At 41.1% G+C, this 62,102-nt stretch overlaps 3 protein-coding genes and 1 long non-coding RNA gene across 7 annotated transcripts in view; 3 read left to right on the top strand and 1 right to left on the bottom strand.

Annotated features, from left to right (window-relative positions):
- Positions 1-281, top strand: part of ZBED4 (zinc finger BED-type containing 4) — a 6,527-nt gene extending 6,246 nt beyond the window's left edge. The window contains exon 1 of the mRNA XM_054206867.1: positions 1-281. This exon is cut by the window's left edge and continues 6,246 nt beyond it. The gene's annotated coding sequence lies outside the window, so the exon portion shown is untranslated.
- Positions 282-4,881: 4,600 nt separating this feature from the next.
- ALG12 (ALG12 alpha-1,6-mannosyltransferase) lies at positions 4,882-22,521 on the bottom strand. 4 transcript variants are annotated; one of them, XM_054206896.1, is made up of 11 exons: positions 22,264-22,521; positions 18,380-18,573; positions 16,876-17,065; positions 16,517-16,649; positions 15,837-16,010; positions 14,285-14,479; positions 12,894-12,997; positions 12,183-12,406; positions 11,278-11,447; positions 11,008-11,083; positions 4,882-5,990 (listed from the first exon to the last, which is right to left on the bottom strand). In XM_054206896.1, the coding sequence occupies exons 3-11, from the start codon at positions 17,038-17,040 to the stop codon at positions 5,759-5,761; spliced, it is 1,473 nt and encodes a 490-aa protein (XP_054062871.1). In that variant the 5' UTR covers positions 17,041-17,065; positions 18,380-18,573; positions 22,264-22,521; the 3' UTR covers positions 4,882-5,758. The 4 variants fall into 4 exon arrangements, with proteins under 4 accessions (XP_054062871.1, XP_054062864.1, XP_054062881.1 ...); XM_054206889.1 differs by lacking the exon at positions 18,380-18,573 and having other exon boundaries at positions 22,264-22,520; XM_054206906.1 differs by lacking the exons at positions 18,380-18,573; positions 22,264-22,521 and adding an exon at positions 21,578-21,691.
- On the top strand, positions 4,894-21,644 carry LOC128911668 (uncharacterized). Its single transcript, XR_008467133.1, has 4 exons — positions 4,894-4,998; positions 12,152-12,336; positions 15,405-15,485; positions 18,697-21,644. It is a non-coding gene; the product is annotated as an uncharacterized LOC128911668 (long non-coding RNA).
- A 192-nt stretch (positions 22,522-22,713) lies between the features above and the next one.
- CRELD2 (cysteine rich with EGF like domains 2) lies at positions 22,714-36,752 on the top strand. Its single transcript, XM_054188073.1, has 10 exons — positions 22,714-22,973; positions 23,997-24,079; positions 26,056-26,166; positions 28,074-28,165; positions 29,202-29,378; positions 30,704-30,802; positions 32,469-32,546; positions 33,359-33,454; positions 34,197-34,337; positions 36,183-36,752. Exons 1-10 carry the CDS (start codon positions 22,812-22,814, stop codon positions 36,239-36,241), a joined length of 1,098 nt encoding a protein of 365 aa, XP_054044048.1. The 5' UTR covers positions 22,714-22,811; the 3' UTR covers positions 36,242-36,752.
- Positions 36,753-62,102: the final 25,350 nt, after the last annotated feature.

Below are 62,102 nucleotides of genomic sequence, written 5' to 3'. Positions count from 1 at the left end.
AGACTGTTTCAGTATCAGCTTGGCTAAGAATTAAAAATTCCGTTAGAATTTTTTTAAAGATAACACGCAGGCCCAAAAGGCCTTAAAACGAAACGTAATTCTTAAGAACTTGAATAAAAAAGGGAGAGACTGAAAGCACAAAGCTGCTGTTTTTTGGGTGTAAGCCTTGATCCGTCTGTGGGAGTTCTGGGACCATCTCTGTCTTCAGCTCAGGGCACTGCCGCCTCTGAGAAGAGAGTGACTTCCACAGAAGGGCTGAAAGCTTTCCTTGAAGCATTAAGGTAAGTTATCAAGTGGGCTGGGGTTTGCGTTGGGTTCACTTTATTATTTTCAATATAAATTCTTGGTGATTGCTACAACTTTCATTTTTTTTTCCCAATGTTCCAAATACGAGAAGAGTTGGAAAAAAATGAACTCCCTTATTTTTCCATTACCCTCTCTCAGACTGTAACAAAGCACAAGCTCTATTAACAGCGGGAATTTTCATCAAGCCGAGTTTGCCCGCACCGATCCCTGCAGCAGCAGTTCCTTAACGCATAATGATATGGTGAACCTGCCACAGATATATTTATTTTATTTAAACAGTTAATTTCAGTACATTAGCAACTTTAGAATTAAATGTAGTAAGCAGACTTCTTTTTCCCCTCTTAGCATAAAAAGTAAAGTGTTAGCTGGTACTGAAGGTGATGCTTTGTGTCATAGCAAGAATCTTACAGCTTTTGCTTCTTTTAAGAGTCGGCAGGTGTGACAACTAATTAGACACTGCAACAAGAAATATTTCGTAATACTAAAGGTAGGAATGGGAAGAAGTAGAGATCTGCAACAGCCTTTTCAAAGATGACAAGCTCAAAGTAGATGTTTACAGTTGTTGAGAGATCTGGCCCTTGAAGTAGCACTTTTTTCTGCTGACCCTAACAAACTTGCACGTAGGCATCTCCAAACACAGGGGAAAAAACCCTATATAATTAACAAATAAGACTTTCTAATTACATATTATTTAGATTTTATAAACTAAGCATTTTAGTCTTTCCACAAATATATTCATCCTTTGCTTTATGCTTAGCGACAAGAAAGAGCAATTCTTGATCTTCTTGGTTTCCTTGCAAATCTCACCCAAAAAGTGCTTCGTTCCTTAAAACGAATATGGCAAGCACAAATAGTGACCACAGCGATGTCCCCAACTCAGGTATCAACTTGGGTTCCAAGAGCTCGATCGATGCCTAAGCACCCCCCGCCTTTTTTTCTTTTATCCCCCCCTGCTTCCCCTGTATGAAACCATTCCTTCTTCCAATTTCTTGATATAAATTGGCAGTTCTAAAGGAAAAGATGGACTCTATTTCAGGCAGCATTTTTACCTTACACTTGCCATAACTGGACGCAAATCAAGCCTTGGTACAGAACCAAGGGCGGTTGCAGCTGAAATAAAGCAGAATTGGTGAAAGACTGCCCGCGACAGCAAGATACAGAATTTCATAAGAAACACTGGCTGTCCTTGCTGTCATAAAGAGAGGCGTGAAACGAACCATCATACGTAGCTGTAGTTGCTTGTGTTGATCTAAAGAGCCGGTATAAAGTAGTCGCATACAAAATGGATCAGTTAGTTTATGTTTCGGAGCCATATTTAAATAAAACCCAAAGAAAACCTTTGCGGAGGTCTTCTTTGTCATTTAACTTGGGGAGTTTTTGCAAACACCCTTTCCATCTGCTGTGTCAAGACGTTAAGCAGATAGCGATACGTTTCACGTAAGACCTAGCTGAGAGGAATTGTGTAAGCGGCCGCCTGGGCGGGCTGCGGCCGAACAGCCTGGCTGACATGGGAGGCAGACTCAGCCTGTGGGTTTGCTCTTTTCCTGCAAATAGAAAGTGAAGTCGTTTGTGCAAGACAGGCTCTGAGGACCAAGTTACAAGGAAAGCTCTCGGGGGAGGTGGCGAAGGGGAGTGTTTAAGAATGAGCACAGGTAACACAGCGGGGAGGGTGTGCTGTGTCGTTCCTGTTAGGTACGGAGAAGTGCTCTCCAACGCAAGGGAAACGCACGTGCATTAAAATTGAGATGCAGCAAATGAGTCCTTAAATCTTGTAGTGAGAGATAGGATAGGAGTGGAAACAAGGGCTTAAATCTTGTGTTGCCTTTTCAAGCTCTTACGTGTTACGGAAAGAAGTATTCAGGAAGACAGGGGTGGTCCTAGAGCAGCTGTAGTAGAAGAGGCAGCGCAATCTCAATCTTGTTGGCCCAAATGTGTCCCTGGTCTCACCAAGGGGAGGTGTGAAATGGCCAGGCGGTGAGAAAAAAGGGTGCGATCAGTGTTTCAAAATGCGTTACGCAGTTACATTGCGTTGAGGCGGTGTTCTAATGGCTGAAGTGAAACCAACGGCAAGAACCTGAGACATTTTCTGGCTTTTCTCAGTATTGACAGATAAATATATTTTACTTCAGATCCAACACAACCATTCTCCAGGCCCCCTCACCCCAAAGTCGCTCTTGAGAGGGAAGACCCACAGCAAGTATGTAGGGCAGGTATAGGGTAAATAGTCTGGTATTTTTCTCCCAGCTCTGAACGCTGTATCACTTCCAGACTCTGTGAACTGGAAGTTGTTCCTTGGCCTTTGGTTCTTCTAGTTCTTGATGGAAGAGTGATCCGTTTAACTCCGTTTTGAAGCTGCTTTTACTTTCAGCATCCAAAAATGTCCTCTGTCAGTGAGTTCCACAACGTTTTTTCATGCAATTACTTTTATTTAGTTTTACAACACAATGTCCTAAATCTCATGCTGTAAGACAGTGATTGTTCACCATCTCTGGGTGAAATGACATGGTGACATGTCTGTGTCCTATTTGTTAGCTTCGCTCTTTACGGGAACAAACATTGCTTGGAAGAAATTAAGTCAAATTTCAGAAGGCAATGCATGATGCTATGCCAACGTTTGACCTTTGGGGTGTTTAACAAGACACCCTACAATATATCTCATTCTACAGCAGCATTATATATAATAAATGCATTTTATTTATAACTCCATTCTGTGTTTAAATGTCATAAATGTAACATAATTTGCAGATGGACTTTACTATCTGTCTTTTGCTTTATTCAAGTTAAGTCAACCCTCGATTATTTGAATACCCTCACCATATTTCATATTTCTGCTTTTATTAAGAAAAACTAGGGTTGTTTGTAAGGAATTTTTCTTTTAAGAACTTGAATAGTGATGAGCAATTTATTACTTTAAACTCCCTTCAGAGATTCCCTCAGTAAGTTTTCAGTGTCTCTCTTACCTGCAGCTTTCATGCAGTAACTTGTGGCCTCACCCCATGTCTCCCAAATGCAGAAGAATTTGTAATACACCACTTCAAGTTTGTAGATGGGGTGAAAAACTTCCTTAATGCCCCCTTGTATCTAAGGGAACTTAAACCCACACTTTCTTCCATGCAAGTACACTGGATATTAATCTATATTAAAGGAGGAAATAAGCTCTATGTTTCTTGTGGAGATAAAGAAAGACAACACAGGACTTGGAGATGAGAAGATTAATTTAAGATAGAGATAGCTTTAGTTTCTATGCCAAGAACTGTTTATTGAAAGCAGCCTTTGGGGAAAAACTGCAGTAATTTTCATCCCAATTTGACAGATGCCCATTCCTATTCAGGGTCTGGGCTACTGTACACTCTTGCCCTGTGCTGGGGGATTACCCGTGCTGTCACACAAGTCACACAGCTACTGGTGCTGCATGCACTGCAGGCGTCAGGGTCTAGCCCTTTGGCTACAAACCCAATGGTGTTGCAGATCTTAAAACTAAGCACTTTTCAAGAACCACATAAGCAAAGCAAGATGCAACAAGACCTAACTCAATTTCAGACACTGTTCAAAACTGCCATTCAGTATCTCTTTCCCGTCTCCTTGTATGCATTTTACCTTTCTCTGCCCCAAACAAATACAGTAAACAGGCCCATTTGAGCTGATAGCTTCTATTTTCAGTAGCAGCAAGGCCTCATGTCCACATATTCTGTGCCACTTCAGGCATTATCTTGAGATGTCTTATAAACATAATAGTCCTAGGTTTTCTCAGTAGTTAACAGAAGCAAATTTCTGCAGAGGGATTCTGAAAACCAGGGATTTGGAAAGCTGGAGTAACTACACACCTGACTTCAGCAGTGCAGGCATTTGTCTGCGCTTGGGCAGGATAGACGTTAGGTTCTTGAGCTGTGGATTACAGTGTGGGGGAGTTACATAAAGTCAATGATTAGGCTTAACATAAAGGCCTACATCCTTACTCAAAGGTTTTCCTTTGTATTGTTCCAAGTTCTCAGCTATTTGCACATGTACTTCCTTCTGTCTCATGTGAATTGTTTGATGTTCAAATTGGCTCTGGAGGAAGCTGAGTTCCAAAGACAAGTCAAATAGATAATACTTGAATGATTTCAAGAACAGCCAGAGACCAGACCAACAAGTTCCGCAGGTTGCCCTTGCCAGATCCGCTCAGCCTGAGAAAGCCTGCGCAACAGCCAGCCACCCACACCATCCACATCAGTTCCTCCCATACATAATCCAGAGGACAAAAAGAAAACACAGTCCTGAAAGATGAAATTTAACACGGGTAAAGGTAGTTCCTGAATGAAGCACACTTTAAGAGTTTAAAAAAAGAACCCAAAACGCTTTATTCAATAAGATTTTTTTACTTGAGTTTTTAGTGAGCACGGGAATAGTTTTCTGCCCATGATTATTTCGGCAATACTGATTTTTTACACTAATGGAGCTCCTATCATATTACAACTGGCCCTAACCAAAATTCTAACCTTTTTTTCCTTACTTAACCCTTAACTTGTTCCATTCGGCAGTCTAGGCAGACATCCTTAACAAAAACATCTAATAAAGAAGAGAATACAGAGCATGCTATCTTATTCTAGTTTACAGAATGCAACACATGGCACATCAGATTATTCCTTTCCAAAGGGACTACATAATAAAAAAAAAAAGAAAACAGCACCTTTCTTCTTAAAGCATATTCAAGTGAGTATTTTCATAGGTAAATTTTTTGCACTGCAGATTCAGATAATATTGCAGCAGAAGAGGGAAACATCATTTTAAAATTTCTTTTTCCTGCAAAATCCAAGTCGCTGCTTATTCATGAACGGTTGGGATAAAGATAACCATCCTTTAGTCCTCAAGTCTGTTATGAGACAGTACTTGTCAAGAGGTCCAACTGCTTTTTAAGTGAATCTTTGACTTTAATGAGCTTGGTAGCCTACAGGGCACAATTAGGTATTGTGATGAAGCTACAATGAATATGGCTTTCCTATGTTGATAACATCATCAAGTTTCACACAGGCAATCTGACAACTGATGGGGTTACAATCCTGCAGATACATCAAGTAATACATCTTTGCACACATAGATTACTTATGAAATTATTGCCATAGCACAAACCTGTTCCATTATTTATCTTATATAGAACAATTAGGACATACCTGCGCTACATTATGAAACAGCTACCCAAACCAAGTCAACAGGTTTTACTTAATACCACTAAACTTTTAGATAGCCTCTCTCAAACTTATCTAACAACACAACTCAGTATTTGAGTATATACTGACTAGGAATGCATTGTATTATTTAAGAAACAGGACGGAGCGAAATACCAGTCGGTACAAAGATTTTCCGTGCCTTTCCACAGAAGCTGAATCGCAGTGCTGGAATGACAATTTGCTGCTGTCTTAGATTATTCAGTCATCAGCAAAATTACATCAAAAGACTTACTTAAAATTCACAGTCAAGATGACGGAGGAAGTTTTTCCAACAGTACTAATTTTGGTTTCAAGTTTAAAGTAAAAGGAGGTAGAGCAGTAAGGTTCAACCCAATTTTACTGATGCCAGGTATATTTGCCAGTGGCCTGTGGGTTGTCTTGTAATGTGATATTTGAAGCGGGTTTGTTTCCATCAGTATGTGCGTGTAAGAAAACATCAACTGGTCTCCTGGTTTAATGTCTTCTCTTTTGTCATACCTGTAAAGAATAAAGAAGGCTTATTTACATTCCTCTCTTTACACAGTAAACATCTCCTTTATCACAAGGGCATACAGCATCCAAGATGAAACACAAAAGGAACTGTAACAGTCTCAGTTCTATCTCTTGATTAAATTAACTAGTACTGGAGGAGGAAACCGTATTTTTGAAGAGTTTAGGGAGCCAGTCATTCCGTGCAAGTCTTTCTGCCGCTATTGTGATACAAATCAGGACTCCTAGAAAGTTTCTCACTAGTCCTCTATTTGAGTTCTCTGGAGAAAGGACACCAAAGCCTAAGACTGTAGAAAACTGGACTCATTTTTAAGTTTTAGTCTACAAGAACTGTGGTTTGGATAAGTGTCGGTTTGGGGTTATTTTTGTTTGTTTGTTTTTTTAATTAAAAAAAATAAAAATGTTACAAGCCACTTTAGCAGAAACCTTTCTTTTCTGGTAGTCATGCATTAAAGTAGGACCCTCAGAGAATAACAGGGACAAGACTTCCTTGAACACTGTAGGAAAGAAAAAACAGCCTGGCAATTATAGTATTAGCTTGGCACTTGTTACTTCTGGGTTCAGTTCCCTGATCTACTACATGTTTGGGCAGGTCACTTTGGGTCAGCTTTTATAAACCTGTTTAGGTACCTATATATAACTTGTATATATATATGTGTATATATATATTTAAAAAAAAATATATAAAAAGTAACTAGTGAGTTCTAAAACTACTTAACATGTACACTTACAGTTATTTCTTAACAGGAGATATATTCAATCTAGTCATAGAGGGAATTTGTAACTTAAGCATTTGGTAGGGATGTGAAAGATCTAGGTTCCTCCAGTCTTCATCTATCTAGGCCCAGAACTGAAGTTTATCTCGCAGAGCTGTATGAACCTCTCTAATTTTCTAGAAATCGCAGCAGATTTCCCTCACCGTCTCATGAAGACACTGTTCTACTTTACAATAGTCATTTATTCAATCACCTGAAGAGAGTCAGGTGGAATTTATAGCCCAAGGGTTAGGATGCTTATACTGGACATGGCAGTCTGATCACGTCCTCAATCCAACAACTTCAAACGGGAAAAGTAAGATGTCTACCCCAAAACACTCTGTAGACCACTGTGGAGTGTACTTCCAAAAGGGGGAGACCTAGATTCAAAGCTTTGCTTTATATCCCCCCAAAAAATTCTACACTAATACTGTCCAGAAGACAGGTTACGAGGGAGGTTACATACCTTTAGGAGTGTTTATGACAAGACAGTCTTAGGCATCTAACTACAGAAGACAGTCCGTGCTCTATAACCCAAGTGAAAAGCAGTGCCCAGTTCTTCCCCTTTTCTGCTGCCCTTTTCTGTGAACCGTTTTCTGCCAGCTTTTGGAGGTCCTGTCCTTAGGCACCTGATGCCTCCCATGCATTTCACAAGCAACTTATTCAAGGCTGTGGCTTTTCTTACAGACATGGACACTGGTAGGGAAGTGGTGCAATCCCAACCCTACATACTCTTAAGTGCACCTAGGAGTAAATCCAGGCAGCATCTTTTGCTGTATGTGTATTTGCAGACCTGGCTTCTCATCTGCCTGAATTCTCTGTGAAAAACTGGAAACATTAATCTCAGTTTCTATTTTTACAACACTCCCTGACATACGAGTCATTAACATTTAAGATACTTAAAGCAAGTGCTCTACAGCAAACTAGAGGATTTGTACGGATTGTTAACTAAAATTTTGGCAACCCAAAACAGACCCCAGGCTGACAGAATCCAGAGGTGTCAATAAATATACCATATAATGCCAAATTTGACTTTGCACACTGCACAAGTGCCGCCTTCTTCTAAAAAAATTGCACACCAATTTCATCTACTATTTCCAAGAAGATCACAATACCACTTATGATGGTACACACATCCAAACTGGCAGAAGGAATGGCATACTTCATAACAACTTTACCAACTACTAATTTTGTATTTTCTTCATCAGCAAATAAAGGGCCTTTCATCTCGCTGCAAGCATTTCTGAATTTTACTATTTTTAAATACTTTAAGCTTACACAGCATATTTATTCCTGGTTCAAAGAAACCGCACTAATTGAAGACAAGATTATAATACCTGTTCTGTGTCAGAATCCGCATCAAGCTTCTTTCAATCACCCTTTGAAGAAAAATAATGGATCACCTGCATTTTTCTTGAGGCAAATAGATCTAATCTGAGCACACCACTGAAAGCTGTTAACTTTAAGACACTTTAATTTATGGACTGTAGTTATCCTGATGAATCATCAGCCTTCATAGCCACTCCATCCATAAATCCGTTTTCACCTTATGTTCACAGTCCACAAAGATGGTAAATTAGCTGTCACCCATCTGAAAGACCATCACTTGCTTGGATAAAAAGAAAATGGGCAGCTGGTGCCACTAAACTTTGCACTATTGTACTGTCAGACAAAGTGGTAGTCCTGTGTATGATGCTCAGTTGCAGATTTTGCCTGATTTTTTTAATGTGAAATTTTCTGACGAATCAGCCCTCCCTTAAGCCTTTTTTATGAGTAAATATAAAAGTGAGAGACACAAACTGGTCTGTAGCTCCAACACTATGAAACATCCATCAGTGACAAGGATATTATTTGTACACCTTCCAATCTCACTACACTCCAGCCTTGCAAGCCCAAAACAATTCAAAACCCACCACCTAAAAAAGCTCACTGAAATTAAGCATTGTATTTAGAGAGTAGAGTTGTATTTAGAATAGCATGTCTACTTAAGTATATTCAAAAAACAATTGGAACATTTTAGCTATCGTGTGTACTATTACAGAATCACAGAATGGTAGGGGTTGGAAGGGACCTCTGGAGATCATCTAGGCCAACCCCCTGCCAGAGCAGGGTCACCTACAGCAGGTTGCACAAGAACGCGTCCAGGCGGGTTTTGAATGTCTCCAGAATTGGAGACTCCACCACCTCTCTGGGCAGCCTGTGCCAGTGCTCTGCCACCCTCAAAGTAAAGAAGTTCCTCCTTATGTTTAGGTGGAATGTCCTATGTTCAAGTTTGTGCCCATTACCTCTTGTCCTGTCCCCGGGCACCACTGAAAAGATCCTGGCCCCATCCTCCTGACACCCACCCTTTAAGCATTTATAAGTGTTGATAAGGTCCCCCTTCAGTCATTTTTTTTCCAGACTAAAAAGACCCAAATCCCTCAGCCTTTCTTCATAAGAGAGATGTTCCAATCCCCTAACCATCTTGGTAGCCCTCTGCTGCACCCTCTCCAGCAGTTCCCTGTCCTTCTTGAACCGGGGAGCCCAGAACTGGACACAGCACTCCAGATGCGGCCTCACCAAGGCAGAGTAGAGGGGGAGGATGACCTCCCTCGACCTGCTAGCCACACTCTTCTTGATGCACCCCAGGATGCCATTGGCCTTCTTGGCCACAAGGGCACATTGCTGACTGATGGTCATCCCGTTGTCCACCAGGACTCCCAGGTCTCTTTCCACTGAGCTGCTCTCCAGCAAGTCAGCCCCCAACCTGTCCTGGTGCATGGGGATATTCCTCCCCAGGTGCAGCACCCTACGCTTGCCCTTGGTGAATTTCATAATGTTCCTCTCTACCCAACCCTCCAGCCTGTCCAGGTCTCTCTGTATGGTAGCACAGCTTTCTGGTGTGTCAGCCACCCCCCCAGCTTTGTGTCATCGGCAAACTTGCTGAGGGTGCACTCATCAGGGTGATGATGAGGGTGCACCCTCATCCAGGTCATTGATGAATATATTGAAGAGGACTGGACCCAGTACTGACCCCTGGGGAACACCACTCGTCACTGACCTCCAACTAGATTCTGTGCCCCTCATCACGACCCTCTGAGCTCTTTCACTTGTATATCTATCTATCACTTGTACTCTAATAGTTTAATATCTCCTCCTGACTGTTCACGGCTTAAGACTTTCTCTAGACTGAACACGCAAAGAACAATTTGAAATAAGCATTGTATTGGTAACTGTGAAGCCAATTCAGCTTTAAACTGTTCATACCATCACAATATTATGAGAGAGCACAGAAACACAATACAGCATAGCGAGCTTGATGATTTTTATAATTCCCCCAGAAGCATTCCCTTCTTCCTCTTTACTTCCAAATTACTTTTCTCTCTAAACATAACAATAATTAAATTGTGTTTGTTTCTCTGATTCTGGAGACTGTAACTACGAAAAAAGGACTCCATGCTCAGAGCACTTCTTAAATCAAAATCTGCTTGTATTGCTTCTGTTTTGTGCAAGTATAAAGTAAGGCTTTGTGTCATTTTCTGCTGAATCATTTTCATTAAGATGACATTTTAAATCAGAAACCTACACTTCACCATTTTTTTGGTCTGCATCCTGAAAAGCAAACAATGCCTTCCCACAAATGTCTCCTACTGTTCATTTAAATATTTTGATTTCTTAAAACTGTGTGTACATTACTGCTGGTCATGGTAACAAAGCACTCAACTGCTTTCTCTCAGAGCTAATGTGACCGATAGTCCCCAACAGCAGCCTCAATGCCATCTTATGTGAAGGATGTTCCACGTAAAAATGGACTTTGAATATTAATACACAGATAAGCACATCATTTAAAAACAAAATGAGAAGATGCCACCACAACTATAGATACTGTTCTGCCAAGAGCAGAAAAACATTCATTTACATCTGTTTTATACAAGATCTAGTGAGATATCAAACGTAACTGCATTAAAGATGTTGGTGTTTTAGTAAGCTAACATTTTTTGCACTGTTTCTGATGTCTTTAAAAGATTCTACACTATTTAGGCAAACGAGAACCAACAAAAACAACTAAAAAACATCGCAGTGCTCATATTTCTGAAATGGCAGCACTGCATTCATCAAAATTCTCTGAAGATTCACATTGTTCTTGACCTGGCTTAATAAATAAGCTATACCAGAAACCATGTCTGTGATGCTTGCTCCTGTGCATATACAAAAAAGGAAAACGCAGTCTCTTGCCTGTCTTCAGATGAAAATACCCGTTCATAACATACCTCCAATCTGAATTGATTTCTAGAAACCGAGAAACTCCTGTCTGTGCTGCAGCCACGTCGATATGAACAGACACGTCTATATAAATAAAGAAAACAAAATACAGTTTCAAAATTCTTCTAAGAACACTGATTAATAAATTAACAAAACAGTAATAGAAAAGATGCACGTAAATACTGTGAAAAAGTAATATCCAATGCATGTAAAGATATAGTAACAAAAAACCCCACAACTGAAATTAGGTGAACATACCTCAAACCAGCTTTACATACCTGCTGTTGAAGGTACCAACTCATGCAACTTCTGAATTGCCACTCCTCCAGGATAATTGAAATGTGAAACATACAAAGATGTTCCTGAATAAGCAGCATTAACTACAAGATGCATTATAACAAAGAAAGATCCAAGTTTGTACAGCCAGGATTTCCGGTAGTTATTCAGACTGTTGAGGGAGGGAGGGGAAAAATGAGTAAGAATAAACTTAATTCTTCTTTCATACTGGTCATTGACCATTGTGACAGAACTTTTATGAGAATTCCACTGCTAGATAATAAAGATTAATGCAAACTTTATTATTCCATGTGTATGGAATGCATTTATTATCCACTTCTAAGAGACTAGCTTCTAGTGACATTTAAATTAGAATATTCTCGTTAACAAAGCTAATACAAGCTCAACAATAAAGCTAAGTATTTCTGTATTTAACATGTTTAGCTATGAACGTATTCTCTTTCAAAGAACTTTAAAGTTTGACTTCAATTTGTTTACTCAATATATCCAAGTTTAACTTTTTAATACAAACTCCATGTTTCATGAGCCCCACCTGTATGTTAAACTATCTCCTAAGGTAAGTTAACAATACAGTAGTACACTGGAATTTGTCTTTTTCTCTGGCAGATAAAATAAACTGAATTGTAACAGCATAACAGTAAAATCAGGGCTCTATTCTCCAATCTGCCCCAGACTTGTCAAATGGTCCTGTCAAATCATTTAACTTTTCTATGTCCCCATTTCCCTCATTAGTCAAACAGGTACAATGATACAGATCTCCTTTGTAAAGCCAGACCTATAAGATCTCAAGACAATCCAGATTCCAAGTGCATAAAAATAGTAATAATGAGTTTTGCTTTTCTTTTGCATTTTCAGAGAAAACAAATAAACAGAATTTTGAACTTACATTCTTGAGCACATTTTAGCAGCCACTATGTTGAAGACAGGGAAAGTATATATGATAAAACGCAGCTCTTTGTGCGGGAGAAACGAATACAAGAAAATAAAGCCCAGTGCTGGCAAAAGTAATATCCGAGTTCTCTTTTCTGCTACACCTAAAGGTAAGAATATAATGCTGCATCCCAAAGCACGAGGCAGGGCTGAATAGAAATACCACAGGAAAGGGGAGGTCTTCCAAGTGAAAAGGAGAGTTAAGGATGTTTTCACTGCTAACAAGTGAAGTAACTATTCTTTACAGTAGTAAGTGCAAATATAGCAAATACGCAGTATACTTTTTGTAGATCATATTCTTCCAGGCATTTGTTTTCCTGCCTTAGTCTTTGAAAAATAAAAGCAGTTGCCTAATGACATTCACACCACCCAACAGAGGGACATCAAATGGCGCTAATGAAGGATAACATGAAAAACCAAGGGGAAGAGACCTGGCTTTACATTGGTAGAACACAAAGAAGCAAGAAGGAACAGTCAGCACTGGAAAGTTAAATTTTAGGGAAAGACCTAAGAAACAGACATTATTTCAAAAGCTTCAAATAATGAAATCCTAGATGAAAAGTAGGATTTAACACCATAACCAAGTCTCAGGAATAGGTTACATCAAGTCTTTGCTTTGGCTGGTAGTGTTTAATAAATCTTTTTCCCTGGACGTTTCAAAGGATACTCCCCAGTCGGAACTTTTGTTTAAAATTGTGTTATACCAGAGCACTTTCCCCTCAGGCCACACAAGTTGCCTCCAAAATAGAGAATCCACAGCAACTGTTAGCCCTAAAAGAATTAAAGAAATACAAATCTGTGTGAATTAAAAACTAGGGAAAAGCAAACTAGCACATCCAAACTGCACATTTACTGATGAGATCAACATAAACTGGAACATGCATTGTAAGCCAATGTCACCCAAAGCCACAGAGAAGGCTGAATCTGTCTGTCTTGCAGTGGAAACACAGGGGAGGGAGGCACTTCTCAATAGAAGTCTTAACAGAAGCATGTTAGGTAGGAATCTGATTGAGATTCACCCCGATCCAATCTCAGGTGTGAAAACAGTGGTTTAATTAAGGTTTGCTTTCAAAGAATATTAGAGCATTAAATGTAATGAATGGCAAGAAACCTGGGTTAACTTCAAATGGTACTAAATAGATTTTTATTGTAAAGCTGGTAAGTTAAGAAAAGCAATCTCTGGAAGTTTGCTATTGTTTATTAGGGTGGGAGGGAAGGAGGATAAGGGAGGAAAGGCAAAAAGACAGAAGAGCAGCAAATCTGTCAGCTTCATCTCCTCCACTCAGCTCTACGAAAACTGCTCTGGTATTTAAGAAGTTTGCCCAGAGGGTGAATGGGAGTACCAGTGACTAATTGCCATTGGACCTCCAGACTCTTAAGCTGTGAGGTGCCTCCAAACGCACATGGCATGATCTTTTATTGTTTCACGCTGTGGAAGGGACAGCACACTACCAGAGGTCATCATCAGGCATCTGACAACAACATTTTTCATTAGGTAGGCTGACAGAGAAGTTTAGAGTATTTACGTGCATATGTATGAGTCTTCCATGGACAGGTAGACAAAGAGATTTTCAACCTCTCTAGCATGGATAATCACTTAAGCTATTAAAATTAATGTAATAAAGAAACAGAACTGAACTGTGACTCTCCCCACAACCCTCTTGCTCGATATCCCTATCTGTCACACTCTTGTATTTCATCCTGGGATTCAGCTTATCGTCATGGCAATAGATAACACAGCTGATAATGCACATCTAGCTACAGACAAATACTCATTATACTAAAGTCAACCTGCACATCTAAGCCTTTTTAAGACCAGGCCATCACACTGTAAGCATCTAAAAGTGGGGGTCATAGTATCTTTCTACTGCTCTGTTCACACCTATTTCCTCACACAGAAATTTTCAAAGAAATAAATACCCTTCTCATATTACTAGCAAATGGAATCAATCAAACAAAAAAAGCCCTAAGGGCCAGGTCAGCAGAGAAGTCAGTCAAATCTCCAGACTTCTGTTGAATTTAATATGTGGCATTTGATTTTTCCAAGCAAATACTTACCCAACCAAAAAGTTCCAGCAGGAACAGCATGGGAAAGCACCTTGAAAACGGAGATTCTTTTAGTTAATAACGTCACCAGGAGCATAAGGCCTAAGAATATGCAGAGCTCTGATCTGAAGACTATAATTGCCAAAGCTGAGAACCAAATGAATGGCCTTTGCTTTTGCTGTATCCAAAACGTCAATGCCAGGAGCACTGCAAAAATAAATAAAGCACACCATCTGACACACTGAACTATTCATTTTCTAAAGGGCAACATTCTTCTCAATGCTAGTGTCTTGTTCCTCTAACTTCCCATCAATCCTCACTTGGTCTTCCTACTGTTTCTAGTCCAGAAATTCCCTGTTAGAGAAATGTAACTTGGAAAAACGCACAACTTTCTACTGTTGACACTTAAGTTATTAGGAAAAGTATAACCCCAGAAGGAACACATGGGAACTCTTCCTAGACAGCATATTCAATAGCTTTTGGGAAAAAAAGAAAAACAAACATTAAGGGAATACTAAAAGCCTTCCAAACTATGATTCATAATTAGTATTGCTCAGTATCAGCTGAAGAGTTAGTTTATTCTCTTGGCTGTATCCTGTATTCATGATAACAGTGAGCCATTTCAAATATGAAAACGAGACTACAGACTACTGCTCAGGGAGAAAAAAAACTATAAATCCATTTGCATGGTTAGCTGGAGTCACACTGTATCTCTACAGATGAAGTTGCCTCTACTTTTTCACAGTTTAAATCACATGATAACACTGACTACATAGTAAAGCGGTCAAGATCCTACAGAAAATGTGTGAAGTATTAACAGTACAAAAACGTGAAACAACTTGTATTTTTTAATACCCACAGAAATTGTCTGAGAAGCTTACTACTACACGGTGTTTATTTGACAATCCAACTTCCTTTTTTTTGTATGTCAGTTCTGATCTATACAGGTTCTTACGCCAAGCTTGTGATTTTATTAGTTGAACAACTTGCACTGAAGCACTGACTCAGCTAATATCTGTCACGTGTGGTTAATCTTCCCTCTCATCATCTCTGGGGAAAAACTGTATGTGTAGAGTACGGTTTTGACTTCCCCCCGGCTTTTACTTAAGTGTACAAACTGCTACATTTGTAGATAACTCCAGAAGAGAAAGGTGGAGATGCTGCAGTGGGAGTTTGTTCCACAGTCTCATGAGAAAGCTGTTTCCCTTGTAGAGTAAGTTCACAGATTTTTTTTTTTTTTTAACTGCAAGTGTACCTACTGCCTTTTCAATAGCTCTGTTTTATGCATCAGATATGTGTACCCTAACCTCTAGTCAATCAAAGCGATCTGACAAACTCCACGTATGCTCAGTTTCAGTAAAACTTGATTCAACAGTCATTTTAAGAATGGTAAAAAAAGGAAATAAACAAATCACAACTGCTTAAGTTTTCTAATCTTGTTATCACACTATTTAACCAAGTACATATATTAATTTGGTCTGACCACGCATTTTCTGTGCTTTAACTATTGATACATTTGAGAAGAATTTTTATATTTTAAAATTATTACCATGCGAATACTTACCAAAAGGAAGTGCAAACACATTAGGGAGAGTTCGTGTACAGTAAAACATCAAATGAAACTGAGTAACAGTGATGAGACAGAAGATTGTTGATGTAGTTGCTCCAAATTGCTTTCTAACTTCTTTCTGCAACTTCCATAACGTGTAAATCACACTGAGCCCCAAGCTTCCTCGGACTATTGGAAGAATAAAAATGGGACATAAGAGTCATATTAGACAGATCACTGATGTTACATAATGTAACAGGAAGAAGTCACGAAGAATAACACTGAACATATCACAGTATAACCCACTTCAAAGAAAAGAAAAACAACAAAAAACAAAATGAAAATGTCCACATTAGTTTAGCTATTTTAATGCACCTTTAATTTGTCTGATACTTTTGCACAAAGATCAATGAGTCTATGCCCAAGTTAAACAATATTTTCTGAAGCATACACGGAAGCACACATGGGAGTGTATTCTCTGAATACCACTTGCTTTTTCTACACTGTCTAACATTTATTAGTGCAGACCTTCTCTGTGCTGTTAGTTACCCCAAAGAGGAGGTGGTCTAAGCATCTACAGTTTGCAAAATCCATCATTAAGGAAAAGAGTATTTTAACCATTGGTCCAACACTGAATGTTACAACAATGTCACCCGTTAGTCCATCTCTATTCTGAGGATTTAAAGTTCTCATACCTATCAGCTGGGAGTAAAATTTGGACATTCTTAGCACAGAAAGTACATATATAGCTGGGCTGGAAAGAGCAGCAATAAAAATTGGTCCAAGGAACGTTCTTGGGACAACTCCAGGAAATTCATGATGGTCATACTGCAAAAAGGAAAATCTAAGTAAGCTAGACAAATCAGAAACAAAGGAAAACTGGGATAAATCATGGAATGGTTTGGGTTGGAAGGGACCTTAAAGATGATCTTGTTCCAACCCCCACCCCCCCACCCCCATCATGGCATATGTACACTTCATTTATCCTACTCATACAACAGGGAATTCTGATCTTTAACAGTGTCCAAGAAAGAACACCTTCCTTCCCATTTACCTTATCCAAGTCCAGTTGATGGTACACCACATCATGGATAGCTTGTAGGTTAAAGCTTTCCTCTACTTTTGTAAAAGGACAAACAGTTAAATGAACAAAAGCCACAACAATAATCAGCAGCAGCAATGGGAATGACCGTCCACTCGAGCTCCTCTTCTGAGCCATCTTGGGTTCCAAGTTCACATAAAATCTAGTATTGTTAAAAAGAAAATTAAAAGAAAATACATTAATAACACAGCATGAAGTGTACAAGCAGAAAAAGAGAGATTGATAACGCAAGGAAAACATACTACAGTAGTGTAAAAGTTTAAACAAAGACTAATAAACCAAATAATCCACCCAATTTATTTTTTTTGATACATTCAATGAATCAAGTGGATACCCAAAAATATATTTAGGCTGCATTTCAGGATTTAGGCTACCTCCTGTAAATGTAAAAGTTCTAGTTTTCACCTAAAAAACTTCATGACAATATAGACCCTACTTAAAGTATTTCCCTTTGTGTTCCGTACTGCCACCACTGCTAAGAGTGACACCTCAATTATGTCTGCGTTTTGTGGGAGAGACAGCTTCATAATTTACTCTCACTTTAATCACAGAATCATTTAGGTTGGAAAAGACCCTTGGGATCATCGAGTCCAAACATCACCTCCACTCTACAAAGTTCTCCCTTACACCATATCCCTTAACACCACATCTAAACAACTCTTAAACACATTCAGGGATGGTGACTCCACCACCTCCCTGGGCAGCCTCTTCCAGTGTCTGACCACTCTTTCTGTGAAGAATTTTTTCCTAATGTCCAGTCTAAACCTACCCTGCTGCAGCTTGAAGCCATTCCCACTTGTTCTATCGCTAATTGCCTGTGAGAAGAGACCAGCATCAACCTCTCTACGATGGCCTTTCAAGTGGTTGTAGAGAGTGATGAGGTCTCCCCTCAGCCTCCTCTTCCTCAAACTAAACAGTCCCAGCTCCTTCAATTGCTCCTCATAAGATTTAGCCTCCAGGCCCTTCACCAGCTTCGTTGCCCTCCCCTGCACTCGCTCCAGCACCTCAATATCTCTCTTATATTGAGGTGCCCAGAACTGGACACAATACTCAAGGTGTGGCCTCAGCAGTGCTGAGTACAGGGGGACAATCACCTCCCTCCTTCTGCTGGTCACACTATTTCTAATACGAGCCAGGATGCCATTGGCCCTCTTGGCCACCTGGGCACACTGCTGGCTCATGTTCAGCCGCTTGTCAATTAGAACCCCCAGGTCCTTTTCTGCCGGGCAGCTCTCCAGGCACACTTCCCCAAGCCTGTAGCGATGCATGGGGTTGTTGTGGCCCAAGTGCAGGACCCGGCACTTGGCCTTGTTGAAGCACATTCCATTAGCATTGGCCCACCGGTCCAATCTATCCAAGTCTCTCTGTAGAGCCTCCCTATCCTCACGTAGATCAACACTCCCGCTTAGCTTCGTGTCATCTGCAAACTTGCTGATGATACACTCTATGTCCTTACCAAGGTCATTAATAAAGATGTTAAACAGAAATGGTCCCAACACCGAGCCCTGAGGGACACCACTTGTGACCGGCCGCCAGCTGGATTTAACTCCATCGACCACCACTCTTTGGGACCGCCCATCCAGCCAGTGCTTGATCCAGCAGATCGTATGCTCATCCAGGCCACGAGCCGCCAGTTTTTCCATGAGAATTCTATGGGGGACAGTGTCAAATGCTTTTCAAAAGTCTAGGTAGACAATGTCCACAGCCTTTCCCTCATCCAATAGCATCAATCGCATGCTTGATTTGTACATGACAACTCTCTCATCTGTCTAGGACTCCGAAACCAGTGGAAGAGGAACCATGAGGATAAGAAATTGCTCAGAATACTTTAATCTTTTAAGGTCGCCAGCGACTACGTCTGGACTAGGCGAGTGAAGGATGAATCCCCTTCGGCACCCACACCATATAAAACAGCCCAAATCCCATCCTTCACACTGCTACCCAGAAACAAAGGTCATCTCTCCCTAGTGCTTTGCTTCACAACACTGTGCTGAGCCATTCTTAAGGTAGTATTTATGATGCATTTTATCATGATGATAAAAATCACATGTCCAGGTGATGCCAGAGCAAATAAAGCATAGGTATAGTCATGGGTAAACCACTAATTTTTTTCTGGTTTCAGATTAGAAACCAGTAAAAAAAAAAAAAAGTTATTTTCTGTGACCATTTCCAGCAAAAAAGTGGTAATCTATTTCATGTTCTTCTAATTTAAGCTTCCCACTTTTTGTAAGTTTACAATTTAAGAAAAGACGAGGGATTTTGGTTATTGTTATTCTTGTTCTGTTCTCACAGAAACAGAACTTTAAAAATAGCGCCTTTAAGGTAAAACTGAACTTTTGGTTAGAGATGTTTTCTCCTGTATTTTGGTCTAAATATGTCCACCAAAAAGATCTAATATAGTTGGCAGATTTTCTAGGATCACTAAGCAGCTGCCCCCTAGAGGTACCTTTTCCTGAACTGACATTTGTCCTGCTCATTAGTAAAAATAAAAAAAGAGTGAACTAACGCTCCCTATTGTCACAGCTAACACCAATAAACCCCAAAATTTGTATACTTCCTGTAAACTGCCTGAATCTGCATATTATTTTATATATCTCACCGATTGCATTTTTTCTCATGATTGCTGCTGTTATAGACTGTAACTGAAGCTCTAACCCTCAGCTCAAGACAAGAGAGTTCTGTGGTAGGTCCTTACGATTTTTGGCTTGTTTTGCGATGTTAAAAGCCTAAATAAACACAACACCCCAGGAAGCATGAATACGTCTTTTTAACCCGTGCCTAGTATTACTTCTTTATGAGGACAGATGAAAGGGGGTTATGCTACGACAGAATCCTTTTCCCATAGCAGTAGTAGAAGAGGTATGGGACTGCCATCAGGAGCACTTCAAGGAGTGTTTGGTAGGAATTAAGCCTCTGCACAGGCTATTTATTCTTGTCTCTAGAAAGCTCTCTTGCTGAATTCTCCCAGTAAGTACAGAGGCATCTCAAGGTTCTGACCAAAGTTACCCAAGAGAAAAATGGACACTGCAGGATCAATCTACCACTGCATATGGCAACACAGGCGTTTGAGCAGCTTGCGTGTCATGTAGAGCGGCGTGTAACATACCAGTAAGGTGGGGATTCCTCACTCCCAACTCCCAGCTTCTTAACATTTCAGATATTTTAGGACACACTGAATCCTTGTAAAAGAACCTAAGTGCCAAGAAGCTCTATTTTTTCCTTCTTAACTATATCAGCTGTGTAATAAAAAGATATTACCTTCACCTACAAATACGGCATTCATTATACTCTGACCACTCTACCATATAGTCTGCTCTTGATAGCTTTACCTGATCACCACATGATTAATCAATCCGCAACTTCCTAAATCATCAGAATGACAGCAAAGCTAAATATCCCATACACAGTTTATCACAAAGCTTTTTTTTTTTTTAATCTCATTGACTCCAATCCTTTTGTATGCCTGAAGAAAGTAAGCTTGCCAGCATACTCATACATTTTGAAGATAATTATCCGCATTATACATACTGAAATTCCCTGAAGGGAAATGCTCTGAAAGATAAAAAAAAACAAAGCATGAAGACAACACCTAGGTTTCTGAGATAAAGCCTAATAAATTTAGTGGGCTTGTCAAGACTCAAAATAAAATGCTCTGTCAAAACCCGATGCTGACAAACCTCAAAAATCAAGTGGGATTTATGAAGACATATAGACACTGGATTTGATGTTTACTACAAATTTGCTATATAAAGGCAAAATACTTGCAATTACAACTTTTATTTTTAAGTGCCAAAACCACAGAAACAGATTTTCACTTAATAAAAATATTTTAATAATGACGGTTAGAGGAATGTTGTAGGCAAATACAGATAGTTTTACTCATCATTAACATTCTGATGACTTTAGAAGAATCCTCCTCAGACCTGTACAACATAGCCACATTTACTCCCACCCCCAATGTCTGCATCAAGACTGAATTATAGGAGTGGAGATTTTCAACACAAGGAATTCCCCCTTGCTGGGATTAAGCTGGGTGAAAATAAATTGTATTCTCACATTAAAAAAAGGCTGAAACGCTTTTACTGGAAATCATTTACTCTTTTCCTATGGAGGTGTGGTTAGTTGCAAGATTATTCTTTTCCCCCATGAAAAATCTACCAAATTTGTCTCTCATGTTTACACTCTTTAGTGTAAGCATGTCAGAGTTTGGCAGCCAAACTGCATGTTGAATCTGTCTACAGAGATTGCATTTCACTCCCTTGCAGGCTCTGTATGGAAACACGTGAGCAGAACCACACCAACGGCATCCCACCATGAAGCCCTGCCTCTTTGACTTCATCTAGACTTGGTAAAACCTATCTATGATTGTCCTGTAAGGACAGAGTATGTCTAGAAGAGTGGGAACAGGACCTGAAGAATCACAGAGCGGCTTGGGTCAGAGGGGACCCTAAAGACCATCTAGATCCAACCCCCTGCCATGGACAGGAACACCTCCCACTAGACCAGGCTGCTCATAAACCTACATAAAGACTAAGGGACAAGTATCTTATGTTGTATTATCTTCAGTTTTCATGGTTTTTTTTCTATGCTTTATAGCTCTTCCAACTTTGCTCTACGGCTGACTTCTGAATGAGGTCGTATTTAAACCTTGTACCTGCTGGGATTGCTTTTTCTTCTTTTTTAAGAAGGAACGGGGCATTTGCTACCCTTAGATACATTTCCTGATGAATATGGGGACTGGCTAAAAAAAAAGAAATTAAGACAAAATATTAAAGCTGAGGCAGGCAATGAAGCCTGGGACTGCACTGGCTACGAAGGTACTACTATGAAGACAACGCCACTCTTCGGAGTGGGGAAGAAACGCACGGAATGCTCTCGACTGAAAGAAAAATACCCCAAAACCCCCCCAAACGCCCTGCTGCCCCCAAGCTGGCCGGCCCCCCGGCTGCCGCCACTCCCAGCCCCGGCTAACGGCCGTGCCGCGCGCCCGCCAACCGCCGACAGCTGCGCGCGCGGGGCGGTTTAACGTTCCTCGCCACTGCCCGCCCCGCTTCACGGCCGCTCCCAGGCGGCCCGGGGGTGTTTTAGGACGAGACCGCGGCACCATCCGCCGCTTCTGAAGCCATCGGCACCCCCGCGGCAGAGGCGGCGGCCCAACCCCGCCCCGCTCCCTCCCAGCCGCCCGGCGGGGGGGCCGCAGCCCGGCGCCTCCGCAGGGGACGGGGCTCCCGGAGGCGACGTCCGGCACGAACACAACCCAACGAACGGGCCCGTCGGCAGACTCCCCACTCCCCCTCAAACACAACCGTTACCACCCGCCTCGGCCCGGCCCGTACTCACCGTTCGGCGCCCACGTGGCCACCCCGCAGAGGGCGCCGGCAGGAGGCGGTGTGTGCGGGCACAGAGACGGCCCCCTGCCCACGTGACCGCCCCCCCGGCCGGCCATGTTAGGTGCGGGCAGAGCGCGCCCCCGCCAGCAGCGGGACTCCCAGGCGGCTGCCAAAGACAAATGGCGGCCGGGCCTGAAGCCCTTGCAGGTCTCGCGCCTGCCCGCTCTCATGATGGCGGCGGCGGGCAGTGCTTCCCCCGCCGGCTCCCTGCCCCGTCCCCTCCGCGCAGCTCTCTGCGCACGCGGAGCACTCCCATTGGCCCGCAGCGTGGCGAGCGCCGATTGGACCACGTTCCTCCGGCTCCCCCCGCCTCCGCCAACCAGCGCCTGCGGCTGGAGCCTGTGTGGGGCTGACGCGGAAATCTGAATGGAGCTCGCGGGCCGGTTGCTACGGGGGCCGGGGCGGGGCCAGCGCGCTGTGCGCTGCCGGCGCTGCCCTGGCTGAGGCGGGCTCGGTGCGGCGGCTGGGCCGGCCCCGCTCCCCGCCGCTCCCCACGCCATGGGGCCCGGACGTGCGTCTCGCCCGGGCCGGCCGCCGCTGGCCGCGGCGCTCTGCGCTGCCCTCTTGATGCTGCTGTTGTTGCCGCCCGCCCTAGGCGCTGGCGATCGGCGGCGCCTAGCGTGCTCCACCTGCCGGGGCATCGCGGACAGATTCAACCAGGTGGGCGGCGGGGCTGGGGGACGGCGGCGGGAGGCCTCATTGCGGGGCAGGAGGCGGCAAGCTCCCCGGCCGCGGGGTCCCGCCGGGCAGCCTGAGGCGTGGCGGCAGCGGCCCAGGCCGCTCCGCGGGGGCAGCCCCCGGGCGGCGGGGCGGCAGCGGGTGCGGAGGGGTGGCGGGCCCGCCGCTGGGCGGCCCTCCGCCTCCTGGGCTGCGCTGCGGGAGCGCTGCCGGCGGTGGAGCCGGCGGACGGCAGGCGTTTGCGGCCGGCCTCGGTGACGGTCCTTGGGTCGGCGGGTTACGGAGCTCCCCAGGGATCGCTGTCAGAGGTGTTCTGGTGCCGGCTGTGCTGGCCGTGGCACTCCATGAGGGGTGCTGATGGAAAACATCATCCCCCCAAAATTCTGCCTGTGCTGCCGCTTGCAGCAGGCCTGCGCTGTGGCACAGCAAATTCGACACAGGCAGCGAGGGGCTGCTCCGGCTAGTGACAGGTGCTTACCGCTGCCTCTGCGTACGTTCACCCTTGTAGGCGCGGTGGATGTGTGGAGAGTTTGTGCGAGGTGCCGGGCACTGGCTGTGGCTCGGGGAAGCTGTGCTGGGCACGGTGAATTATCCTGTTGTATGGTTTAAGTTACAGCATGGTGACGAGTGGGCTAAGTACTGTCAAAACTCGATGAACTAGAGGTCCTGATCAACTGGTTAATAAAGTTCCTGAAAACTTAATGGAGAAGGGTATTAAGTTTCATATATGTGTGTTTTTTTGATGCAAATGAAGACTCTAACAAAGCCTCATTTTATACATTATGAAAATTGAGTCATGTTATGCTATCACCTACGCTTTCTCACTTCTCGTGTATGAGTAGCAGTTTCTTTCACTGAACAATTTGATCAGAAACTTCAGAGCTTTACTGAAGTTTCTGCACAGCGCTTTTCACAATTTTCATATAAGCATTCACTATTGCCCTTGATTTTTGTTAGAAACAAGACCTATGTAACTTACATTCTCTTGGTACTTTTCATTTGCAGGGATTAGCAGATACAGCTAAGAAGAACTTTGGTGGTGGAAACACTGCTTGGGAAGAGAAGACACTGTCAAAGTATGAGTCCAGGTAAGCTGTCTCAGTACTTCTCATTCGGCTATGTTTTGTGTCCAGTGTGCGTAACTTCACCATACTGGTGTTTGTCTGGAACTTAAATATTGAATGTTGCAGCTAAAGTTTCACGTGCCCAAGCCTTAAAGACTTATTGACTAAAATATAGTAGATTACAGTGTAAAGTAAAGATTACAGTAAAGACTGAAACCTTTTATTAATGCCTTTATTTGTCATGCTTCTGAAAACAACAAAAGTTAATATTGTTATTGGTCATAGTATTTTTTTTTTCTATTTACCCATTAAAATCCCAAAATAATGATCTTAAATAATGGTCCGTAGTTAATTGTTTGTCTTAAAAGGTGTGGAGTACTGCAGTACTTGTTTAACAATTAAAGCAGTGTCTCCTACCTAGTCATCACTATTTCAGTGACAAACAGAAAACTAGAAGAGGTGCAGATTACTGTACTCTTTTGTAGATATGTTTGATTGCTGAGCAAAGTGATGTGATGTTTTTCTTCTGAATTTCAGATTCACTTTTTCATCTTAGTTGGAGCACTGAGATGTAAGGATGGGATTTCTGAACCTCAGTTACTGTGAGCTTCATGGGCCTTGTATAAGATAGTAGCAATACCTGAAATTTATTGTTCAACATAGGAGAAAAATCCTACATTCCAAATTTGCTGGGAAGCTAAAAATCTATCAAACCTACAATCTGCAAACATAATAAATTCAAGGAAGCCAAAGTGGTTCTTGTGGTCATCCTTCTAATTTTTTTTTGGTTGAAGTAATGTTCATTAGCTCTTGATTTTTGATGTTTGCTTTGTTTTGGAACTAATTCAGAGTGCACCATAAACTGATGTGAGTATTCCAGGCTAAAGTCTATCTTTTCTGTCATTCAGAACTGGCTGAATGGCAGAGCTCAGAGGTTTGTGATCAGTTGTGCAGGGTCCAGTTGGAGGCCTGTAACTAGTGGTGTTCCCCAGGGGTCAGTACTGGGTCTAGTCTTGTTCAATACATTCATCAACAACCTGGATGAGGGGACAGAGTGCACCTTCAACAAGTTTGCCAATGGTACAAAACTGGGAGGAGTAGCTGACATACTAGAAGGCTGTGCTGCCATACAGAGAGACCTGGACAGGCTGGAGAGTTGGGCAGAGAGGAATCTAATGAAATTCACCAAGGGCAACTGTAGGGTCCTGCACCAAGGGAGGAATGGCCCCATACACTGGTACATGTTAGGCGCTGACCTGCTGGAAAGCAGCTCTGTAGAGAGAGACCTGGGAGTCCTGGTGGACAACAAGTTGACCATGAGCCAGCAATGTGCCCTTGTGGCCAAGAAGGCCAATAGTCTCCTGGGGCGTATTAAAAAGACCGTGGGCCAGCAGGTGGAGGGAGGTCATCCTCCCCGACTACTCTGCCCTGGTGAGGCCACATCTGGAGCACCGTATCCAGTTCTGGACTCCCCGGTTCAAGGAGGACAGGGAACTACTGGAGAGAGTCCAGCGGAGGGCTGCAAAGATGATCAAGGGATTGGAGCAGGTCTCTTATGAGGAAAGGTAGAGAGAGACCTGGGTCTGTTTAGTCTGGAGAAGACTGAGAGGGGATCTTATCAATGCTTATAAACATCTAAAGGGTGGGTATCAAGTGGATGGGGTCAAGCTTCTCAGTGGTGCCTGGGGACAGGACAAGGGGTAACGGGCACAAGCTGGAACACAGGAAATTCCAGCTCAACAATGAGGAAAAGCGTCTTTACTTTAAGGGTGGCAGAACACTGGAACAGGCTGCCCAGAGAGGTTGTGGAATCTCCTTCTCTGGAGGTATTCAAAACCTGCTGGGATGTGTTCCAGGTCAAGCTGCTCTAGGTCAATTGCTTTGGTAGGGGGGTTGGTCTAGATGATCTCCGAAGGTCCCTTCCAACCCCTACCATTTTGTGATCTTGAGCGGTGACAAATGTTTAAATTAAACTAATGACTTTCCTTCTCTGCTTGTAGTGAAATTCGTCTTGTAGAGATCATAGAGAATCTGTGCGACAGTAGTAACTTTGAATGTAACAACATGGTAGAAGAGCATGAAGAACATATAGAAAAATGGTGGTTCAAACTGTAAGTATCAACTTTTTTTGTGGAGATCTTTGTGTGGATAAGTTATCTAACAGGATGAACTACGAACATTAAATCTTGCGTCTGAACAATAGCAGTAAGGGTAATTCTTCATTATCCTTCAAGAGTTACGATTGGGTACAGCTGACGTTCAGGCTGACTTTTAATAGCATGTGCCACTGTATGGTGTTCTTTTTTATTTTCAACTTGGGAAGTGTTGCACCAAAACATCCGGTCTGGCTTCTAGTCTATTGTCTAGTCAGTTATCAGTGGAGTGTTGGGGCAAACTAACGCTGGAACACTTTGGGGTTTATTACCCTTTTTGTTTTCCTTGGTCGTGAAACTGCAAGGGACTCTTTGGTTCGTGTGGGTTTTTTGTTTGTTTGCTTTTTTTTCCTGAAACATTATTTTGTCCTCCTGTCAATCAAAAAACAGTTGATACTAATAAATTTAGCAGTTGGATCTCTTGAGGGTGGTGGTGTAGCAGTTGACTTTTCTACCTGACTTTTGAGCAAGCCTGCAATTTCTGTTACAACTGAGACTTTCATATACCACTATAAAATACAATTAGTGCAAGGATGGTGTTGTAGCGTTTAAATATCTTAAGACCTTTTTTTAATTCCAAATCGTGTTTCTTCTAAATATTTTTTACTTCTTTAGATTGTCAGCACTGCTAGTCAGCTAGAATTCAATAGAGTGAACTACCATTACTACCACTTCATCACTGGATACGGATTTTTGATAACCCACTTGGCTCTTAATGACTGCTTTATCCGTTTACTTAACTATACAGGATTGTGTATACATTAACATGCCAATTGAAGGGAGGGTAAGCTATGCAACCCAGAGTAAACTAGCTCATTCTCTGAAGCTGTCTTAAATTGGCAGAACTGCAATAAATGGGTCTTAAACTAGAGAATTAGATCAGTTGATTGGTGCATTTGATTAGCTTTTGAATCCTGTCCTTTAACCTACAATATCAAAATGTCATTCAGTTTCTGTGGTAGCTTCCAAAGACAAGTTCTTTGTCCGTGGATGTTTTTTTCACTAATCGTGACGTTACATGCGGTACTCAGTAGATTTACTTTTCAGGTCCTGAGCCTTGGAGTTAATACAGTGAGGCGTAATAGTTTAGAAAGAACAGCTGCACGTGCCTCAGTAGTTGCTAAAGACTTCTGCCAGACTGCGGAATTTTTAAACCTTTCCTTTATTAAAGGTTTTGAGATATCGGCATGATACTGAGATCTGTGAATTGTCATTCAGAACTGTAGTAGTCCTCATGCTTGCTTGCAAAATAATACCTATGATTTTATTGTTAATTGCAGGTATATTCTAATGCTAGAGTAGCACATAATTTACTTTTTAATATTAAAAAAAATCCTTCTAAAATAATACTTGATTCATGCTAAAAAAGAGGAGAAATTTTAACAGGTACCCTGTTGTGAAGTCAGGCTGTCAATAATTTGAGGAAATGTTTATAATATCTGTGCTGGGTTATCTTCTACATAGTTGAGATAAACATAGCAGTTATCTTGAAGAGGAAGACATAAGTAAGACCATCTAAACTATATATAAGCCTTCACTAAAAATAAGGTGGTTAAAAAAAAAAAAAAGGGAGGGAGTGTATCAAGATGATATTAAGTGATTTCACATTTTTCATAAATATAATTATAAAATTTAAGTAGCGTCTGTTAATAGTATTGTAGTTTAAAAGGTAAATTCATCTCAAGTTGGAGAACTTCTCGAAAGTGGTTCCTGAAATAAGATTGTCTTCAGAACAGGAAAAAAATAGTTTTAATCTGTCACATGTAATGGATTACTCTACTGCACTGTGCAGGTTCAGTTGTGTAAATTGTCTTTTAAAGGATCTTCATTCTTTTTATTAATAAATGAATGTCTTTCATATACAGAAAGAAGAAGTATCCTGATTTGTTTAAATGGTTTTGCATAGAAACAATAGAAGTTTGCTGCCCTGCTGGAACTTATGGACCAGATTGCCTTGGTAACTTTTAATTTGAAAAATACAGTAGCAGATAAGTTCTTTTTACGCATTTGTTTCAGTCTTTCATAACATGGGCAGACACATGAAGGATGATATTTTGAGACAGCAGCTGCTGAGTATTACGTACCTGCCTGCTGTCTGATAATAAGGTAGCTGCCTCATGAACATCCTGCTTGTAGGAAAGTCTTCCAGGCAGGAAGTAATGTAAAAAGCTATCAAGGCTACTTAAGTGTGCAGAATCCATCTGATCTGATGCTCACATCCACACCTGACCCACTTAAAGGCTCTCTGTGACATCAAGTCTATTGTTTAGGTGGCCTTTCAGAAGCTGGGTAGACAACAGTCCTTGACTAGTTTGAAGAGTAAAACAGCCAAAACACTGTTGAGGATTAAATAAAGAAATTAACAACTGAGGATTTGTTTAAAAGGCAATGGGAGAAATTGGATAAAAGTAAGGTCTTTGATGCAAAAGTGTATCAAGATATCAAGTGTATTTTGATCCCCGAAGGTTGTATAATTTATAAATTTCTAAAACCTTGCACCTTGTTAGAGATCAGCTTTGGCCTCATATTGTTAAAAATGAGGTGCCAATTTCCAGTATTGATCTAAATGATTGCTATTATGTTTTTTTCCGCTGCAGTATGAGCATTCTTAGATATCCAGAATAAATAAAGATACCAATTTTATCCAGGAAGGAAGCTAGGAAAATAGATAAAGTTCTCAAGCCACGGTCTTTACCCAAAATGACATTTATAACTGAACATTCCTGGAGATTGTTTTGAGTTCCTCTTATACGTGAATACGTTACTGAGCATTCCTTGTTGCAAGCCTTTTGGTTGCTCTCAAGGTAAAAAATATTTTGGAAATTGTATCCTGTTTTAGTGTGACAATGGTTTTTTTTTGGTTTGGTTTTTTTTTTGGTTTTTGTTTTTTTACATTTTACTATCTGTGAAGAGGGAGGGACTTCAGGTGCTTGTGTCTGAAAATAGGAAGTTATTTTCTGTAACATCTGGTTTATATTTTCGATCCTTTTTAGCTTGTCGTGGTGGATCAGAAAGACCTTGCCATGGAAACGGTCACTGTGACGGTGATGGTACCCGAGGTGGAGATGGCTCGTGTAGCTGTAACAAGGAGTATACAGGAGATTTTTGTTTGGACTGTTCTAATGGTTACTTCAGTACCTTGAGAAATGAGACACATTCTGTTTGTACAGGTAATGAAGTCTTTGACATGTGCTTAGATCTTTGTCTCCTTTCTTCAGTTTTTGTAAACAAAACTAGAAACAATTTAAACTGAGAAACATAAAAACAAAAAATAATCCCTCAGCTGTAACCATAAATGACCTGTCAGTCAGTCTGGTGGAATTCTAAGGATTTGCTCAGCCATCCTTCCAGCCAGCCCTTGATTTTTTTTTAATTTTTTTTGGTGTGCTTTAATTTAAGAAGTAGAATTCGTTTTTGTCACAAGGGAGGCAGGAGAGAGGAGCAAGCTTTGGGTCCCCATCTCCCCCCACCCCCGTCAAGTACCATACAAAAATCTTGAGCTGCAGTTGCTGCATAATGGACTACTTTGAAAGCTAGGTTTTCCTCAGGTCTCAGATAAGCTTAGCTGGAGTAAATGGGCATGCAAACAGCTGATCTGTACTGTCGATTACATAGATTCCAGTTAAGTATGTCTAAGCTTAATTTTGAAACAAAGTCAGGTCATAGGAATAAACTTTTTCAGTTGGTCAGATTTTCATCTCTTTTACATCTTGAATGAGATACTGCAGCAATCCTGAGCGTGAGGTCGAAGAAGATTGTTTTTAAACGTTATGGTGTTTTTTTATCTGGCTGTGTAGTAATTCTTCCGTACGATATGTTTTATATTACAATATATAACATACATGTTATATTGCATTTTGTATATGCATGTAATATATATATAAAATATAATATATATTTTATATATAAAAATATATATAAATTTATATTATAAAAAATATATATATAATGCATATACAACTGGATTTCTTGTATGTTTCCTTGTGAAGTTCTTGAGTATCACTTCACACATTGCTCTTATAGCTAGTTGCAAATGAAGTAGTCTAAAGATTTGTTAGGTGGGAGTGCTGAGTCTGTGCCATCCCAACCCTGAGCGGCTGAGCAAATTTTACCTTCTTGTTCTCCTCACAAATATTTCAGAAATCGGACCTGCCAGTTCTAGTCACTAGAACTTCATGTCACTGTTTTAAGTGGTGTAGATGACTGTAATTGGGTTTGGCTTCCTGGGGGTTTTGGGGGTTTTGGTGTGTGGGATTTTTCGTTGCGTTTTTATGGGGGTTTGTTTGTTGGGATTTTTTGTAGGAAAGAGCTGCATTTTTTGGTAAATGATACCTCCATAAAGTCAAGATTTAATCTCATGAATGGCAGGGCCAAGCTACTAAAATATGATAGCTTCCAGTAAATCCTAAATAAGGTTTTCTTTGAGAATTTGTGTGCCCAAATTTATCTTGGAGTCTGCCAACAAAGCTCAGATTGTAGTTTTCTTTTATCTCAGCCTGCCACGCTGCCTGTAAAACTTGTACTGGTTCAAGTAACAAGGACTGCCAAGACTGTAAAGAAGGCTGGATTAAAAATGAAGAATCAGCTTGTGTGGGTGAGTAATAGGAGGTAGACTTCAAACAGGTTTTGCAGCAACATTGGCTAATGAGATTAGATGACATCACATCGAGTTTTATAGTATTTTATGGAAGTGTTCTGTCAGTTTAAATTTCTGTAGTTTGTAGTCTCTCTCTTCCTAACTTGTTTCACACTGCAGGAAAGCAGTATTTCCTCCTCACCGATCCCCTGATGATTATAGTTGTCTTTATCAAACTGTTCACTGTGTATCTTTTTAGTTTAGTGGAATACAGATAGCAGCAAGTGGGGTGTTCCTTTTAAGACATGTTTTTTGTGTTTATTTGAATGCTAAGCAATGCCCTGCTCTTGATTTAAACTATTTCGTAAACTACTGGAAGATTCCTGTCATCTTATCTACATATTTTGTAGTAGTTGCACAATTGTCTTCGCATTACTGTATGTTTGTAGATGCTCAGCCCTAATAGAGTTCAAACATTTCACTAAAAGCCAGCCATACTAACTTTTTCTGGTGCTGTGGAGAAATACCAGGAGGTATCAAGCTCAGTGTTTCCAATAATCTCTTACCTGTTTCTAGCTTAGCATTTCTCTTGGTTTATGAGGAAATAGGTATGGAACACTTGAAAAAACCAAATATTAAAAATACTCCTTCATGCAGGACTGCACTAGGGGGAGAGTAACACATTCTGTTTAACTGGTTATATTTGACCAGTTAAAGACCCTTAACATAATGTCTGGAAACAGTATCTTAGAAGTTATGTGAACACTGCTTCTTATGAGAAGTGGTAATGACAACTAAGATTTGAATTACAGCTACTGCAATACCTGCTTAGGCAAGTGTTGAATGCTCCAAGAGGGTTTTTAAGATGCTCCAGTATTGTCTTCTGCACAGCTGTTTTTTTCCAAATAATCAATGTAACCAATCAAGTATAAATTAATTAAGTAATCAGTAGGAATGATGTCTGCAGCAACAGGATGAGATGGACAGTAAGGGGACTGAAATAGCCTTTCTCTGTCCATTTTTTTTTTTTAGTTGTGAGTACTGTTGTGCCCTTTCCTTGAATTCACAAGATTAGCATGTTTTAACTTCCCAGGTACAGCTGGTTTTCAGCTTGACTGGTCCTAATCGTACCTTGGCTTTCTCCAATTTGCTTTGTGTAGAAAACTAAGCAGTTAGGTGTGTGCATTTGTGTAATTCTTTTTTTAATAGTTTAAAAAGTTCCATAGCGTGGTAATACAGGAGTAGAAAAGTCAACAGTATTCCAGAAGAGCAGTCTTTCTGGTTATTTGTTATGCAATTTGCATAAAAAGCATAAATGCATGCAAAACACTGACTTGAAAATGACAAGGATGGCAGGTATTCTGGAAGCTTTATTTAATTTTATCTCTTGAATTTCTGATGCATCTATTAATGTCATCAAAAAACATCTTCTGAGGATCAGTTTTTGATTTGTTAATATAAGTTTAAGCTGAACATAGCCGTATATAAGTTACCATGTTACTTTTTTGTTTAACATACTGCATATCTGATCTTAAACTCATTGTAACAATTACTCTCAATGCGGCCAGTTTAAGGTCATAGTTTCTGTGGTCCGGTTCTTTTTCTCAAAGCATAGCATTTAAGTATTAATCTTGCTATTTAATAATGACTTATTTTAGGTAACTTGTCGCTTTTTATCTTTCAGATTTAGATGAGTGTGCTGCTTCTCCTTGCAAAGATCACCAGTATTGTTTAAACACAGATGGATCTTTCTCATGCAAAGGTTTCTTTTTGATCTGCTGTTGTACTTTATCACCTAGAATCCTAATTTAATGTTAGAGATAATACTAGAAAGGATATGATACGAAGCACTTAGTACAGTACAATGTGGACTGGTCCTTACTGGGCATGGGGAGGATGAGGCTTTAGACCTCTTGTATGAGGAAGGCAAGAGATATCTGGTTATTTCTACTCTGCTCTCATGAGACCCCACCTGGACTACTGTGTTCAGCTCTGGGGCCACCAGCATAAGAAGCACATGGACCTATTGCAGCGAGTCCAGAGGAGGACCACGAAGATGACTGGGGGACTGGAGCGTCTCTCCTATGAGGACAGGCTGATAGAGTTGGGATTGTTCAGCCTGGAGAAGAGAAGGCTCCGGGGAGACCTTATAGCAGCCTTCCTTAGGGGGCCTACAGGGAAGATGGGGAGGGACTCTTTATCAGTGAATGTAGTGATAGGACGAGGGGTAAGAGTTTTAAACTGAAAGAGGGGAGATTTAGATTAGATCCCAGGAAGAAATTCATTACTGTGAGGACGGTGAGACACTGGCATAGGTTGCCCAGGGAGGTTGTGGATGCCCCATCTCTGGAAGTGTTCAAGGCCAGGCTGGATGGGGCTTTGAGCAGCCTGCTCTAGTGGGAGGTGTCCCTGCCTGTGGCAGGGGGGTGGGAACTAGGTGATCTTTAAAGTTTCAAACTCCCAAACTTTTCTGTGAATCTATAATTTCTTGTGTGGGTAAGCTGACTGCCTTTAAGGGTGTAACTTTAAATCTCAGATACATGAATTCTTATGCTTGCAATATTTTATCCTTAGCATGTGATGCCAGCTGTGTAGGTTGCACAGGGGAAGGTTCTGACAAGTGTAAGACCTGCGCATCTGGATACATGAAGGAAGATGAAAAGTGTACAGGTTGGTGGGTTTAGCAGTACGTGGTAGAACACCAGTTAGCTCACTTGCGTTTGTCTGCTTCAGTTTTGAAGCCTATCAAAATGAATCCAGTCATTCTGGTATTAGCAGCAAAGGCTTTCTTTATAACTTTCTTTATATTATTGAGTTAATATGCATGGCAAGGCTTAAAGGCGAAACACTTCTGCAAAACTAACAAACTCTTTTATGGTGGGTTCAGGAAACAAATACATGAGTCTTCTGTCAGTTATCTACTACTTCATTAGGAGTGTGCATCTATATTCATTTTGTAACGGAAAGGCAGGGATGCAGTGTGGATTCTGTTGTCTTTCTGTTAATTCGTTGATGTCCAAGTTCAAATGATACGAATTCATAGTGAATTATAACATGTGAAATGATAGTAAAAAGAGTGAAATTAGAATTTCTCTGTGGGGAAGAGCAGAAGGTACGCACGGTTTTAAGTAGCTGTTAACCATGATGATGTTGTATTTACAGGCTCCCTTCCCTTTAGTCGTACCTTGATGGCGTCAGTAGAAAATGACTATGGGAAATCTTCAGTAGGTTAAGACAAGTGCCATTGCTTAATTCATTTCCCCACAAAGTGACTTGCAAAATATTAAAAAAACCCAGTACTATCTGAATAAATTTGAAACATAGTCAAAATCATGAAGAACAGTAACAGATGGCTTTAACAGAAGTTTAAAAGTTTAACAGTGGACTTTTTCTTTCCCTATCCTGTCTCTAGATATAGATGAATGTAGCCTTCCTGAAAAGGTCTGCGTGAAAGAGAATCAAGACTGTGTTAATACTTCAGGTAGTTACAAGTGTGTATGTTCAGAAGGGTTTGAAGATAAGGATGGAACGTGTGTTCAAACTGTAAAAAAAGGTAAGTGGCTGTTTTAAAATAAGCTGTATCAACAACCTGGAGGTGTCTTTCTGACTAAGGGTCTAGTTGCTTGTAAACAATATCTGAAGAGGGCATGCAAGAGCGCTGGAGAGGGACTTTTTACAAGGGCATGTAGTGATAGGACAAGGGGTGATGGCTTCAAACTGAAAGAGGGTAGATTTAGATTAGATATTAGAAAGAAATTTTTCACTGTTGAGGCACTGGAACAGGTTGCCCAGAGAAGCTGTGGATGCCCCATCCCTGGAGACATTCAAGGCCAGGTTGGATGGGGCTTTGAGCAACTTGGTCTGATGGAAGATGTCCATGCCCAGGGCAGGGGGTTTGGAACTGGATGATCTTTCAGGACCCTTCCAGCCTAAACCATTCCATGATTCTATGAAATTCTTCTGTATAATTTGTCATCTTCCTGCAGCTGTGGTCTGCGTCAAATAGTTTGTGGTGTAGGCCACGTTCTGGCATGCATGTTTTCTTGCTTAAAGATAGTGGGTTTTTTAAATGTCCTGTTCTTGTGTTAATATTTTTTTTGCTTAACACAAGGTTGTGTTTGTAGTTCACCTAAGTCATGGCTTCCTTACATAAAGTGAACTAGCAAATTACCACTATCATAAAAAGGAGGTCTTCTTCCTCCTCGCTTTTTTCCTTTATCGTTAATTCTAATGACTTAAGGATTTATCTGATTGCATTCAAGCTGCATCAACTCACTGAAATCTCAGAAAACTAAGCAGAATTCTTGTTGCTGGATGAGCAAGCTGAACTTGTTTATTTTATGATCACACAAGTGTCAGAGCTGGTGTGAAGGTGAATATGGAGAAGATGTCCATCTTGCAGTAATAGGGAACCGTTTAGCTTGATTTAAGCTATAGCTTCAGTCAAGAAATTAAAGTGTAATTTGCTCTAGGATGTATGACATGTTATGGACAGAATTATGTTCATTAATATTTCATTACTCTGTCTAGATTTTTTTTTACTATTCCAAAGTGGAAGACAGGATTATTTTGCAATAAAGGGTGTAGGAGAATAGATGAAAGACACTCAATTTCATACCTTTATTTTCTTTTTTCTTCTTAGCTTCTTTGTGTTTGTTTTTTGTTCCCCCTCCCCCAAGACTGCTTTTTCATCTTGTACTAAAAAATTGTAAAGTTCTATGCAGTATTGCTACTCAAGGCTGAAGGCCGTTCAGTTCAGACCTTATTTATACTCTCAGTATTCGAAGTTATTAGTCCTTTAAAATCAGTTATGTACTTTTCCTGTGCACATATTCAGGATACCAGTTACTATGGTTTTTTTAATGTGGCCTGACATTTTATGAGAGTAAAAGCAAAATGAAAAGTTGACAAATTGGCTTAGCTTTTTTCTTAGATTAATGCTTTTGCCAATGTAATAAAATTGCTCTGCTTTTTTTGAAGGCTGTTTTAACGTCTGCACCGAGCAGTCTGCACTGTAGAAAATAATTCTGAGTAATACTTGCTTTTTGTTTTCAAATACCTTATTTCTTCTAATAGTTCATATGGAAAGGAGAAAGTTCACTGTGAATAGATGAAAATAAAAGTTTAGAGTAGAAAAACGCTGTGCTGCTTTTATCTTCCACTAACAATATCATACCAGTTTATTTGAAATATTTTGTTTGCAACTAGGAAAAAAAATAATTTATAAGCTTTGAATAGGAGGATAGTGCAAGTAGCTTTTCTATATGGCTTTATTGCTTGTCTGATCTTGATAAATATGTTTATTTGGGTTCCTCTTTAAACAATTCCTAATATAAAAAAATTATATGGTATTTTTAATAATTAATTTCTATTCTAATTATGATACTTAATTTCACAGGAGAGGAAGCAGAGAGTGAAACAACTGAGTCTTCACCTACTGGACACGATGACTTATGATACGCATTCAGAACCAAAAGACATTCCTATCTGAAGTTTTAAATTATTGGACTAAGCCCCTGTAGCTGACATACTGTGGAAATGGTATTAAATATGCAGATTGCCATTAAGATTTTTTTTTTAAATGGTGACTTGATAAACTGCTCTTTAAGCTGCATTTCTTTATTCTTAAATGCCACTTTTTGTATAATTCTTTAAGAACAACACTCTAGATGGGTAAGTATAAAATTTGAATTAACATAACATTGTACCCAGCAATTGTAAAGAATTTGCAGGTTTCTCATCCTAGTGCCTACTGAAAACTATCACCATTTGGAAGGACTTAGTTGCACTTCATAAATCCAGAAAAACTTAGACTAAAGCTTGGTGTTTCTTGACATGTAAATATTTCTGTAACTGAAATACGGCTTTTAGAAATTGTCAAAGGGAATCTCTTCGGGAAGAAGCACCATTTCCTCAAACAAAGTAGAATGCATAATACTGCATTCAATAAAAGTTTATTTTGTTGGAATGTGCCTTAAAATTTTTAAGATGTTAGTACCTTGCTGTGTTGTCATGTCTATTTTTCATTTGGGCAGTGAAAAAAAGAAAAAAAACCCCAAAAACTACAAACAAAACCCACAGACAAACAAAAAAAACCTACAAAACCCCAGAACCTTGTAAGCACTGTATTTCGGTTCAGCACTGAATTCTGGCACTCAGTCGTGCTGGAATCTATATGGGAGGGAAAAAAACAACCCACAACACCAAAACCAAACAAAAAAACCCCAAACCCGCAAACAAAAAAACAACGTCCCCCTATACACACACTTTCCTCTGAAGGAAGAATTATGTGAAACAGCTTTCCAAAGGTAGGTAGACAAGTCTTTCTTCCAGGTACTTCCATTAAGTATGTAAACTAGTTTAGACAGTGATGAAAAGTAAGTTTAGGTAATGCCTGCACTTGGTGGCTCACAGTTGTTGTATGGGTACTCTCTAGGATTGATGAATACATGACTTTCACTACATTCTACTGCTGCATGTAATAGCTTCCTGTCCTTTTCAGAGCAACCATACTGCAGTTAATTTCTCTTGATGTTTCCCGTGCCATTTCAGAGGTAAAGCTAATATGCAGAACATAGGCACAACTTCCTGTGTGTTGTCCCTAAGCTTAAAAGCCAGTATAAGAGCTAAAATTGGTATATTCTACAGGACCATCACAGCTGTAAATAAGCTAAGGACCATCCAGGTGCAGTATTTCAAGCTCTGATGGAAGTGAGTAAAGTTTGAAATACATTGAGGTAGTGGATACAGAGAGGCTAAATGGGGATTAAAGAATACAGCTGAAAAGGGCATAATTTAAGCTTGACTTGAAGTTATAAACAGTACCGTGAGGTAAGTGGAAATAAAAAGGGTATGAATAGGAGTGACCTGTTGAGCAGTGAGGGCCAAATACCTTCTCTATACTTCTGAAGACTTCTTTGTTCAGACTAATTCACAGTTCAGTTTGTGAACGGTACATGTAGGATTTGTATGCGAATATCATACAAAAAAGGATTCTGTTGGTTTCTTGTGTTTAAAGCTGTCTAAGATGATCTTGTGAGCAGTAGTTTAAATACCCAATGGTATTAAAGTATCTGTAACAGTTTTCCTTAAGTTATTTTTCTTCAGCTATTATACCTAGATGTTTCTTAGTTTGCCAGTCTGAGAATGAAAACTTTAGTGCTTTTCCAGCTGTAATTGTGAGATGGGCCTATATGCCACATATCTTTCTAGTTGTAGGGTAGGTGTTGTGTTTAATAAGTGCTAAATTAATAGAAAGGAAAAGTAGTCATTTGGGGAGCAGAGGGAATACAACTTGGCGATCTTTACAGTTTTTTAGTACAGGTGTAGCCAGTTATGGTAATATTAGGCCTTAAGGATCTTACAGGAGTGTAGCTTGTCTTTGCTGCTCAGTCATTGCCACTTAACTCCCCGGTGTTCCAGGCAAGGGTCCTTGTTAACAGTAACATGAAACGTCAGTTCTGTTTAGAAACTACCGTCAACTCGTACTCAACAGAATTGTCTCTCCAGTACAAACTCTTCTATTAGTGTTTCAAACCTGAAATAATTCTTCTTCATATGAAGAAGAACTTGCTGTTCTGAGTTCCCTTCAAGTTATTTGGGACTGGGGGGGGGCAGGGGGGATGTACCTGATGAGTTTCTTAAATGCTTTGTGGAAGCATTTGCTTTCTATTTCCTTCCCCTCCAAGCTCTGGATGAAAAGCCCTAACTGAGTTGGTCCTAGGTCAGCTCAGCTCTGGGATGAGGTAATGACAAACAAAAACTGCAAGAATTTGTTTTTGTCCTGTGATAGAGAGGAGAAGCTCTAATGTTTTAGCTTTCCATTACCACAGTAGAATCACCAGAGTGTTGTTCCCTGGGAAACATATGGATGTGGTACCTGGGCATTAGGAATCACTAATACCTTTTTCCTCAATCCTCCCACTCCCCTGCCCCTCAGTTATTAGCACCTGTTGCTCTGCATTAAATTAGTGTGGATAAACTTTATAAGGCAGGAGTCCAGAAAGGTGGATTCAAATATTTAGAGCTTTCTCTGGAGGAATATTGACAGAGTTATGTACTTGATAAATATTTAACACTATGCTACTGCCTGATGCCCTCTCAGTGCAAGGTTTCTAAAGAGTTAGTCCTCTTGTTTTATTCCGCATTCTCATTTTACTTCTCCAGACTGTAATTACGGCTCTGGTTGGAACTAAATATTTTTTTTACTGAATTTATTCTGTTTTGTTTTGTTTTCTTCTTTTCCCCTCTGCCTTGGATAGAGTGGGGATTGGACTCTTTACCTGTCTTGGGTTTTGCCGCTCGTAATCAGAATAAGCATTGAAGGGGGTGGGGGAGCAGGATTTAAACTGATTAGCAGAAACTGGCAATGAAGGTCAAGTGCTTTGTGTTAGCCAAACCAGTCCCTTCTACTGTATGTTTTTGGCACTAAGCTGTTAACAAGTGAACTGTTTCCATTAAATTTTTCATTACATTGTGATGAGATCTGGTTACGTAGTACAAGACTTCGTACTTACGGTTACCTGGAATTACAGATCTTGTGTCCAACTATATGAATATGTTGGTAAATACTTCAGAAGTAATCTGAGTTATCCAACAAACAAGGTTTGTGCCTTAATGAAGTGTTGATTAGGTACTTTTGTCATAAATACCAAAGTGCGCCTTGAACTTCTAGATTCACACCTATTTTATAAAATTCATATAGTGTGGTATCTAAGCAAAACCAGCATCCCTTTTGCTAGTTTGTCTTGCTACATCTTTGGAGTTCCTTGGTCTAAGACTAAGCGATTTTTGCAATGGGAAATGCACTCTTCCGTACCATCTAGGCACTTTAAAGGATGAGATTCTCTTGTGTGTTATAGCTGAACTCCACAAAAGGTCCAGGAACAAGCAAACCTACAGACCTGCACGTTTCAATTAAAGCTCTAAAGGAGGCCAGGAAAGCAGTGTTCAGTTGTGCAGCATGTATGCCACAATCCTCCTGCAGTGCCTACAAACTTAGGAATCAAAGTATGTGCTGAAACGTTTTCACCTGAGCATTGGGACGTAATATTGAATTTATTCTTCGGTGTGAATTCCCAGCATGTCTATCATAGAAGAACAGGCAGAGTTCTCTGCAAAGTATAATACTATCCATTCATAAATAGGATAAAAGAAGTCTGTTTTGCAGAATAACCTGATGATTTAGATAATTCAGGAAGCCAGAGATCATCTGAAAGGCTTCAGATCACTATCTTCTTTCTCAGGAGAGATGCCAAAGCCCATAGGTTATAGACAAGATCAGGACACAGGTCCCTGTAAAATATATGGAATATATTGTATGAACACAACACTCTTTTTCCTTTTATGTTTGATGAGGACTGATCGTACATCATCCTAGTATGTATGGGACAGGCGCTCTTCGGTAAGGTAGTTGTCATCGTTGGCCTTTGAACTAACATTTGTAGGTTTAAAAAGTGCCAAGAGTTGTGGAAATCACTGAATCGCATTTTGAGTGTTAAGCTCTTGGTGTACGCAGCACTATCTGTGTATGTTAAGACAATTCTCCCTGACAAACAGGGTCCACCCTGCCCTTCAGGTTGCTTTCAGACCATTCTTAATACAGCACGAGGTTAGGCATACAAATAGTTCAAGCTTGCCTTAAGAAGTTACTAATTGAAAAGAATGTCTAGGGAGAAAAAAAAAACAACAAAAAAACCCTTAACACCCCCCCCCAAGCAGTCCTGGACCATATATAGCAATAATATAAAGGACAGTTCTCCATAACAGTCCTACCTGGCCTCCTGATACCCCTCGCCCCCTTCCCTTTGTCCATCAGTCTGCTGTGGGTTATTTTTTTAGATTATATTTTATCTATTCTGGAAGGAAACTTCTGAGGTTATTCAAAGCAACTGTCTGCTTTCTTTTTGGTTTATTTTTGGTTTTGTTCCTTGGATCAAAATGGAATTTTCCTCATCTTTTTCAGCAACTTCATACCATGTCTAACTTTCTGATTTCAGTTCCAATATTAATCCAAATATGATCTGCGGATAGAGCTCAAATATATTTGCAAGGATCTAGGCTTTTTTCTCAGTTTTAAAATTAGATTTTAATGGATGTTAATATAGTAGTCTTGTGCTAATGTATTACATTTTCTTTCTTACTTGAAAGTACCTTTGAAATTGTATTTTTATTGCATTAGATCTCTTTTTTGGTAGATTTTAACTTTTTTGTGTTTTTTAAAAGATATTCAAGTGAATATTTTCTCCTACAGGACTGGAATGTTAAAATGTAATTTCTAGTCTGCTGATTGTTCTTTGTGGCACACATGGCTACATGTGAAGTAGTTGAGATAATGGGCATGTCCTGTCTTACCTGTCTTCGTTGAATTTCTTGGGGATGAGAGGGAGAGTTGCTGTTAGTCCTCTTGAACCCAGACCTCGTAAACCAAGATTATGGAAGGTAGAGGAATCTCCTGGGATAATCTGCTGGGAGACAAGAGACCTAGACCTGGATTTGTTTCTCCTGCTTTCCGAGAGTGCCCTAACAGGTTAACTAACAACTAGATGGGCAACTACATCTGGCCACACATCAAAAGAGCAGATTGAGCTCACACAAGTTTGTGTGTTCTTTTAGGGATGTGTGTGAAGGGTTTTTTTTAGTTTGTGTTTGTTTTAAGAAAATTAGTATCTGTTATCAATAGACACAACTTGCTGATCCTGATTCATACACCTAAGTCCTGTAGAGGGAATGAAAAGTCAGACTGATTAATTTTCTGGGTGGGGGAGGTTTGAGGGGTGTTTTTGATAAGGAGTACATATCTAGCTTGCTTAACTTTGGCTGTCTAGAATATAGATAGCGAAGTCTGGCTGAGTTGTTTGATAGCTGTCGTTAGAACAGATCACAGCTGTTGTTGGCACCCTGCTGACACCTAGTAGGTGCTGGGCTCCTAGAGTGGAATCTAGAAGTGCACATTGCAGAGGGTGAGATTACATGAAGGCACTAACTGTTCCACTCCACTCCTGGCACAGTGCGATGTCCCGTACCTTGAGCTAAGCTGGGCCTGGCCTGGCCTAGCATCAGGTTGCTTTGCTAGTATGGTATTATGACTGTGAGCTTGTCACGGAAGCTTACAAAATCAAATTAGACAGGTGATAAACTCAAAATAAATTTTATTCTAGCCAAAATTGTTTAGCAGAGAACTAACTTAAAAATGTGGTTTATCAAAATCATTCAATACTGACAATGTTAGTAACCCACAGGTTCAGGATATATGAGGAATTAATACAGCACAACCAATTCAGGAATTCTTAAGCATTAGAAAGGAGGATCCAAAATGCACAGTCACTCACCTATAAGATGAGGGCTCTCCACCTCGAGGAATTTCCTTGTGTGGCATCCCAACCCACGGGTGCCACGTCCCACTCCCAGTAAAGAAGGAGGGTAAGTGACTTCAGATTTGTAAATTCTCGATGGTGCGGACTAAGGTGAGGTAAATCTCAAGGTCCATATGGAAACATTTATTAGCTTACCAAAATGGTTAATATAGGTCTTAACAAATCCACAATAATTGGTTAGGTGTATAACAAATTATGGCAAGTGGTGAGGTATGCATTGTGTTATTTAGCAACAGGTATAGGACAACTTATGGCAAACGGTACTTAAGGTCATTACTTAACAACTCTAACTGTTACTTAACAATTCTAAGAGAAAAGAGAAACTGAGGGATGGAGAAAGGAAAAGATGGAGAAAAAGACAGAGATAAAGAGATCACCGGTCCTGGTTCCAGCGTCTTTTTCAGGGAATCTTCCCAGGCATAGTCGTCTTCTTTCTTGGAAAAATCTTCCCACGCACAGTCTTCTTTCTTGGGAAGAATCTTCCTAAGCATGGTCGTCTTCTATTGTTTCTTCTTTGTATCCCCTAGGGGCACTTATTTTCCCCTTTTATGTTTGCTGAATCAGCATGGTCCACCCCCCTTGCTGAGGACAGCCTTGTCTCAGGTTTCTCCCTTCTCCCAGGTGACGTGTAGCATTATTTGGGTGGAGAGACGAGTGCCATAGTCATAGATGTTTAGCATGATCTCTATAATCTTCATTAGCATATGCAGGGGTGTGCGCTTTCATATGCATTTTGTGGATAATGAAGCAAAGGTCACTCATCGGACACAATGGCCTTGAGAACTGAGAACCAGCAAGCTCACCACACAAGTGGCAGAACTGTCCTGTCTTCACAAGACAGTTCTCCCAGGCTTCCAGGCGCCAGAGGTGTTAGCCTTATCAGTTCTTTGAAGGCCAGGCCTGCATTATTGATTTCCTTGCAAGTGTTTGAGGCATTCCATTGAAGGCTTGGAGGGCCTTCTGCCCCTTGTCAGGGAATTTACAGTCCATCCCTTACAAAGGGGAAAGTCCCTGACTTGAGGAGGAGACGACTCAGTTTGCCCTCCAGCTGGTCTCCATGCATACCCTGGGCAGATCTGATCTGTGGCCATCCATGGCCATGTTAGCTCCCGATGCTCGAGGGCCATAACTTCCTTATCCCTTGACTTAGGTGTATACGTGACCATAGTCCCCCGAACCAAGGTGTATGTGTAGTGGTCAGCACTTCCCTAGGGGTGTACGTGACCATAGTGGAAAGGTGCAAAAAAGTAAGGACAAAGTGTTCCTAAAGTGCCCAGTCTTTTATCAGGGCGGGTGCACCTGCCACAGAGCTGCAGGTACTGATTACACCAACTCTGGTTGTCCATTAAACTTGGGCTGTAAGGAAGTTAGTGACCTGTCTTCTAGATGTGCCTGAGACCCAGTTAACTCTCCCACACTTACATTTGCTGCTGCCAGAATTCATTCTGCCACTTGACCAAAATTGAGCTTTGCCACGGCCAAGAATATAAGCCAAATGAATTTCTGAGATGACAAAATCACAGAATGGTTGAGGGTAGAGTTGCCTTCAGAGGTTGTCCAGGCCACCAACCCTGCTCAAAGCAGGGTCAGCTAGAGCAGGACCTTGTTGCTCAGGAGCATGTTTACTTGGGTTTTTAATATCTTCAGGAATGGAAACTCAACAGCCTTGCCTTCTTCATGTCCTCAGGAACTGATCAGTGTGACTTTTCAAAGATGATCAAGAATGTCTTTGTAATAACATTGGCTGGCCTCCACAGCACTCATGGGTGCATCCCATCAGGTCCCATGGACTTACTGTCTGTCCAGCTTGTTTAAATGTTCCCTAATCTGATTCTTCTCCAGGTAAGTCTTCCTTGTCCCAGACATTCCCATGGGTCTGGAAATCCTGAAGGCAAATCTTACTGGTAAAGACCAAAGCAAAGAAGGTGTTGAGCACTTTGGCCTTTTGTGTGTCTTTTGTCACCTGGTCCCCTGCCCACAGAAGCGGCTCATGTTTTCTGTTGTCTTTCATTGCTGTAGACATGCCTGTAGCAGCCCTTGATGCTCTTCAAATCCCTTGCTAGTTCTACTCCAGGTGGGCTTTGGCTTTCTTGACTCCATCCCTTCATGCTGAGACTATCTCTGTATTCCTCATGAGTCACTCACCCCTGTTTCCACCTCATGTGTTCTTTTTTTATGTCTTCAGTTGAGTCAGGAGCTCCTTGTTCATTCGTGCTGGCTTCCTACCACCTTTGCTTGATTTCCCACACATCAGCATTGGAGAAGTCAACCACTGAAAATCAACCAGTTCTCCTCTACCCTTCTGCCTAGGAATGTCTGCCTTAGCTCTCCTTCCAGGCAGATCCCTGAACAGGCCAAGGTCTACTCTCCTGATGTCAAGGGTTTATGATCCTGCTATTGCTTTGTTGTCGAAATGGTATTTGGTTACACTAGTTGGTCTGCTGTTGAGGTAAAAATATTGTCTCTCTACTTAATGATGCTTTTTTGTTGAATTTGACCCTCTTAATTTAGTCTTTGTCAGTAGGGAGACTGGAGGCTCTTTGGGGCTGTGGGTCATCTTTTTGGTTTGCTTCTGTTAAATGGAGTCATGCCCTACTCCTCACCCATCCTCAGTTTACGTCATAGCATTTGATATGTAGGATCCACATCTACTGCTGCATCCACTAGCGCTGAAACTACTTGAGCATTAGCTGGAAAGTTGTGCAGCTGGGAGAAACATTCTTCTGTTGCTAAATTCCTCTGTATTCACAGGACACAGTAAGGCCAAGAGGGGGGAAAGGGAAAAAAAAAAAAAGAAAAAAAAGTTGAATTTTGTACTAGCTGTAAGATGAATGCTCAAATTAAGCTTGTTAATGTTGAGACAATCATTTTTAAATATATCTTGGGGCTGCTATGTCGTTATTTCTAATCGTATTTGAGAAATCATTATGGATACTTTGGTGGTGGTCCTTCATGTTTTGCAGATCTGTGATGTCCATGTAGTATAATCTGACATTTTGATAGATTATGTATACAATAACTTTAAACCCAGTACTTTCTGCCCTCTTTTTGAGCGATACCATACCTGGACTAAGCATATTTATTTTCCTTGAGGAAAAAAGAAAAGGCACCTTAAATTAACTCAGTTCTCCTTCACATTATTTTTTTCAGTGTCTTCTAGGAATCTAGTCTGGATGCTGTTATTCTTGCCCATTCTGTTTACCTGTTAGGAATTATTTCTAATTTTTAAAAAAGTTATGTTGTTTTTCTTTAGTATTTCTTAGTTTCTAAAAAAAAAATATGAAAATTGGCCTTTTAAAAAAAAGGAAGAGGAAGGAGGAACACACGCTTTAAAACCAAAACATAAGGTGGCCTACATATTGGGTTTTTTGTTTTGCTTTGGTTTTTTTCTAGATAAAAAAAAAAGGCTGACCAAAAAAGGGATGCGTGAATAAATTATTCAGTATTCTAACAGGAGAGCCTTGTGGGTCATCTTCCCTTACCAGTCTGGAATTATCCTCTCTGTGCCATTTCGAAATGCGGTATCTGATGACAAAGTTGTAATGTCTTTTCCATCATTCTCCATTATTTTATCCATCAGAACATATTGTCAGGTGCTCATTTGATAGTAATTCTTTTTAATGACTAGCACAACAAATAAGAAGTCTCCAGCATGCAGCTGTGATCATAGCCTCATTTGTTTGAGGTAAGGCACAGACACAAAAGATGGTCCCATGTAAGATCTTTGCCTTGCAAAAGGTGGAAGAGGAACAGATTCGGGGAACTGAGACTCAAATTTGACATTTAACGTAACTATTTACAGTTTTTTAGTTCGCTTTCAAATATTTTGGTTCCTGGAGTAGACAATGTCACATTTTCAAGCACTGAAGCAAAGAAGGCCAGAAACTACCATTTAGCAAAGCGTAACAACAGCTGAGAGTTTCATATGAAACGCAGTTGTGTAAAGGAAATGGATAACCGTGACTCCTGGCAGCAATCAAACCTGTAGTTTCAATGCTAAGATCAACTTTAACTTGCTCTCAGGAAATTCAGAATTTTTGCTGTGTGAGCGTGTTCCCCCTCAGTGACTTTGTAACATACTTTAAGAAAGTTCTTGTTTCATTTATTTATCAAGCAACAGCAAGGTTACCTGTGGCCGCTCAGCCTTGGCAAAGAGCAAGATCACACATCACTGGGAATGGAGAAGAGGCGTAAGAAGTCATCAGGTGTATGAAGCAGCCACCAGAAAGGGGTGGTATGGTATTCACCATAATGACCATCTCTTGGAGCTCTTTAGTAATTTTGTCCTAGAGCCTGGACTGAAGCAGCAGCTTCTCCTTAGTGATCAGGTTAGGAAATAAAGAATTGTGTCTCAACTGCATTTTAACATTTACTCATCTATACATCTAAATGCTTATGTTTATAAAGAAATACTTTCATATGTAGGTGTATACAGACCTGTGTGCCATAGTATAGATAGCTATAGACCTTTGTATATAGATATATATAGACCTTTCCATTGAAGTACTTCGTAACTTTGTATTTTTTTCATTATACGTTATAATATATGCAGTGATTAAAATAAATTCTTCCTACCTGATGTCAGCTTTGCAACAAGAAATTTGATTGCAGCGTGAGCTGTAGAAGGTGGATAAACTCTTCCCGTGAGCTCGCAAGGGAGAAAGATGAGTCATTAAGACACAAGCTGTTCCGTCTTTTAGGACATAATTCTGTTATCAATTCACTGCACACTGTTCATGTTCAAAACAAACAGAGTGTCCCCAGAATAAGTTTTATTTTATGTTAAAGCACTTCACACAGATGGCGTTTGATGGGCTATTTGACAAGACAGGCATCCTAATGGGACGACAGCTCTGGAATTCCTGTTGTTTGGGAAAGAGAGCTCTGTAGCAGGCATAGTGCGATGTTGCTTCAGGCGTTCCCTTTGTAGATGATGAATGCTGGGGCACAGCTGTTTGCCCCATGCCGAGATGCACAGCTGTGCTACGGCGGCGTCTCTCTGCGATGCTGGTTCAGTAGATGGTGCCGCAGCTTTTCACAACCATCATGTTAGCCAGCAGAGGGTACTCTTAAGCTTCCAAGAAGAGGTTGTTACATTGGCTGCTTCAGGAGGCCACTATCTCAAACACGGTACTGAAGGGAGGGGACAGAAATGTAATCTCTATAATTGTTTGGGCCTGATTGCACCTAAGTAAAACTGAAGAATAGGTCATATACTTCTTTGAATAAATCTTCTAACACTGCTTTCTTTCCAAAAGCACAAACAACTGAGATCTTCCCAGTCGTATAACATAAGATGATCTTAGAAATGGGAAAATTCAGGTTAGAGGGGACTTCAGGATGTCTCTCGTCCAACCATCTGCTGAGCAGAGTCAGCCGTGAGGTTTGAGTAGCTGCCTTACCCGCTCTTGAAAACCTCTAAGGATGGAGACCACACAAACTCTTTTGACAACTGTCCTCACAGTCAAAATGTTTTCCTGAATATTCAGGTTGAACACATCTTGTTCCAACTTACGCCTGTTGTCTCTTGCCCCCCTGCCATGCACGGCTGTGAATCCTTGATCTACTGGCTCTGCTCTTGCGATTGCAGCCCCAGGAGGCTGGTGGACCTCTCTGCTGCCAGGGCTCTGCTGGGTCACGCTCATCTCACTGCCCACCAGGACCCCCAGGGCCTTTCCCTCCCGAGTGCAGGAATTTGGGTTTGTCCTTTTTGAGTTTCATAAGGCTTCTGTCAGTCTATTCCTCCAGTTTGGATAGATCCCAATTTTCTGTGAATTCTTATACTTACACTTAATTTTCATTCAAATCAATAGTTCCACTGCCTTTAATAGAATGAATTACATGTATAAAGCCTAAAAGTTTGTAGGCTTGCGGTTTAGAGATTCATACATAAAATTACTACAAGCAAAACTACAAAGTTAGGTTATGGGTTTCTAATCCATTCAGCAAATAACAGAGGGACAGAGCTGTATCTTTTCTTTGAAAAATAACACTTCAAGAAGAAAAATAGTCTACATAGCTTACATATCTCTTGTGTGATGTGATAGTCAAAGTGCAAGGTACAAATGCACAGTTCACTATACTTGACAGGATGATATAAACCTCATTGCAAGTAGGACCTTTATTTTTAAAGGCTCATGATCTTTCGCTAAAAAATATATTCATGTCATTACTCATCTGTACAAATATAGTTTATTTAAAGCACAACTGTTGCTCCCTCACTGGTTTTCAGTCTTTCCCTCTGCCAGTCAGCTGTATCACCAGTTGTTCCTGTTGCCCACAGCTACGTGTTTTCTGCAGATTAGGAGCAGAGCAATGCGGTAGCCAGAAACACCTGGAAGATCTTCAGGATTCTTGCTGGCACATCTGGAGCTCCCGGGATCATCAGAGCACTGAGACTAATGCAACCACTTTTATGATCAATTTCCAACCTGGCACCACCTGAACCAGATGAGTCTTAATGAAAGCTGATGACTCATTAGGCACAGTATAGCCGTGTTTTGTACAAGACCCTTGACTTGACACTACAGCCAATTAAACTCTACCTCTTTCTTCCCAAAACCTTGTGGAAATGTACTGGGGCAGTAAAAATATATGGTTTTGTGAAGTTCACAGTCTAGTCTACTTCCCCTTTTATTTCATTTTTTATGGTCTGATAGTTAGAAAAAGTAAGAGATTAGCAGGGAGGGAATTAGGTGATGGAATATGTTAAGACCAGACAGTTAGCATTCTTTTTCCTGAAGAAAGGTGAGGTCTGTCTTCTGCTCCTTAGAGCTCTTTTATTTTTCCAGCTATCGTCACTTTAAATAATGCAATATTATTTTTTTTACTTCTTCTTTGTCATTACCATGAAGACCCTTCCAACTGTATAACAGAAATGCCAAATATAATAATTAGAAAATTCAGGTAGTGTGAGGAATACATTTGGCTTCACATGTAAAATCCTTGTGTATGTATTTTAGGTGCATATATGTATATGTGGTTTTATTTCACCTGGTTTGGGCACTCTTCAGAAGCAAGTAAATGCATGCAAATATACACGTGTACATCCTTATTCAGGAAGCTTAAGTGGAAAGTACTCAAAGCCAAACATATACATAGTTCTCTTCCCATAAGGGTCTGGAGCACAAGCCTTATGAGGAGCAGCTGAGGGAGCTGGGGTTGTTTAGCCTGGAGGAAAGGATGCTGAGGGGAGACCTTATGGTTCTCTACAGCTACCTGAAGGAAGGGTGTAGCGAGGTGGGGGTCAGTCTCTTCTCACAAGTTAACGGGCAATAGGACAAGAAGAAATGGCCTCACGTTGTGCCAGGAGAGGTTTAGATTCGATATTAGGAAAAATTTCTTCACCAGAAGTGTTGTCAACCACTGGAACAGGCTGCTCAGGGAGGTGGTTGAATCACCATCCCTGGAGGTATTTAAAAGAGGTGCAGATGTGGTGCTGAGGAACATGGTTTAGTGGTGGACTTGGCAGTGTTAGGTGTATGGTTGGACTTGATCTTAAAGATGTTTTCCAACCTAAATGATTCTGTGATTCTATGATTTAAGCAGAGGTTTAGCCAATTTTCTGAATTACGTAGATCAGCATGGATGTATGCTTGATGTTCTACGAACGTTAACACATATGCTTCATTTTAAGGTTATGAATAACCTGACTGTCTTCGGTGTGAGTGGTACAATTAAAATTTAATGCACATGTGAGAGTATTCAGCACTGGCCTGGAGGGTTCAAGCAATACACTGCGATATTAAAGAGAGAGATATCTGCATCATGGCTGAAATACTTCAATCTATGGCAAGGATCAACAACATACAGCCAAAGTGCCAAAAGTGGGGGGAGAGTTAGACCCTTAATGTCACTCGGATATAAAGACCAGCGGCTACTGAGTCCTGACAAGACATTTGGTGACTCTTCTGACTCTTTCTGAGTTCAGGGCTCAGATGTCCCTGCCTCACAAAGAGGAGAAACAATTGGCTGCATCATCCCTTTCAGAGGCCGTATTTCCAAGCTCCCACTGAGCTCCTTCCAGTGCACTTAGTTTCTTGTTTGGGAAAAAAAGTAGTCTGGCACAGTGCAGTTGAAAAGATGCTGACCCCCGTTCTACATCTCACACTTCCACGGGAAACATCCATGGTTGTTGAATTTAGCTATATCAGAGCATGTGTTCCAAATCCTGTGAATTTATGTGTTTGTTAACAGTGATTTAAAAACCTGCCAGTTTTCGTAGTATTCTATAAACAAGTATATGTAGTACTTCTGAAGAGTTATCTGCTATTACTCTGAAAATAGTATGATATTTACCAGGGAACTCATCACCCGTGGTAGTACAGGCTCCCTATTGGCTTGCATTCTTTATTGTAATAATATTTGGGCTTCCCACAATGTGAAGTGTTTACATGAGTTAGAAGCACAGTACTGGGAAGAAGCAACTATATGAGTTAATGTTCTTTGAATAGCAGTTGAATAAACTTCCATGGGAAATTTGTTTATTTCTGAACTTAAAAATGATTCCAGGAAATACTCACACTGTGACAAAGTTTGACTAATCTCTGGTGTAGAGGGGTTTTATCAGAGGATCATGGCCTTAGGCATTTGCCAGTGGATGTGCTATACTTTTTATTCTCAGTCCTTGTGTTTACAAATATAAAGAAAGAGAAAAAAAAAATCTAATTCTGCAAACTAAGCTTGGAAGTTGTATTTAAGGTCCCAGGAAAGCCTTAAAAACCTTACAGTTCCTGGTAGCAGGTTGAAGGATGAGATGATGGGGATTCGTAAAAAATAAGCAGTTGTGGGAAAGAGTTGCTGCTGAGCTTTGTCATTGCAAATATCACGTCTTCTAATGCTGTTGTCCTCTGTAAATAAGCAGTAATCAAGATTTTTACCAAAGCATCCAAACTATAGGTGAGCTTCACCCCAATAATTTTTTTTTAAAACTGATGGGATTATAGGAAAAAATAGATGTGATGACATATAGAGCAAAACATAGAATCTTCTGAAAACGAGATTCATCCTGAATATACGGTGAAGACGATGCCAGTGAAATGGAACGAGCAGGGCCTTGCCACAGAAGTCATTTCAGTGGCACACTGACATTTTGCTTTGGTTTGGTAGAAAACATCTCCAAAGCTTTTTGACTGACACCCGTCAGCAAGGACAGACGACTGATGAGTTATGATCTGTGTAATGGTGGCACACTGAGGCGTCAGTCGGTTGCATCCTGCAAGATAACAACAAAGATATTGCTCTAAGTTTTTCCAGGGACACCTTTTTGAAAGCGCAGGAGATTCAGACAGCATGTCCATGAAGAAATCCATGGGAAAGGACAGACTGGTGGAGTGCCAGCAGGGATCAGATTTCTGAGTTCTAGGTCTAAGCCTTGCTGTAAATCACCTGTGTGATTTTTGGATCGTTTGCCTTGTTGAGCTGTATTCTTTGGGCAGCCCTGTACTTGCCAGGCTGGCTTGGGGAGTGTTGTCCCAGCGTGAGGTAGGAAGGCAACCTCTCTTAATATAGAGGAAGAAATGGCGCCAGGGCCTCTCGTTGAATTTGGAGGCCAGATTCAGGACTGGAAAGCTTTGACCTTAATGAGGAAGCTTTGTGGGCTTAGTGGCCACCCGTAGTCAATGTTATTCAGAGCATCCTCATGGTTTCCTGACTTGCTCTGGAGAACTTGACAGGCCTGTGGCAGCCTGGGCTTTGGATGAATTGAGTGGCATCTGGTGCAAACCGAACACCTTTAGCGAACGCAGGGATCAAAGCGATTTTGTGCTTTCTAGTGCTTCTGTGAAATTCATATCACCACAGAAGTGGGAGAAGCTCTCAAATACCCCAAAGAGAAGTGTCCAAAACGATTAAATAACTGCAGGCTTTGGACTGTGGACCATATCTCATACCAGTTCAAACAAAACTGAGAATTAATGTAGATTTTGTAAGGACAGGCAGCTGCATTTTTGGCAAGAACTCAAGCAAAATACAGGCAGGGAGAAAAAGTTGCTTTTGATTATACAAGGTTTAGTCGTATGGTCATAACTGGAATTTACACAGCCTTTTCTTCAGGGAATCAGCACTTTGCTGCATTCCCACAGCAATAATAAAATAGATGTACAGAGAAAATGAAAAAATGCAACATGATAAATACATAGCGTCCCCAATCCTTTTCTTTTCCAAATGGAAACTTCTCAATTTTTCTTTTCCTTTTTTTTTTTTTCCTAAAAAGTACCAGTTCTAATAAAAACAAAGCTCGTTAGGGGATGGCATTAACAGCAGGACAAAATATTCTTTCTTCTTAGCAAAACCAACTTTTCTTTTGAGGATGTGTGTCAAGAAATACTAAACTTCATGAAACTTCTTTAACCTCTCATTCTTTCATAGCAAGTGATGTATCTCCTGGTGACGAATGATGAATGATTTTGTAGAATACTTGTTGCTGCTAGCAGGACTCAAAACATATTTTCCAGGATAAAAGCCCATAGATACGGTGATTCCTGTTTAAAGTAGAAACTGATTTTCAGAATATCTACTGTAGTGGAAATCGCTGAAACTGGACAGAAGGAATTTTTATTCTTTTCCAGCTGCAATTGCAGCTTAAGTTATTTTACTTGGATGGCCTTCTCCAGTTTCAAAGCTGGGTACAAACGTTTAACTAATTAGCAGAGTTGTGCCTGCAAGCGGGCAGGAGAGCAGTTGAAGGATGCTTTCCAACACCAAACGGATTTTGGAGACGACTGGTGATACTGATTAAGCGATGTAGAGGATCATTTTTCCTGGCTAACTCCTTGGTTTTCTCCGCCCCTCCCTTCCCCACCTGCCGCATTCCTCCCCGTTCCCTCCTTGCTTTTATCTGCAGTCTCTCTCCTGCCTCAGACCACAGCTGTCCAAAGGCCTTTGCTCGCGGCTTACGTTTTTTTCTGCTCTCAGTCTCGGCTTACCTCACTTCTGTTGGCATCTATCAGCTGCTCTTCCTCGCCAGTAAAATCCCGGATGATCCCCAGGGATTCAACGCCGCAGAAGGGATGGGACTAGTCAGCATGCAACTAGCCCGAGTTGTGCAGCCAACCCTGTCATTTTGGGGTGTCACTGCGAGGAAGGTGTGACCATTGCTGTGATCAGCAGGGGATTTGCCCACAGCTTTTAACTGGACCGTGACTGAGACCTTAGAGCACTAAAAATGAATGAGAAAATCAGAAACCTTTCTGCCAATGTTTTAAAGAGGTCCGTTGCAAGGAAAATACCCTCGTCACTGGGGACTCCTCTGTATTGGAGTGAATGAGCTTTTCGAAAGGAAAAAAGCTCAAAACAGAAAGAAGAGAATTAGATTTTATCTGAATATTCAATTTAGGGTATTAGAGAATAGAGTAACAGAAAACTTTATTTAGCCTGGTCCTCTCATAAAGAAAAATCTCAAACTCCAAAGAAATGCAAGAATAAGGGTTAAACAAAGGAATAAATATCAACTATTGAATAGCAAATGGATTTGCTTGCTCACGTGTAAGAAAAAGCAAAGTATCTTCATAAACCAAACCCTCACATGGGAAGTTCTTGCTTCTTGCAAATAAGGACCAAGTGTGATTGGTGCCAGGAATTTGGATGATATTGGTAACTGCATCTCTGGACCCGCAGGTGCCGAATGCCTCTGAAAAACACTCTCCTCCCGAAGCGCCGGGCTGGGGTGGCTGAAGATCTCTTGGTGCAGTGCCAGTCCACATTAGGTGCTTCACAGAGATATTGCGAGGTGTTTATTCTGGTTGTAGACTTTACAAGGGTTAAGCGGTACTGAGCAGGGCTGGCAGCTTGTTTATACACCTTAACCAAAGCCTGGTAGTCTGCTGAGTAAAACTGCAAATAAAAATATTTATGAAACTGTTGTCCAAGTAAAACATAGCTAATATTTTTGAACACAAAGGCTATTACCCATCAGTGAATAAAATGCTGCTATCTTGATTGTGATTGCTTGTTTTGGATGTGTCAGTGGCTTCATGCAAAGTCAGACTGTTATATTTCTCAGATGAAGCTGAGAAAAACAGAGTAAGTAGCACTCAGCAAACAAAGTCAGTCCCTCCCATTTTAGAGATTTATAGTCTTTTGTCTTGCAGGCAGGCTTAATTTGGCTTGAATTAGCAGAAATGACATTGTAATGGGTATGCAATGATGGAAGTCTGGCTGTGGAGTACTGCACCACTTTGAATGCAGGTTATCACAGAATAAGGGTACAAATGAGGCTTGGATGCAAAAGCACTAAGACTTCAGAATCAGCATATATTTTTCCAGGAATATCTGCATTGCAGTTTCACCACAGAAAAGAACAGAAAAATGTGTCCTTTTTTTATTGGATAGAGTTCTTCTGTCAGACTGAATACCCCTCAGTCAACAGACAGACATATTTTATAAACCCTATTTTTTCACATTTGTAAGAATTTATGTCTGCAGATGTGTTATGGGACAGAGCAACGGTAATTAATCCCAAATCCCATCAGTTGTATAGTAGTTTTAGTGCTACACTATGTTACTAATAAATAGCATGCTATTTCTCTCAGGTGAGGCTTCTTATGCAAGAAGTACATTTTCAAGGTATGATTCTATTGTTATGCTGGTTGGGTATGTACCAATTCAGTAAATTATATTTCTCAACCTAATTTTCCATTATTATTATTATTATTAATGAAATAATTTGCTAGTCAATTATCATTGGTAATAATTGTCCGTGAAAGTCTGCTTTCTCTACGGGTTTTATAGTTTCTCCAAAAATGACAAAAAAAGTAATTACAGGAGGCAGTTTATGCTAAGTCATCAGATGCCTTAGGTACCAATCAGGCCCAGACCTGTATGTTGCAATTAACTTACGTGGTATTGGTGATAACATCTGCTTAGTATCTTCCAAGTCTTCCAAAATAAATGATGACTTTTCTCTGTGTCCAGTTTTGTGTATATGAAATTTGTGGTGTCAAGCAGTGGTAGCTTTTAGGGCTACTTAGGAATTCTCTGCTCCTCCATCAAGTCTCTTGAAAAAATCTTTTCAAGTGTTGATAACATATATAGCTTACTCTACGATATCTAGGGTGCACCGTGTGATGTGCTGTCCATCTGGAGCTAACCTTACTGCCAGGGCTGTTTAAAAGAGTCAGGAGATGTTGGGCATAATGTGCGAAGGGACATGTAGATGTGTTAACTCTGTGTCAGTGCTCATGTCTGGCACTGACCCACTGCACGCTGGCTGTGGGCTCCCTTCAGAGCAGGAGCACAGGGACCCCAACTTTGAGAAACCTGGATGTTTGAGAACCTCATTCAAAAAGAAAACCAAAACCTTCAGATTATCATAGAATCATAGAATGGTTAGAGTTGGAAAGGACCTTAAAGATCATCTAGTTTGACCCCACTGCCAGGGGCAGGGACACCTCCCAGTTGAGCACCACCAAGTTGCTCAAAGCCCCATCCAGCCTGGGCTTGAACACTTCCAGGGATGGGGCATCCACAACCTCCCTGGGCAACCTGTTCCAGTGTCTCACCACCCTCATAGTGAAAAATTTCTTCCTAGGATCTAATCTAAATCTCCCCTCTTTCAGTTTAAAACTCTTACCCCTCCTCCTATCACTACATTCCCTGATAAAGAGTCCCTCCCCATCTCTCCTCTAGGCCCCCTTTAGGTACTGGAAGGCTGCTCTAAGGTCTCCCTGGAGTCTTCTTCTCTCCAGGCCGAACAACCCCAACTCTCTCAGCCTGTCTTCATAGGAGAGGTGCTCCAGCCCTCTCTTTGTGTCCCTCCTCTGGACCCATTCCAACAGATCCATGTCCTTTTTGTGCTGAGGACTCCAAAGCTGGACACAGTACTACAGGTGGGGTCTCACGAGAGGAGAGGGGTAGAATCACCTCCGTTGACCTGCTGGCCACGCAGGTCAGAAGAAAGAATTTCGAGCAGCCCAGGATGTGGTTGGCAGAAGCTCTAGGCAGTTTCCATGGTCTGGGTTACTTTTAGCTCCAGGCTAAGTGGGTGTTGATTTACCCATCAGGTCAGCCAGGGATTCCCTTGGCATAGAAGCCACCAAAATTGATTTAATACAGCATAGCAGTAAAAGAAATTTGTTCCCTAATTAGAAACATAGCTCTTAGGAACAGGTCTCAGCCTGATAAGTTTGAAGTAGGACTCCTGTAGGAGTCACTTTGGCCTCTCGTTGGGCTGAAGGTGATGGAAACAGAAAACCACATTGCTATTTCCCTTATGCTCCCCACCGTGGAATGGCTGCCCACTCCTTAACCCATGGCAAGCTGAACCTCTCCTCATGAGGCCCCTGATGCTAAATGTGTCAGTCAAACACCTTAAATGGCCCCTACCCACTGTGCCCGCGTGAGCTTCTTCAGTCAGAAACAGACCTCTGTGTTACAGAGCTGTTTTACAGGGTAGCGTTAGGAACAGTTTAAGTAATAAAAACTCCCTGTGAAATGCTAGAGACTCATTGCTTACACCCAATCAGAACAGGAAATTATTTTCTTCTTAGGATACACTCCTTTCCTGGGCTTACAACCGGCAAAACTATGGTATGAGGTGCCCGCTCAGTGAGACAACAACTTGGTGAAATACAGGAGAAAAACAAATTCTTGGTTCTCTCAGACTAATTAAACTATACTGGAAAAATGCTGTCAGTGTTCGTGTCACCCGGTACTTGCCGAGTGTTCATTTTAAAAAGCCCAAAAAGAAACAGAAAGAACAGCATCCAGAAGACAATTGGATTCTTGCAGAATATAGCAGTTCATCAAACATAACACACAAAAATAACTGAAACCACCTGTTTCCACTTCCTCCCTAGAAAAGAGAGTATTGCAACGTATAAAGCACAGAGCAGTGAATGCAGCAGGTCCTGAGGATGAATCATGGCAAACACAGCCGCACAGAACCTGGGTAGCAGGGAAATGGTGTATTCCCTTCTTTTTCACTTTAAATCCAAGCATTTGTATTCACTATCTTTTGTACAGCTTCAGCTGCTAGGCGATAAACCTCACCTACTAGAAACCTGGCCTCAGATTATCTGTGCTGTAGAGTTTTGTTAAGTCTTAGGGTTCTTTCCAGGCTTTATTTTAATTGTGTTTAGTTTGGAATCTAATGATGAAAACAGTCACGGGTTCTCACTGAAGAGCACAAAATACATTTTATTCTCGCTCCAGCTGAGGAGGTAATGAAAGCTACCATTGCAAAAAACCTTCCATTTCTGGTGGTCTCCTGCTTAGGTACAAAGAATACTGGTGTTAAATGGCGCTTTACCCTGGGAGTGCCCTGTCAGTTCATGTTGACTTCATCAGTCTGCTCACTGAGTAATTTGTACCTCTGCCCAGCAGATGAGGCATTCGTTCTGTGTGGTCTCCTCTGTTGCTGACCAACACTGAGGTGTTCTAAAACTTTACTCTCCTTGCATCCTTTAAAACACTATAAAGACCATTTTCAGGTATCAATAGATATCTCTCATCATTACTGCTGCCATTACCAAGACACTTGTTTTCAGGAATGCCAGGTTCTGCTGGTTCACGTCATATACAGCCGTGGCCCTACATAAAATAGGTGTCTCTACTAGTACGCTTCTAAAACTGCAACTGGTTGTTGCCCTAATATTGGAAGCCACTATGTCTGCAAATAGCAAGATCTCATTGTTTAGACCCTTTATCTTTTGTTATTTTAATTAACTTAAGGGAATGAAATAAGTAAAAGAAAAATGGAAAAGAAAAAAAACCTTGGCCAGATCCTCAGCTGGCAAAACTTCAGGAAAGTTGCATCAGTTTACGGGGTGAGGCCTTCAAATGCTGGAGAAATTTCCTCTGAGAAGGCTGTGTTCTATATACAGTATGTATAGAATGGTTTGCTCTGCAGTAGCTGCTAGTTGATCATTAAAAAAGAACTGTTAGCAATTCAGATAACATTAACTATATTATACATTTGCACTTCTTAATCTTCCTTTCACATGCAATTATGACGTCCTTTGATTGACATTTATATTGTCACCACTTACTCTGCAGCACGCATAGTTAAATAAGCATTAATGTTTCTAAATCTGGTTTTAATTTCTGCTAGAAAACCGCAGTTACCCAGCCTTCTTCATTACTGTAGCATTGGCCTGAAGTAGGGACGCAGGATGTACGGGATGGGGGAATGAATTTGTGATTTGATTCCCCAGAGCTGCCTTCCCTTTGGTCCTCCAGTAACATGAAGGTGACTCGACAGGGTTGGTAGCCAACGCAGCACTGCAGAGCGTGTTTGTTTGGTGCCTTTTCGCAGTTCTGTTCAGGTTTCCCTGGGGGGACAAAGCAGTTCAGGAACAATACTGAAATGACATATGCTTGAACTAGGAGCACATGGCATCTGTAAAACTTCCATCCTTAATGGCTTGGCAGTGGATCATTTGGGAATTAGGGATGAAAGCAACAGATGTTATGCATTCAAGCACCTGGATAAAGAAATGAAAACCTGAAAACTACATATATTATTTTGACAAAGCAAAACGGTGAAACTTGCATTTGTCTGTGATGTCCCATCCTATTCAGATAAGGTGCTGTTTGTTTTTAAATGGAAATATGGCTTGGCATAACATGACAAAACCATAAAGGCCCTTGTGGCCATGTTACATCTGGGTCAGATGTATTTGATGTTCTTACTTTGATCTCCTGTGTAATCAGTGTGTTTTCAGCTTAGATCTTGAATCCACGTCTCTTGTAAACAAGAACAATTCCCAGACCTTTTGATCTCCAAAATGACTCATTCTTCCACAACTCTAGTCCAGGACAGCAGAGAGAAACGGTTCCTGTTCCTAGGGGTTTCTTTGGCACGCTCCTCCGAGGCGTATAAAGCTCTCTCCTAAAAAAGTTAAAGGGGCTAAACAAGGTCTCTACTGGATCTCTTGGAGCTCGCTCTTTGACGTTCTTCCCATGACTTTTCTTGGGACTTTAAAAACTTGGATAAAGTTCCCTATGATAACTGGATTCATTGACTGCATTGCCTGGGACTTCTTTGATAAAAAAACTGAGACTGTAAAGTAAGAAAGGAAATAATGGATGGTATTGACGCTGATGGATTGTGAAGGAAACAAAGAAACTGTGGACAAGAACCAGGAAAGTGCAAGATAAGGCTGGACAGAGAGAGAACAGAGACGGCAGAGCCAACAAGGACTTGGTGATAGGTGGAGCTTTGAGATGGGCTAGGGAAGGACACGAGGACAAGAGACTGAGGTGCCCAGGGCAAGGGTGTTGTGACTGGCTGAGGAGTTTGAAGGAGAAGTTAGAAATCTGAACCCCTGGGATCAAGACCTGTGGGTAGGGAGAAGCGATGGGAGGTGGGTGAGAGGGGAGCCATGCTGTGTGAGAAGTCCAGGGCAGGGGAAGTGGGACTGGCTTGGGGGGGAAATAGGAGCCAGCCTTGGAGGTAGGGATGTAGAAAAGACTGAGGCCAGCCCAGAGGGAGAGGAAGCCCTAGTAAAAATGGGTGAGAAGTGGTGATGACTAAAAACATGCTGTTCACCGTATGACCACTCTCCTGACCTTCACCGTTCATCCACACTTACCACATTTTGTGTTACAAACCAGCAAAATGTCCCATTCTTTTCAGAGCTCGTGAAAATCTTTCGCTCTCTTCTATGAATTTAAGGGGTGAGGTTTTGTATTAAAAAAGCCAACACATTAGCCTTACTAAAAGTGTGAGGGTTCATTTCAGTTCAAAAAGAGATTTTTTTCTTTGAAAGCTTACAACTATTTTGGAAAAAAATATTTTTTTCCACCTGTCTCTATCCCATTCAATCTGCTAGTACTAAATAAGATATGAATCTTGCTAAAAATAGGATGAGATCATGTAAGGAAAGACAATGCCAATGCATTTACAGAAGCCTGAATTACAATAATCCTTTCTGCTGGTGCATTTTGACTTTTCAAATCACCCTTAATCGTAGGCTTTTAAAACACACTTTTCCATTACTAGATAGAAACATTTCTACCTAATATACTGAGACATTACACATGATTTCTATTTCTGCCTGCTTCCTCTGTTGTGCTTCTTTTGTGTGATATACTCAGAATAGTGGGTAGTAGCTGTGAGCTATTTTTGGCATGTAATACTATGGATGTGAGCAATGGATCATGTGTTAGAGAGAGAAGAGGATTCTGCAGAAGATATCTCATTAGGTGCTATTAAAAGTATATAAGTCACAAATAATGTGAAATGCAGCAACCTCCCAGGACAGCAAGGCAAGAAACGTGATTGCGTGTAAGCAAACAGAAACAGAAAGCCGTGGGGTATTTTTCTAACTGATGTGTGCCGTCCACCTTCTAAACTCCTTATTTAGACAAAAAGTCAATACACAGGCACAAATCTTATTTTTTATTTCAACTTCCCAGTTAAATTTCTTTCTGTTTCTTGTCTTTCCTCAACCAGAGGGAAAGCACGATGTGTATGTGTCCTTATCTCATTTCTTTAACTTTATGTGGTTTTTACCTGAAAAGCACTTCCTGAGAACCGTGCCGGGAAGCTCGCTGTGACGTGTCATCTCTGAGCGTTTTGGCATTCTGGCTATCTGAGACCTGCAGCCTCCAGTGGGGTCATCTAGGCTGAGGAGGTTCCCTGGCATGGATGTCACATCACGCACAAGCACATGCTTAAAATACGCAGCGTGGGCCACGTCAAGGCACCCCCGTTGCCCTTTCCTTACTAAAGATGCCGCTGGCTCATCGTGTCATTTTTAGCTTTTGGCTAGAAAACTGGTGGGGTTTACTGAGAGGCGCCGGGAGTTCCCCTGCTGTTTTCCGTTGGAGAAACCTACATCCTGTTATTGGGGTGCTTTTCCTCTTCCCTTCGCAAAGTGAAAGAGGTCCAGGAATGCGATGTTTATCTGTTCTGAGCTCTTTCCGGCTCGTGTCTGTCTACAAGCAGCAAGTGCCTAAATAAAAAGGAAAAGCTCTCTAGTAGGGCGCTGATTTAAAAAACAACACAGAGTGAAAGGCATTAAGAAAAGTATATGTACACTTAAGTGTATGCATGTATATAAATGTATTAAACATTGTGTGATTGATGCTAAAAAGCTCATCCTTCAGGCCTAAAACATTTACATTCATCACTGAAAATTTCTTACATATGCCTAACTTTACCTATTTCTATGCAACATCTATATATGAGCGTGTACCTGTTGATTTCACTGCATTACATATACCTACATGGGCCCGGCCTTTGCTCTTTTTAAAGTGCTGATGAGGTTTCCCTGGTGTCAGACAGCCACTAGAGGGGACTGTGACCCTGTGCCGGAGAAGCTGGATTTAGGGGTTTTGGAGCATGGGCTCTCTTGTTGCTAAAACATATTTGTTTAACGTCTTGTTGCCAGGTCTGGCGTGTGTCTGTGATAAGCCCGGCCCAGGCAGGAGGCAGGTTGTGCCTGGAGCTTTCCCTTTCACCCACTTGGACAATGATGGTGTTTCTGGCAGCGGCTCTGCGGGCGACAGGCTGGACGGAGAGGGAGGCTGCTGCCCTCCCGCTAACACCTGACCCCACGGCGGGAGGGAAGGGTGGCCCCCAGACACCCTCTGGCCCCCCTGGACATTTTATTCTAGAGATTTACAAGTGCTCACGTGGCGTGTTTGGTGTGAGAGTGACGGGTTCACAGGTAAGAAAAGGTTCACGGGTAAGAAAAGGGAATGTGGCAAAAGTTTAATCCATACACATCCCCGACACCCACTTCCATAACACCAAGACAGAAGCATTTGCACACTTGGCCACACAAGAGATCCATTCAGTGGTGCTTCTTCAAATGATAAAGAAATTACTATTTAGGTTTTTATGGAAAGGAGAAAGCTTAAAATACGCATGTATTATCTAGATGTATTTGGGACATAGCAATCCGTCATACAGTTATGATAGTTATTCAGGAAGAGTCAGTGGATAAAGTAAGCCTGGACAATAAGCATTCTGGTGGAGTTGAGACACCTGGTTCATG

Source organism: Rissa tridactyla, chromosome 1 (assembly GCF_028500815.1).
Source record: "Rissa tridactyla isolate bRisTri1 chromosome 1, bRisTri1.patW.cur.20221130, whole genome shotgun sequence".
NCBI lineage: Eukaryota > Metazoa > Chordata > Aves > Charadriiformes > Laridae > Rissa > Rissa tridactyla.
Note: the sequence above shows the minus strand (reverse complement) of the source record. Positions and strands in the feature narration are given on the sequence as shown.

What these genes read in the sequence shown, in the direction of transcription:
- ALG12 (XM_054206896.1), bottom strand. Translation starts at nt 17,040, where the DNA reads ATGGCTCAGAAGAGGAGCTCGAGTGGACGGTCATTCCCATTGCTGCTG. An exon ending in ATTTTACTCCCAGCTGATAG is followed by an intron (nt 16,011 to 16,516) that starts GTATGAGAACTT and finishes TTCTTCCAATAG; the next exon opens with TCCGAGGAAGCTTGGGGCTC. An exon ending in TGCTGGAACTTTTTGGTTGG is followed by an intron (nt 12,998 to 14,284) that starts GTAAGTATTTGC and finishes TAATTCTTTTAG; the next exon opens with GGCTAACAGTTGCTGTGGAT.
- CRELD2 (XM_054188073.1), top strand. Translation starts at nt 22,812, where the DNA reads ATGGGGCCCGGACGTGCGTCTCGCCCGGGCCGGCCGCCGCTGGCCGCG. An exon ending in TCGCGGACAGATTCAACCAG is followed by an intron (nt 22,974 to 23,996) that starts GTGGGCGGCGGG and finishes TTTCATTTGCAG; the next exon opens with GGATTAGCAGATACAGCTAA. An exon ending in CTGTCAAAGTATGAGTCCAG is followed by an intron (nt 24,080 to 26,055) that starts GTAAGCTGTCTC and finishes CTCTGCTTGTAG; the next exon opens with TGAAATTCGTCTTGTAGAGA.